Source organism: Triticum aestivum, chromosome 5A, assembly GCF_018294505.1.
Source record: "Triticum aestivum cultivar Chinese Spring chromosome 5A, IWGSC CS RefSeq v2.1, whole genome shotgun sequence".
Classification (NCBI taxonomy): Eukaryota; Viridiplantae; Streptophyta; class Magnoliopsida; order Poales; family Poaceae; genus Triticum; species Triticum aestivum.
Window position 1 is genome coordinate 352742992 of NC_057806.1, and position 72089 is coordinate 352815080.

At 44.7% G+C, this 72089-nt stretch overlaps 2 protein-coding genes across 4 annotated transcripts; both read left to right on the forward strand.

Moving 5' to 3' along the window:
* The first annotated feature begins 36445 nt into the window (after positions 1-36445).
* Positions 36446-42876, forward strand: LOC123103325 (GDSL esterase/lipase At2g04570). Of its 3 annotated transcripts, none has more exons than XM_044524866.1 (3): positions 36446-36846; positions 41371-41524; positions 41601-42876. In XM_044524866.1, the coding sequence occupies exons 1-3, from the start codon at positions 36469-36471 to the stop codon at positions 41633-41635; spliced, it is 567 nt and encodes a 188-aa protein (XP_044380801.1). In that variant the 5' UTR covers positions 36446-36468; the 3' UTR covers positions 41636-42876. The 3 variants fall into 3 exon arrangements, with proteins under 3 accessions (XP_044380801.1, XP_044380800.1, XP_044380802.1); XM_044524865.1 differs by having other exon boundaries at positions 42332-42876; XM_044524867.1 differs by lacking the exon at positions 41371-41524 and having other exon boundaries at positions 42332-42645.
* Positions 42877-45434: 2558 nt separating this feature from the next.
* On the forward strand, positions 45435-46297 carry LOC123101311 (GDSL esterase/lipase At4g26790; the record flags this gene model as incomplete). The annotated part of the gene is made up of 1 exon (XM_044522820.1): positions 45435-46297. A coding segment is annotated over one exon (696 nt), but the record flags the coding sequence as incomplete, so codon positions are not given.
* Between the last annotated feature and the right edge of the window lie 25792 nt (positions 46298-72089).

Sequence of the window (72089 nt, forward strand, 5' to 3'; positions counted from 1 at the left end):
GTGACGACACATTGATATAGATCAAGATGATGGAGATCATGGTGTCATGCCGGTGACGATTGAGATCATGACAGTACTTTGGAGATGGAGATCAAAGGCGCAAGATGATGATGGGCATATCATGTCACATATTTTGATTGCATATGATGTTTATCTTTTATACATCTTATTTTGCTTAGTTTGACGGTAGCATTTTAAGATGATCTCTCACTAATTATCAAGAAGTGTTCTCCCTGAGTATGCACCGTTGCGAAAGTTCTTCGTGCTGAGACACCACATGATGATCGGGTATGATAGGCTCTACGTTCAAATACAACGGGTGCAAAACAGTTGCACACGCGGAATACTCAGGTTATACTTGACGGGCCAAGAATATACAGATATGGCCTCGGAACACGGAGACCGAAAGGTCGAGCGTGAATCATATAGTAGATATGATCAACATAGTGATGTTCACCAATGAAACTACTCCATCTCACGTGATGATCGGACATGGTTTAGTTGATTTGGATCACGTGATCACTTAGAGGATTAGAGGGATGTCTATCTAAGTGGGAGTTCTTAAGTAATATGATTAAATTGAACTTAAATTTATCATGAACTTAGTCCTGATAGTATTTTGCAAATTATGTTGTAGATCAATAGCTCGCTTAGTTGCTTCCCTGTGTTTATTTTGATATGTTCCTAGAGTAAACTAAGTTGAAAGATGTTAGTAGCAATGATGCGGATTGGATCTGTGATCTGAGGTTTATCCTCATTGCTGCACAGAAGAATTATGTCCTTGATGCACCGCTAGGAGACAGACCTATTGCAGGAGCAGATGCAGACGTTATGAACGTTTGGCTATCTCAATATGATGACTACTTGATAGTTTAGTGCACCATGCTTAACGGCTTAGAATCAGGACTTCAAAGACGTTTTGAACGTCATGGACCATATGAGATGTTCCAAGAAGTTGAAGTTAATATTTTAAGCAAATACCCGAGCTGAGAGATATGAAGTCTCCAACAAGTTCTATAGCTAAAAGATGGAGGAGAATCGCTCAAGAAGTGACCATGTGCTCAGATTGTCTGGGTACTACAATCGCTTGAATCAAGTGGGAGTTAATCTTCCAGATAAAATAGTGATTAACAGAATTCTCTAGTCACCATCACCAAGTTAGTAGAACTTCGTGATAAACTATAATATGCAAGGGATGACGAAAGTAATTCCCAAGCTCTTCATGATGCTGAAATCGACGAAGGTAGAAATCAAGAAAAACATCAAGTGTTGATGGTTAACAAGACCACTAGTTTCAAGAAAAGGGCAAAGGGAAGAAGGGGAACTTCAAGAAGAATGGCAAGCAAGTTGCTTCTCAAGTGAAGAAGCCTAAGTCTGGACCTAAGCCTGAGACTGAGTGCTTCTACTGCAAAGGGACTGGTCACTAGAAGCGGAACTACCCCAAGTAATTGGTGGATAAGAAGCACGGCAAAGTGAACAAAGGTATATTGGATATACATGTTATTGATGTGTACTTTACTAGTGTTTATAGCAACACCTCGGCATTTGATACTGGTTCAGTTACTAAGAGTAGTAACTCCAAACAGGAGTTGCAGAATAAACAGAAACTAGTAAAAGTCGAGGTGACGATGTGTGTTGGAAGTAGTTCCAAGATTGATATGATCATCATCGCACTCTCCCTATACTTTCGGGATTAGTGTTGAAACTAAATAAGTGTTATTTGGTGTTTGCGTTGAGCATGAATATGATTTGAACATGTTTATTGCAATACGGTTATTCATTTAAGTTAGAGAACAATTGTTGTTCTGTTTACATGAATAAAACCTTCTATGGTCATACACACCAACGAAAATGGTTTGTTGGATCTCGATCGTAGTGATACACATATTCATAATATTGAAGCCAAAAGATGCAAAGTTATTAATGATAGTGTAACTTATTTGTGGAACTACCGTTTAAGTCATATTGGTGTAAAGCGCATGAAGAAACCCCATGCTGATGAGATTTTGGAATCACTTGATTATGAATCACTTGATGCTTGCGAACCATGTCTCTTGGGTAAGATGACTAAGAATCCGTTCTCCGGAACAATGGAGCAAGCAACAAACTTATTGGAAATAATACATACTGATGTATGCGGTTCGATGAGTATTAAGGCTCGCAGCAAGTATCGTTATTTTCTGAACTTCACAGATGATTTGAGCAGATATGGGTATATCTACTTGATGAAACATAAGTCTGAAACATTTGAAAAGTTCAAAGAATTTCAGAGTGAAGTGGAAAATCATCGTAACAAGAAAACAAAGTTTCTACGATCTAATTGTGGAAGAGAATATTTGAGTTACGAGTTTGGCTTTCAGTTAAAACAATGTGAAATAGTTTCACCACTAACGCCACCTGGAACACCACACTGTAATGGTGTGTCCGTGTTGGAAATATGCCCTAGAGGCAATAATAAATTGGTTATTATTATTATATTTCCTTGTTCATGATAATCGTTTATTATCCATGCTAGAATTGTATTGATAGGAAACTCAGATACATGTGTGGATACATAGACAACACCATGTCCCTAGTAAGCCTCTAGTTGACTAGCTCGTTGACCAATAGATGGTTACGGTTTCCTGACCATGGACATTGGATGTCGTTGATAACGGGATCACATCATTAGGAGAATGTTGTGATGGACAAGACCCAATCCTAAGCATAGCACTAGATCGTGTAGTTCGTATGCTAAAGCTTTTCTAATGTCAAGTATCATTTCCTTAGACCATGAGATTGTGCAACTCCCGGATACCGTAGGAGTGCTTTGGGTGTGCCAAACGTCACAACGTAACTGGGTGGCTATAAAGGTACACTACAGGTATCTCCGAAAGTGTCTGTTGGGTTGACACGAATCGAGACTGGGATTTGTCACTCCGTGTAACGGAGAGGTATCTCTGGGCCCACTCGGTAGGACATCATCATAATGTGCACAATGTGATCAAGGAGTTGATCACGGGATGATGTGTTACGGAACGAGTAAAGAGACTTGCCGGTAACGAGATTGAACAAGGTATCGGGATACCGACGATCGAATCTCGGGCAAGTATCGTACCGATAGACAAAGGGAATTGTATACGGGATTGATTAAGTCCTTGACATCGTGGTTCATCTGATGAGATCATCGTGGAACATGTGGGAGCCAACATGGGTATCCAGATCCCGCTGTTGGTTATTGACCGGAGAGTCGTCTCGGTCATGTCTGCATGTCTCCCGAACCCGTAGGGTCTACACACTTAAGGTTCGGTGACGCTAGGGTTATAGAGATATTAGTATGTGGTAACCCGAAAGTTGTTCGGAGTCCCAGATGAGATCTCGGACGTCACGAGGAGTTCCGGAATGGTCCGGAGGTAAAGAATTATATATAGGAAGTGCTATTTCGGCCATCGGGACAAGTTTCGGGGTCACCGGTATTGTACCGGGACCACCGGAAGGGTCTCGGGGATCCACCGGGTGGGGCCACCTGCCCGGGGGGCCACATGGGCTGTAGGGGGTGCTCCTTGGCCTACATGGGCCAAGGGCACCAGCCCCTAGAGGCCCATGCGCCAAAGGGACAAGAGGAGGGGAGAGTCCTAAAGGGGGAAGGCACCTCCGAGGTGCCTTGGGGAGGATGGACTCCTCCCCCCCTTGGCCGCACCCTTCCTTGGAGGAAGGGGCAAGGTTGCGCCCTCCCCCTCTCCCTTGGCCCTATATATAGTGGGGGAAGGGAGGGAAACCATACCTAAGCCCTGGCGCCTCCCTCTCCCTCCCATGACACATCTCCCTCCTCCCGCAGCGCTTGGCGAAGCTCTGTTGGAATCCCGCTACTTCCACCACCACGCCGTCGTGCTGTTGTATCTCCATCAACCTCTCCTCCCCCCTTGCTGGATCAAGAAGGAGGAGACCTCGCTGCTCCGTACGTGTGTTGAACGCGGAGGTGCCGTCCGTTCGGTGCTAGGATCATCGGTGATTTGGATCACGACGAGTACGACTCCATCAACCCCGTTCTCTTGAACGCTTCCACGCGCGATATACAAGGGTATGTAGATCCACTCCTCCCTCGTTGCTAGATGACTCCATAGATTGATCTTGGTGACACGTAGGAAAATTTTGAATTATTGCTACGTTCCCCAACGGTGGTATCAGAGCTAGGTCTATGCGTAGTTTCTATGCACGAGTAGAACACAAAGTAGTTCTAGGCGTTGATTTTGTTCAATATGCTTAACGTTACTAGTCCAATCTTGATTCGGCGGTATTGTGGGATGAAGCGGCCCGGACCGACCTTACACGTACTCTTACATGAGACTGGTTCCACCGACTGACATGCAATAGTTGCATAAGGTGGCTAGCGGGTGTCTGTCTCTCCCACTTTAGTCAGACCGGATTCGATGAAAAGGGTCCTTATGAAGGGTAAATAGCAATTGGCATATCACGTTGTGGTTTTTGCATAGGTAAGAAACGTTCTTGCTAGAAACCCATAGCAGCCACGTAAAACTTGCAAACAACAATTAGAGGACGTCTAACTTGTTTTTGCAGGGTATGCTATGTGATGTGATATGGCCAAAAGGATGTGATGAATGATATATGTGATGTATGAGATTGATCATGTTCTTGTAATAGGAATCACGACTTGCATGTCGATGAGTATGACAACCGGCAGGAGCCATAGGAGTTGTCTTAATTTATTTATGACCTGCGTGTCAACATAAACGTCATGTAATTACTTTACTTTATTGCTAACCGTTAGCTGTAGTAGTAGAAGTAATAAGTTGGCGAGACAACTTCATGGAGACGCAATGATGGAGATCATGGTGTCATGCCGGTGACGATAATGATCATGGAGCCCCGAAGATGGAGATCAAAAGGAGCAATATGATATTGGCCATATCATGTCACTATTTGATTGCATGTGATGTTTATCATGTTTATACATCTTATTTGCTTAGAACGACGGTAGTAAATAAGATGATCCCTCATTAAAATTTCAAGAAAGTGTTCCCCCTAACTGTGCACTGTTGTGAAAGTTCGTCATTTCGAAGCACCACGTGATGATCGGGTGTGATAGATTCTTACGTTCACATACAACGGGTGTAAGACAGATTTACACACGTGAAACACTTAGGTTGACTTGACGAGCCTAGCATGTGTACAGACATGGCCTCGGAACACAAAAGACCGAAAGGTCGAGCATGAGCCATATGGTAGATAGGATCAACATGAAGATGTTCACCGATGTTGACTCGTCCGTCTCACGTGATGATCGGACACGGCCTAGTTGACTCGGATCATGTAATCACTTAGATGACTAGAGGGATGTCTATCTGAGTGGGAGTTCATAAGATGAACTTAATTATCCTGAACATAGTCAAAAGGTCTTCGCAAATTATGTCGTAGCTCACGCTTCAGTTCTACTGTTTAGATATGTTCCTAGAGAAAATTTAGTTGAAAGTTGATAGTAGCAATTATGCGGACTAGGTCCGTAAACTGAGGATTGTCCTCATTTGCTTCATAGAAGGCTTATGTCCTTAATGCACTGCTCAGTGTGCTGAACCTCGAACGTCGTCTGTGGATGTTACGAACATCTGACATACACATTTTGATAACTACGTGATAGTTCAGTTAAACGGCTTAGAGTTGAGGCACCGAAGGCGTTTTGAAACGTCACGAAACATATGAGATGTTTCGAGGGCTGAAATTGGGATTTCAGGCTCGTGCCCACGTCAAGAGGTAAGAGACCTCCGACGATTTTCTTAGCCTGCAAACTAAGGAGAAAAGCTCAATTGTTGAGCTTGTGCTCAGATTGTCTGAGTACAACAATCATTTGAATCAAGTGGGAGTTGATCTTCCAGATGAAATAGTGATGTTTCTCCGAAGTCATTACCACCAAGCTGCTAGAGCTTCGTGATGAACTATAATATATCAGGGACATATATGATGATCCTTGAAATACTCGCGATGTTTGACACCGCAAAAGTAGAAATCAAGAAGGAGCATCAATTGTTGATGGTTAGTGAAACCACTAGTTTCAAGAAGGGCAAGGGCAAGAAGGGATACTTCATGAAACGGCAAATCAGCTGCTGCTCTAGTGAAGAAACCCAAGGTTGAACCCAAACCCGAGACTAAGTGCTTCTGTAATAAGGGGAACAGCCACTGGAGCAGAATTACCCTAGATACTTGGTAGATGAGAAGGCTGGCAAGGTCGATAGAAGTATATTGGATATACAATGTGTTAATGTGTACTTTACTAGCACTCCTAGTAGCACCAGGGTATTAGATACCGGTTCGGTTGCTAAGTGTTAGTAACTCGAAATAAAAGCTACGGAATAAACGGAGACTAGCTAAAGGTGAGATGACGATATGTGTTGGAAGTATTTCCAAGGTTGATCAAATATCGTACGCTCCCTCTACCATCAAGATTGGTGTTTGCGTTGAGCATAGATATGATTGGATTATGTCTATCGCAATACGGTTATTCATTTAAGGAGAATAATGGTTACTCTGTTTATTTGAATAATACCTTCAATGGTCTTGCACCTAAAATGAATGGTTTATTGAATCTCGATCGTAGTGATACACATGTTCATGCCAAAAGATATAAGATAGTAATGATAGTACCACCTACTTGTGGCACTGCCACGTAAGTCATATCGGTATAAAACGCATGAAGAAGCTCCATGTTGATGGATCTTTGGACTCACTCGTTTTTGAAAAGTTTGAGACATGCGAACCATGTCTATTGGTGTATATGCATGAAGAAACTCCATGCAAATGGACCGTTTGGACTCACTTGATTTTGAATCACTTGAGACATGCAAATCATACCACATGGGCAAGATGACTGAAAGCCTCGTTTTTAGTAAAATGGAACTAGAAAGCAACTTGTTGGAAGTAATACATTTTGATGTGTGCAATCCAATGAGTGCTGAGGCATGTAGTGGATATCGTTATGTTCTTACTTCACAGATGATTTGAGTAGATGTTGAGTATATTTACTTGATGAATCACGAGTCTGAATTATTGAAAGGTTCAAGTAATTTCAGGGTGAAGTTGAAAGATCGTCGTGACAAGAGGATAAAATATCTATGATATGATCATAGAGATGAATATCTGAGTTACGAGTTTGGCACAGAATTAAGACATTGTGGAAATTGTTTCACAACTAATACAGCCTGGAACACCATAGTGTGATGGTGTGTCCGAACATCATAACTGCACCCTATTGGATATGATGCATACCATGATGTCTCTTATCGAATTACCACAATAGTTTATGGGTTAGGCATTAGAGACAACCACATTCACTTTAAAAGGGGCACCACGTAATTCTGATGAGATGACACCGTTTAGAGAAACCTAAGCTGTCATTTCTTAAAAGTTTGGGGCTGCGACGCTTATGTGAAAAAGTTTCAGGCTGATAAGCTCGAACCCAAAGCGGATAAATGCATCTTCATAGGACACCCAAAACAGTTGGGTATACCTCCTGTCTCAGATCCGAAAGCAATAAGGGATTGTTTCTAGAATCGGGTCCTTTCTCGAGGAAAAGTTTCTCTCGAAAGAATTGAGTGGGAGGATGGTGGAGACTTGATGAGGTTATTGAACTGTATCTTCAACTAGTGTGTGGCAGGGCATAGGAGTTGTTCCTGTGGCACCTACACCAATTGAAGTGGAAGCTTATGGTAGTGATCATGAAACTTCAGATCAAGTCACTACCAAACCTCGTGGGATGACAAGGATGCGTACTACTTCAGAGTGGTACGTAATCCTGTCTTGGAAGTCATGTTGCTAGACAACAATGAACCTACGAGCTATGGAGAAGCGATGGTGGGCCTGGATTCCAAAATGGCTCGAGGCCATAAAATCCGAGAGAGGATCCATGTATGAAAACAAAGTGTAGACTTTGGCAGAACAGCTCGATGGTCGTAAGGCTATTGAGTACAGATGGATTTTAAAAGGAAGACGGACAATGATGGTAAATGTCACCATTAAGAAAGCTCGACTTGTCGTTAAGATGTTTCCCGACAAGTTCAAGGAGTTGACTACGATGAGACTTTCTCACTCGTAGTGATGCTAAGAGTCTATTGGAATTATATTAGCGATTACTGCATTATTTATGAAATCTTGCAGATAGGATGTCAAAACATTGTTTCCTCGACGATTTTCTTGAGGAAAGGTTGTATGTGATACAACCGGAAGGTTTTGTCAATCCTGAAAGATGCTAATAAGTATGCAAAGCTCCAGCAATCCTTCTAAGGACTGGAGTAAGCATCTCGGAGTTGGAATGTATGCTTTGGTGAGATGATCAAAGATTTTGGGTGTATACAAAGTTTATGAGAAACTTGTATTTCCAAAGAAGTGAGTGGGAGCACTATAGAATTTCTGATGAGTATATGTTGTTGACATATTATGGATCAGAAATGATGTAGAATTTCTGGAAAGCATATAGGGTTATTTGAAACGTGTTTTTCAATAGAAAACCTGGATTAGGCTACTTGAACATTGAGCATCAAGATCTATGAGGATAGATCAAAAACGCTTAATAGTACTTTCAAATGAGCACATACCTTGACATGATCTTGAAGGTGTTCAAGATGGATCAGTCAAAGAAGAAGTTCTTGCCTGAGATGCAAGGTATGAAGTTAAGACTTAAAGCTCGACCACGGCAGAATAGAGAGAAAGGACGAAGGTCGTCCCCTATGCTTAAGACATAGGCCCTACAGTATGCTATGCTGTGTACCGCACCTGAAGTGTGCCTTGCCATGAGTCAGTCAAGGGGTACAAGAGTGATCCAAGAATGGATCACAGGACAGCGGTCAAAGTTATCCTTAGTAACTAGTGGACTAAGGAATTTTCTCGATTATGGAGGTGATAAAGAGTTCGGCGTAAAGGGTTACATTGATGCAAGCTTTAACACCTATCCGAATGACTCTGAGTAGCAAACCGGATACGTATAGTGGAGCAACCATTTAGAATAGCTCCAAGTAGAACAGTTATTTGGAATAGCTCCAAATATAGCGTAGTAGCTGCATCTACAAGATGACATAGAGATTTGCGAAGTACATACGGATCTGAATGTTGCAGACCCGTTGACTAAAACCTCTCTCACAAGCAAAACATGATCAAACCCAGAACTCATTGAGTCTTAATCACATGATGATGTGAACTAGTTTAGTGACACTAGTAAACTCTTTGGATGTTGGTCACATGGCGCTGTGACCTGTGAGTGTTAATCACATGGCGATGTGAACTAGATTATTGACTCTAGTGCAAGTGGGAGACTGTTGGAAATATGCCCTAGAGGCAATAATAAATTGGTTATTATTATTATATTTCCTTGTTCATGATAATCGTTTATTATCCATGCTAGAATTGTATTGATAGGAAACTTAGATACATGTGTGGATACATAGACAACACCATGTCCCTAGTAAGCCTCTAGTTGACTAGCTCGTTGATCAATAGATGGTTACGGTTTCCTAACCATGGACATTGGATGTCGTTGATAACGGGATCACATCATTAGGAGAATGTTGTGATGGACAAGACCCAATCCTAAGCATAGCACTAGATCGTGTAGTTCGTATGCTAAAGCTTTTCTAATGTCAAGTATCATTTCCTTAGACCATGAGATTGTGCAACTCCCGGATACCGTAGGAGTGCTTTGGGTGTGCCAAACGTCACAACGTAACTGGGTGGCTATAAAGGTACACTACAGGTATCTCCGAAAGTGTCTGTTGGGTTGGCACGAATCAAGACTGGGATTTGTCACTCCGTGTGACGGAGAGGTATCTCTGGGCCCACTCGGTAGGACATCATCATAATGTGCACAATGTGATCAAGGAGTTGATCACGGGATGATGTGTTACGGAACAAGTAAAGAGACTTGCCGGTAACGAGATTGAACAAGGTATCGGGATACCGACGATCGAATCTCGGGTAAGTATCGTATCGATAGACAAAGGGAATTGTATACGGGATTGATTAAGTCCTTGACATCGTGGTTCATCCGATGAGATCATCGTGGAACATGTGGGAGCCAACATGGGTATCCAGATCCCGCTGTTGGTTATTGACCGGAGAGTCGTCTTGGTCATGTCTGCATGTCTCCCGAACCCGTAGGGTATACACACTAAAGGTTCGGTGATGCTAGGGTTATAGAGATATTAGTATGCGGTAACCCGAAAGTTGTTCGGAGTCCCGGATGAGATCCCGGACGTCACGAGGAGTTCCGGAATGGTCCGGAGGTAAAGAATTATATATAGGAAGTGCTATTTCGGCCATCGGGACAAGTTTCAGGGCCACCGGTATTGTACCGGGACCACCGGAAGGGTCCCGGGGGTCCACCGGGTGGGGCCACCTGCCCGGGGGGCCACATGGGCTGTAGGGGGTGCGCCTTGGCCTACATGGGCCAAGGGCACCAGCCCCTAGAGGCCCATGCGCCAAAGGGACAAGAGGAGGGGAGAGTCCTAAAGGGGAAGGCACCTTCGAGGTGCCTTGGGGAGGATGGACTCCTCCCCCCCTTGGCCACACCCTTCCTTGGAGGAAGGGGAAAGGCTGCGCCCTCCCCATCTCCCTTGGCCCTCTATATAGTGGGGGGAAGGGAGGGCAACCATACCTAAGCCCTGGCGCCTCCCTCTCCCTCCCATGACACATCTCCCTCCTCCCGCAGCGCTTGGCGAAGCCCTGTTGGAATCCCGCTACTTCCACCACCACGCCGTCGTGCTGTTGGATCTCCATCAACCTCTCCTCCCCCCTTGCTGGATCAAGAAGGAGGAGACGTCGCTGCTCCATATGTGTGTTGAACGCGGAGGTGCCGTCCGTTCGGCGCTAGGATCATCGGTGATTTGGATCACGACGAGTACGACTCCATCAACCTCGTTCTCTTGAACGCTTCCGCGCGCGATCTACAAGGGTATGTAGATCCACTCCTCCCTCGTTGCTAGATGACTCCATAGATTGATCTTGGTGACACGTAGGAAAATTTTGAATTATTGCTACGTTCCCCAACAGTCCGAACATCGTAACCGTACTTTATTAGATATGGTGCGATCTATGATGTTTCTTACCGATTTACCACTATCGTTTTTGGGGTCATGCATTAAAGACAGCTGCATTCACGTTAAAAAGGGGCACCATCTAAGTCCGTTGAGACGACACAATATGAACTGTGGTTTGGCAAGAAACCAAAGTTGTCGTTTCTTAAAGTTTGGGGTTGCGATGCTTATGTGAAAAAGTTTCATCCTGATAAGCTCAAACCCAAATCGGAGAAATGTGTCTTCATAGGATACCCAAAGGAGAAAGTTGGGTACACCTTCTATCACAGATCCGAAGGCAAGACATTCATTGCTAAGAATGGATCCTTTCTAGAGAAGGAGTTTCTCTCGAAAGAAGTGAGTGGGAGGAAAGTAGAACTTGATAAGGTAATTGTACCTTCTCCCTTATTGGAAAGTAGTTCATCACAGAAATCTCTTCCTGTGACTAATACACCAATTAGTGAGGAAGCTAATGATGATGATCATATAACTTCAGATCAAGTTACTACCGAATCTCGTAGGTAAACCAGAGTGAGATCCGCACCAGAGTGGTACGGTAATCCTGTTCTGAAAGTCATGTTACTAGACCATGACGAACTTGCGAACTATGAGGAAGCGATGATGAGCCCAGATTCCGCAAAATGGTTTGAGTCCATGAAATCTGAGAAAGGATCCATGTATGAGAACAAAGTATGGACTTTGGTTGACTTGCCCGATGATCGGGAAGCCATAGAAAATAAATGGATTTTCAAGAGGAAGACGGACGCTGATAGTAGTGTTACTATCTACAAAGCTAGACTTCTCGAAAAAGGTTTTTGACAAAGTTCAAAGGTATTGACTACGATGAGATTTTCTCACTCGTATCAATGCTTAAAGTCTGTCCGAATCATGTTAGCAATTGCCACATTTTATGAAATCTGGCAAATGGATAACAAAACTGCAATCCTTAATGGATTTCTTAAAGAAGAGTTGTATATGATGCAACCAGAAGGTTTTGTCAATCCTAAAGGTGCTAACAAAATATGCAAGCTCCAGCGATCCATCTATGGACTGGTGCAAGCATCTCGGAGTTGGAATATACGCTTTGATAAGTTGATCAAAGCATATAGTTTTATATAGACTTGTGGTGAAGCCTGTATTTACAAGAAAGTGAGTGGGAGCACTACATCATTTCTGATAAGTATATGTGAATGACATATTGTTGATCGGAGATAATGTAGAATTATTCTGCAAAGCATAAAGGAGTGTTTGAAAGGAGTTTTTCAAAGGGACCTCGGTGAAGCTGCTTACATATTGAGCATCAAGATCTATAGAGATAGATCAAGACGCTTGATAAGTTTTCCAATGAGTACATACCTTGACAAGATTTTGAAGTAGTTCAAAATGGAACAGTCAAAGAAAGAGTTCTTGCCTGTGTTACAAGGTGTGAAGTTGAGTAAGACTCAAAACCCGACCACGGCAGAAGATAGAGAGAGAATGAGAGTCATTCCCTATGCCTCAGCCATAGGTTCTATAAAGTATGCCATGTTGTGTACCAGACCTATTGTATACCCTGCCCTAAGTTTGGCAAGGGAGTACAATAGTGATCTAGGAGTAGATCACTGGACATTGGTCAAAATTATCCATAGTGGAATAAGGATATGTTTCTCGATTATGGAGGTAACAAAAGGTTCGTTTGTCAGGACCCTGATTCCAAGTCACATCGATCTAGCCGGTAACACCTCATATCACTTTGCGGCCTCACGCACGGTATTCCCACGGGTGTCGCCTTACCATGACCCGGGACCGTTTGCGCCTTTTGGCTCACGTATATGATAGTGTCGCTAGCATCCATATGACAGAGAACCCGGGCCGACATGGCTAGTTGTGAACCCAAGCGGCACTAACCTATGGGAACAGGCATACATGAATCACATCGAGCATGTCGGTCAGCAGCGTGTGAATCCGGGCTGTAGCACTGGGCTAACAGGACTCCGGGAACCCGGGCTGTAGCAGGCTAGGCAGGACTCCGGATGTCACCGCGTGACATTTCCCCGAAGGGACAGACACAGGAACGAAGTGACACACATGCCGGCCAGTCAAGTGTCCTGGGCAGTAGTGCTGGGCTAACAGGACTCCGGTGAACCGGGCTGTAGCGGACTACTGTGGCTCATGGAAGCACTAGACTACATTTCCCCATAAGAGAGGCTGCCAAGGATAAACAACTAGATTGTCGGATCCCACACATACCAAGCATTTCAGTCATACACACAATATGCTCGATATGTGTAAATACAACATGGCATCACAACATAACTCTACAACTCAAGTATTTATTCATCAGGCTCCGAGGAGCGAGATTATACAAACATAGTTCTCATGACCCAACAATCATAGCATACAAATCAAAGCACATGCTGAAGCTTAACATGTCTGAGTACAGACATCTACAAATTAAAAAGGATGAGAAGCCTGACTATCTACCCGATCCTGCCGAGGGCACAAGATCATAGCTGAGGTAACAAGCTAAACGTCGAAGTCCACGTGGTACTACTAGCGAGACTGAAGTCTCTCTGCAAAACATAAATTAAGCAAACATGAGTACAATTGTACCCAGCAAGACTTACACCAGAACTAACTACATATGCATCGGTATCAACAAGGGGTAGTGGAGTTTAACTGCAGCAAGCCAGCTTTGACTCAGTGGCTAACCTGAACTACGACAGCAAGCAACTCTTGAGGTGGCGCAGACGAGTCCACATATTCACCATTCAATACACCATTATGGATCCGCTCCCGTCTCCCTATGAGAAGGCCATCCATAGCACTCACACTTATCTTGCGAGTTTTAGAGTATCCACTTTCACTTGTCTATGAACTATTATAGGCAACCCAGAAGTCCTTTACCGCGGACACGGCTATTTGAATAGATGATGTTAACCCTGCAGGGGTGTACTTCTTCACACATGCTCTCACCACTTACCACCATTGACACGACATGTACTCGGCAACCTTCAAGCGGAAGCCCAACGAGGGTGTCGGCCACGGCCTACCTAAACACTCAAGTCTCTAGTCCAGGTTTATCGCCTATCCAGGTTCCATCCGCAGGGAGTCCGGCCGAGGTTTCCACATACGGCCCCGAACGATGTGAACAGGGTTCCCGGGACACCAAACGGGCACCCGGTACACCGTGCCACGGTGTATCTACCGCATCATAGCCCACCCCTAGGGTCAGCGCTACGCACGGCCGCCAACACATATCCTATAAACACCAGAAACTAATTGCAACTCCTGGACAGAGGACAAGGGTGATCAAGAAGCCGAGAGGGTCCATTGGTTTCAGGCCCAATGCGTGGTAGTAACTGTTTCATGGATCACAAACACAGAACTCAGATCCTAAGGACGGCTTCAATGAGACAACCCACCATGTACTCCTACATGGCCTCTCACCGCTACCTTTACCAAATCGTGTTCACACACTTAGCTCACACATAGTAGGACATGTTCACACACCTCCGATTCATCCCCGATGAATCAGACCTGACTCAACTCTAAGCAGTAGCAGGCATGACAAACAAACATGAATGAGTAGGCACATCAGGGCTCAAACAACTCCTACTTATGCTAGTGGGTTTCATCTATTTACTGTGGCAATGACAGGTCATGCAGAGGAAAGGGGTTCAACTACCGCAGCATGTAACAGTTGAATCGTTGTTGTCCTAATGCAGTAAAAGAGAGTAGGAGCGAGAGAGGGGGATTGTATCGGAATGAACAAGGGGGTTCTGCTTGCCTGGCACTTTTGAAGATATCATTGGGTCTTCATCAGTGTCAACGATCACAGTGTCGGTACAACGTCTATCGAGAGGGGACAAACACCGGCAACTGAGAAAGAACTCAATCAACACATGAGGATATGCAACAATATGATGCATGCTATGACATGGCAATATGAATGTGTTTTGCACTAATGCATCTAGCAATAATTTAAATGAAGTCCATATGGACCAAGGGTTCACATGCAAACTCCATATTTAGCATTTAAAATGCCATTATCATGTTTTCACTTATACAGTGGGTATAAGTTGGTTGAACATGCATTAAAGTAGCATAAATGGATAGATTGGATTTTTCTGATAATTTTTCATATATGAATTATTTCATTTGGAGTTACGGTTGAATTTCTATGATTTTTGGAAGTTTTGGACATTTTCTGAATTAAATAAATCAATTCTGATTTATTTAAAATCCAGAAAGCATTACAACGTCAGCCAGACATCAGAATGATGTCATCAAGTCAACAGCGTCAGCCTAGGTCAAACCTGACGTTGGGACCCACTAGTCAGTGACTAGGCTAATTAACAGAGACTGTTAGTGCTAATTTAATCTTAACTAAAGTGTCAGTGGGGCATGGGCCCACATGTTAGTAGCTAAGCTAAATTAGCTAGGATTAGTTAATCCTAGTCTAGGTTAGTTAGTAGGGCGGCCCCACCTATCATTGAGCCAGGGGAGGTCAAACCCCCTGGTCAACTGGGGCTAACGCGCCGGCGTTTAGCCGGCGGCGGCAGCAGATGCGGCGGAGGGCGCGGAATTGCTCCTCCGGCACCCAATCAAGCAGCGGAGGGCATGCGCGGGGAGCTGGGGCTCGCCCGCATCCAGGGTGGCATGCGGCAACAGCGGGGACGGCCGGAGCTCGCCGGAAACAAGCTTGGGGCGGCGCCGGCGTTCGGGAGTTTGTGGCTACGGGGCTGCAGTGGCCGTGGTAGCGCGTTCATGGCACCTATAGCAGCTACGCGAGGCGGCGAGCATGTTGGACATGACGTCCGGGCCATTTGGTTGCCAGGGCCACGTCGGCGGCGGGCACAAGCGGCGGCGGGTGCGGTCAAGCTTGGAGCGGTCGCTACGGCACGCAAGGAAGAGAACGGAGAGGGGGAATGGCCAGCAGCTCACCACGGTCACGACGAGCGGGTCGGCGAGGTCGGGGAGGAGCTGATGAAGACGGGAGGTTGCCGGCGATCTCGCCGGCCGAACGATGAAGACGGGGTCGGGGCGGCGTTTTGGGGCGTCCGGCGTCGAGCGAGTCTACGAGGAGGACGAGGGCGTCGAGGCGGAGGTCATGGACACGTCGATGAGGCGCAGTAGGGCCGGTGGCTGCGGCGTTACGACGGCGCGGCCATGGCTGTGCTCGGCTAGAGAGGGAGAGGAAGCAGAGGAGGGGGAAGAGGTCGGGAGAGTGTGAGAGAGGACGAGGGGGTCGGGGGGTGTGTGTGGCGGCGACCAGGCAGTCGAGGGGGGGGCACTGTAACACCCCGGATGTGATTTACCCAATATGTACTCCAACTCTTGCCGTTTCCGGCCTTAAGTTATTTTATTTTCTCGGGTTCGGGTTTTTGTCTCCGTGTGTTGTTATCGTTGTCATGCATCTCATATCATGTCATCATGTGCATTGCATTTGCATACATGTTCATCTCATGCATTCGAGCATTTTCCCTGTTGTCCGTTTTGCATTCCGGCGCTTCGTTCTCCTCCGGTGGTCTTTTTCTATCTTTCTTTCGTGTGTGGGGATTAAACATTTCTGGATTGGACCTAGACTTGCCAAGCGGCCTTGGTTTACTACCGGTAGACCGCCTGTCAAGTTTCGTACCATTTGGACTTCGTTTGATGCTCCAACGGTTAACCGAGGGACCGAAAAGGCCTCGTGTGTGTTGCAGCCCAACACCCCTCCAATTTGGCCTAAACCCCACCAAAACCTTCTCCATCATCTAGAGCGTTCGATCACGATCGCGTGGCCGAAAACCGCACCTCATTTGGACACTCCTAGCTCCCTCTATGCCTATATAAAGACCCCTCCTCGAAAATCCCGGATCCCCTCCATACCTAACCCTAGATCCACCCCTCGCGCCGCGCCGGACATTGTCCGTCCGCGCCGGACACCCTGCAGCCGACGCCTGCAACCAACCAGGCGCTGCCGTGTGGCGCTGCCTGTGCCCACATCGCCGCCTCCTCCGCCGGCCCGCCGCGGCCCGCAGCGGGCCCCCGAGGCCCGGTCCGCCCCGACCGCGTCCGCGCCTGCTTCCTCCTCGCCGCGCCGCCGCACTCCCTCCTCGACGACCGCCGCGCCTCCCCGCCGCCGACCTTCGCCGCCGCGCCTTCCTCCGCCTCCTCCCGCCTCGACGTCCGAGCAGCGCTGCCCTCGTCGCCGGCAGGTGCACCGGCGACCGGATCCGGTGTCGCGCCGCCCCTCTCCCTCGACGCCGTCCTCGTCTTCCACTCCGGCCGGCAACTCCGGCGAACTCACCCCGGTGAACCTCAAAACCCGTGCTCAGATCTGGATCCAAAAACCTAGGGGTTGACCTCTCTCTTTTTTTCCTAAGTCCCTAGTTATTTTGGCATTGTTCATCGCATCGTAACTTTGCATCTGTAGCTCCGTTTTGGGCATATAGCATATCAAAATGTTCGCCTCAGAGAGCACATCATTTCATCTCATTGCATCATTTTCATTTGAGTTCATATTGATGCCCAAAATGCTGTTAGAAGAAGGCTATTTGAGCTAATTGTCAGATCTGCTGCTCCAATTAGATATTTGTCATTTTTGCCATGATTAATATGTGCATGTTATGCCCCTGAGCTCTTCATGAGTTTTGTTATATGTTTTTCCATCTATCCAGAGGTGCAACCCATGTATTTTTGTGATGTGTGTGGTGACTAGCACAAGCTTGCAAAGTGGAGCATTCGTTAATGCTGATTTCAGAGACTTAGCATTTCCACTAAGTCCTTGATCTGTTTATCTCAATATGCCATATGTTCATGTTGTTTCCTAGTGACCGTGCCTCTTTTGAGGATGATCAGTAAGGATGTTTTGTTAATCTTGTAGTGCTCTATCCATCCATGTCTTTGTTTGCAATTATGGAGCACCCTAGCTTGAGTCAATCGAGCTCTACTTATGTCATTTCGTGAATCTGGGCAGATTGTCTACTTGTTTGCAATTTTGCCGAGGATGTTGTAGTTGATCCGTGCATGCTATATTATTGTTCTTGCCATGTCTAGCTTGTATTTTATGTATTCTTGATGGGTGTATGCTTAGTTTGTCATGACTTGCTCTGTAGTGAGTGCATCGAGCTCGTAAACATGCCTACTTGATATCTGTTTCAGCATGCTCCAGTTTTCTCTAAGTCTGTGATCTGATTATGTTTTTTCCATGTTCACATGCTTGCAAATGTATTTTCTGATCCCTTTTGGCTCAAGGTCACTAAGGGACTTTTGTTAAGCTCTTTGAGTAGCTCCATGCCATGCTTTACTTTGCCATGTTCAGGTCATGTAGCATGTAGTTTTGTTGCTCCAAAGAGTGCTATCTGATCTGAAATTCCAGACAAGTGTTAATTTCACTAAGTCTGAAATGTGTTTACCAAATGCATTTTTGCCATGCTTGTTTGAACCTGTTAATGGATGAATTGGCCATGGCTCAGTCCTAGTCTTTTGTTAAGCTTCATGAATGGATTCCTGCCATGTATTTTTATGCCATGTTTGGGTGCTATAGCATGTTCATCTTGTTACATTTAGATGGCTACTTGCTGTAAATCGCAGAATGTGGTCATATCTGAATTGCTTGCCATTTCCAAACCGTAACTCCGATTCCGGTGTTCTTTATATCGTTTTCAAGTGATTTCATCTCATCTTTCCAGTGGCACTTGGATTTCCAAGTTGAGGCCAGGTTCATGCATTCCTTGTTAAATCTTGCATATGCATCCCATATTGCATCCCGCATAGCATACCATGTTTGCATCATATTGTTTGAGTTTGCACGTGGTTAATTGTGCTCCGTTTGCTTGTTTGTCTTGTTTGGGTAGAGCCGGGAGACGAGTTCGCTAACGGGGAGCCCGTTGAGTTTGCTTTCGAGGATCCAGTCAACTCTGACAACGTTGCAGGCAAGATGATCATACCCTCGAAATCACTACTATCTTTGCTTTGCTAGATGCTCGCTCTTTTGCTATGCCTATGCTACAATGCCTACCACTTGCTTATCATGCCTCCCAAATTGCCATGTCAAACCTCTAACCCACCATGTCCTAGCAAACTGTTGATTGGCTATGTTACCGCTTTGCTCAGCCCCTCTTATAGCGTTGCTAGTTGCAGGTGAAGATTGGAGACCGTTCCTTGTTGGAACATTATTTACTTGTTGGGATATCATTATATTGCCATGTTATCTTAATGCATCTATATACTTGGTAAAGGGTGGAAGGCTAGGCCTCTCGCCTAGTGTTTTGTTCCACTCTTGCCGCCCTAGTTTCCGTCATATCGGTGTTATGTTCCCAGATTTTGCGTTCCTTACGCGGTTGGGTTATAATGGGAAGCCCTTGATAGTTCGCCTTGATTAAAGCTTTTCCAGCAATGCCCAACCTTGGTTTTACCATTTGCCACCTAGCCTCTTTTTCCCTTGGGTTTCCGGAGCCCGAGGGTCATCTTATTTAAACCCTCCCCCCCCCCGGGGCCAGTGCTCCTCTGAGTGTTGGTCCGAACCAGGCAGCCTGCGGGGCCACCTCGGGGAAACTCGAGGGCTGGTTTTACTCGTAGCTTGACCTATCTGAGTGTGCCCTGAGAAGGAGATATGTGCAGCTCCTATCGGGATTTGTCGGCACATTCGGGCGGTGTTGCTGGATTTGTTTTAACTTGTCGAAGTGTCTTGAAGAACCGGGATACCGAGTCTGATTGGAACGTCTCGGGAGGAGGTCTATTCCTTCGTTGACCGTGAGAGCTTGTCATGGGCTAAGTTGGGACTCCCCTGCAGGGATTGAACTTTTGAAAGTCGTGCCCGTGGTTATGGGCAGATGGGAATTTGTTAATGTCCGGGTGTAGACAACTTGAACCTTAACTTAATTAAAATCAATCAACAGTGTGAGTTACCGTGATGGTCTCTTCTCGGCGGAGTCCGGGAAGTGAACACGGTGTTGGAGTAATGCTTGCGCAGGTTGCTCTCTAGTTTCTCGCTCGCGCGTTGCCTCCTCTTCTCGCTCTCTTTGGCGAACAGGATAGCCACCATATATGCTAGTCGCTTGCTGCAGCTCCACATATATTTTCATTGCCTTACCTATTAAGCTTAAATAGTCTTGATCGCGAGAGTGCGAGATTGTTGAGTCCCTGTGGCTCACAGATTACTTCCAAACCAGATGCAGGGCCAGATGACTCCGTTCTAGATGATGCGCTTGAGCTCAAGTGGGAGTTCGACGAGGACTCACGCTGATACTACGTGTCTTTCCCTGATGATCAGTAGTGGTGCCCAGTTGGGGTGATCGGGAACATGTCGCATGTTGGGTTATCTTCTATTTTGGCGCCGTAGTCGGGCCATGAGTGTTTGAATGTTGTAATGCTATTTATGTACTTTGATTGATGTGGCGAGTGTAAGCCAACTATGTATCTCCCCTTTTATTATCTATATTACATGGGATGTTGTGATGATTGCCTAACTTGCGACATTACTTTCAATGCGGTTATGTATCTAAGTTGTGCCTCGACACGTGTGAGCTATAGCCACATCAAGGGCGTTACAGGCAAGCAGGCAGGGAGGAGCCAGCGCGGCTCACCGGCCATCGGGCACGCAGCTTCTTCTCCTCCTGGCAGGAGGAAGAAGACAGTGCTGCCCCTGGTGGGCCGGGCTGGCTTTGCCCGGCTGGGCTACTACAGTGGTGGGCCGGTTGGCCCACCAGGTAGGTTCTCTCTCTCTTTGCTTTCTGTTTTTGTTTTCTATTTATTTGCCTCTGTTTTGAGCTTAGGAAAAATACCAAGGCATTTCCTAAAATCCTAAAAATATTCATGGACACTTGCTGAATTATTTCAGTGGCCCAAAAATAGTTCCAACATTATTTGAGCATTTAAATTATTAATAGTGTTTAAATACCCAAAGTCAAATAGCTTAAGATTTGATTCAAAAATCCAGGAATAGCCTATAAATATGTTCATCATTTTTGGAAGAGGTTTTCACCTTTAATAGAAATCATGAACATTTCCAAAAGGCATTCTGGGTTATTGAAAATATTTTTATTGAACCTAGTTAAATTTCATTTGGTGCTAGGGTTTCAACAATCCCCATTTCAAATTTCTTTGGAATTTAAACATGATGGCATGATGAACAAGCAAAGTCAAGCAAGGGCTGAACTGGGGCTGTGACAGCTCACCCCCACTAAACAAGAATCTCGTCCCGAGATTCAAGTCGTGAGGTAAGAAGAAAGAGGGACACAAGCTATCACAATCTTCACGATCCAGATGTCTTTCTCAAGTATGGTGATTCATTGCATCACCTTAATCTCGACGTCTTGCTTTAAGAACTACATCCAACATGACAACGAGTGGAAAGGGAGAATTTTAGAAGAATCGACCTTCCTGAGGTTCGAGCAACTTAGGATCATCTTAATGACCACAAGATCAACTCATGGAATGAGACATAGTAACATCTCTCGAGCTGAGACATGAAACACAGATCAGGAGTGATGGAAAAGAGGTAGATGACAAGGTTCTACTGGGTAGGCAAAAATTCCACGCTTAAAAGGATGGTGCATGTTTTCAAGATAGCGAGGAAATAATTGCCATGATTCCATAATGGGGCACCTTAGGGGAGATGACCCATGGGATTTTCCCTTAGGTGGCAAAAAGAATTAATTTTGATACAAAGATCACTGAAACTCTCTATACCAGCCTAAGGCAATCACAACGATCGTTTGAAGAAGTTCGAAGAATGGCATACTCCGACTAGAATGGATGATGTGGACTATCTTGTTGAAGACAACGCAACGGATGATTTTTGCTTATCATCGAAAATGGATGGGACCCATGGTATGTCCACTTTGAAGATGATCCTGAACAACAACTACTGAGGTGCAAGCTGCGAACAAAATGCAAATGTTGGGAATGATTCTGGTAACTGGGGAAGAACTCAACAGTCGAGAGTGAGTCCACTATTTGAAAAGGTTATAACATAACCGAGGAAACTGAAAGCAAATCCCAGTTAACGTCAACGATAATACCTAGTGCTTGCGCGTGCTCTCAAGAACTTGAGCATTTCCATATTCATCAAGATTCTACCAACATCCGTGTCGAGGATCCTGGCAACACATCCTACTACCTTGACAAATAGTAATGGACAATGCAGATGCATAAAAAGACACCCCTTTCTCAGATTTCACCTTAGCGAAGCCAAGGGAACGAAATCTAGATGATCGACCGAGAGACATTTAGCACCCCACTTCTAATGTTCTCCTTGATGTGCTAGCGCAACCCATTAATAGATATGGTTTGATAACTAGAATATCAAGTAAAAGGTCAGACTTCAGGAGTACAAGCATCCATAAGGAATAACTATGGAAATAAATCCTACGAAATCCTTATGGGGAGGTGGCCAACTTTCTCAATCAAGATACTATTATAATCAGCCTTTCGGTTAGGTGTGTTGGCCACAACATCCACTTTACCGGGTTACAGGGAGACCAATATTATAGTTCTTGAGGAAAGTTCCAACCATCATATCTTCCTGAGATTCAGACCTGGTTGGTGTCAGAATATTCCAGACTCATGTCTGTAAAAGAAAGGTTGCAACACAAACCGATGAGATGACATTGCGGGATTCTCGGGAGATAAACTACGATAGCAAGCTCCAAAACATGAGCTGGTTATGCTACACACATGTGAACATGCGGTCCTAGACAAGCATGACCACCTAGTAGTCTTATAATAAACACTACCGAGTTCAGGTTGGGAACCATCATTGAGGATAATGAAGTCCTAACATAAGTCATGACTAGTTGTTATGAAGGAACTCCTTCTCCTTGAACAAATCAATCAGTGGCTTGGTGTGCTAGGGATACATATGGGCTGAAGGTTGCAAGTCTTCAAACCATAGAATACTTCGCACATATGCATGACTGACTTGGGATGGTTCCGAAGGAAGCAAAAACAAGCTTTCTCGAATTCACGGCGGCAACTTTCATCAAATGCACGTGAATTAGAGGAAGTCACTCCTTTCGTCCAAACGTATACCTCATGAGCGGAACATGAAGGCAATGCTTACAAAGTTTCCAATACTAGTGTAATGTTCAACATGAATCATGGGGGAGACAAAATGCTGCTGATGGGCTCAACAGCAACTCATCGAAATTCCCATATCACTGGACTTCCACCATCATGTGAACACGGTGATAGCATTGGTCAGACCAAAAGATTTAATGGTGTATGCTCGAGGGATCAACCACGAGTAAGACAACATTACGGACATCGTTGGTTCTGATTTGACTTGACGATAGCCCATACTCAAGTCAAAGTTTTGATAAGGCAATAGATCCAACAACTGATCACGAGGACCAATCGATGGAGATATCATCTTTCTTCAACACACGCACACACAAGGATATCCCTTTGGAATGAACTGAGCCGGACAAGCTTTCATCTTCCAACTCTCCAAGTTGTTGTTCAGCTTAACCAACTAGCTCAGGGTATCCAACACAGATTCTTGGAGAAGGGGTGGTTTACAAGAAACCAACTTGATCACGAGCTCAACATAACAGTCAGGGGGCAACTTGGTGATACTTCCGAGGAAATATTCAGAAAATCACGAACCACCGATATGTTCCTAAGCTCGGGAACAATCTTGCTTTTCAGAGCAAGACGATATGATCAAGAGAGTGAGGGACTGACCCAATCCTAACTCATTAATCGAAGAGTGCACCAGCGAAAATGGACTAGGTAGCACGATCAATCTTAGGATGATGATTCAATAACCAACACGCTAAGAAAGAAATTATTGTCCATTAGCTACCTAGCAACTAGTTGCTAGGAGTATTGATTTCACACATCATGGTTCACTTGCCAGCATTCCGGTTGCGACAACACGAGACCGAGGAATGAAAAATGATGGTAATAAGTATCACTGCGTCAAGAATTCATGAGAGAGGGTGCAATTCTCATGACAATCCTGACATAAAGGGGGTAATACTCCAGGGTAGAACAGAGCAAAAGTTGGATTGGCATTTTGATCTGCGGAATACAACTACTTTGATCCAATCCTAGACATGGATGAGGTACGTTTCTCCTAGCCATTCTGAAATAGAATGGCTCGACGGACCATGAGAATAATAAGCATCGATAACACGAATGCACAACTAAAGAGGGACAACTCAAAGGAACATATAACTTTCTGAGTTGTCGGTGCATAGACTAGTATGTCGAATCAAGTTCAACAGGTTTCTTCCGGATAACCCATGCAGAGAGGTAGGATCGGCAGAGTCATAATATAGAATGGGGAACTCATCGAGAGCCCTCCTGTTGTGATCTTTTGATCCAACAAACTTCTGCCATAAGTGGTTCATAGTATTTGGAAGAAGGAAATACCATGGACCTCGAGGACTATCGCAAAGGTTACTAATATCCTAAAGGAACTAGCAACACTATCAACATGAGATAAGTAGGGTGAATCTCAGGTTCAAGAACCCATGAATAGAATACCTACCACTACATGGCATCACGGGATGCTTTCGAGAATGGTGGCCAGAATCATCACACTGGGAACACAAAACATGGCTAGATGACTAGTTGACTCCCTAAAACACCTAGGGTCATAATAATAGCTCCAACATATATGTCGAGGTAGTAGAGTACCTCAAGAGACCGTTAGTGTGCTTAATTTGGCCCAAAAGGACATCGGAAACGGAAAGAAGGGATTTGCAAATGCATCAGACTAGCTAGAAACCTGGGATGACTCGGACATCATAACAGCTGTAAATGCTAAAAAAGATTGGAGACATGCTACAAAAATGGTGGCATAGCCACTCAAAATCACAATATCGAGGTATAGAGACCAACTACGAACATACAGAAGATAGTAGGAACTGAACTGGGGCTTGAACTCAACAATCCTAGGCAACTACGGTTTAGTAACACGTCATCCTGATAGATAGATGAGAAGGCCTAGTTTCTTAACCCGCGTAGAATGAGAAGAGAATGACTCAGATTAGAGAGCATAAGGTAAAGGAGTAAAAGAGCCTTACGTTCCCTTCCACAATCAATTCCCCTACATAACTAAAGCATTTCTAGACACAACTTCGACCGGTTGGCTTGGTAATCCTACAGGCAGTCAGGCTCTGATACCAAAGCTGTCAGGACCCTGATTCCAAGTCACATCGATCTAGCCGGTAACACCTCATATCACTTTGCGGCCTCACGCACGGTATTCCCACGGGTATCGCCTTACCATGACCCGGGACCGTTTGCGCCTTTTGGCTCACGTATATGATAGTGTCGCTAGCATCCATATGACAGAGAACCCGGGCCAACATGGCTAGTTGTGAACCCAAGCGGCACTAACCGATGGGAATAGGCATACATGAATCACATCGAGCATGTCGGTCAGCAGCGTGTGAATCCGGGCTGTAGCACTGGGCTAACAGGACTCTGGGAACCCGGGATGTAGCAGGCTAGGCAGGACTCTGGATGTCACCGCGTGACATTTCCCCGAAGGGACAGACACAGGAACGAAGTGAAACACATGCCGGCCAGTCAAGTGTCCTGGGTAGTAGTGCTGGGCTAACAGGACTCCGGTGAACCGGGCTGTAGCGGACTACTGTGGCTCATGGAAGCACTAGACTAATTTCCCCATAAGAGAGGCTGCCAAGGATAAACAACTAGATTGTCGGATCCCACACATACCAAGCATTTCAGTCATACACACAATATGCTCGATATGTGTAAATACAACATGGCATCACAACATAACTCTACAACTCAAGTATTTATTCATCAGGCTCCGAGGAGCGAGATAATACAAACATGGGTCTCATGACCCAACAATCATAGCATACAAATCAAAGCACATGCGGAAGCTTAACATGTCTGAGTACAGACATCTACAAATGAAAAAGGCTGAGAAGCCTGACTATCTACCCGATCCTGCCGAGGGCACAAGATCGTAGCTGAGGTAACAAGCTAAACGTCGAAGTCCACGTGGTACTACTAGCGAGACTGAAGTCTCTCTGCAAAACATAAATTAAGCAAACGTGAGTACAATTGTACCCAGCAAGACTTACATCAGAACTAACTACATATGCATCGGTGTCAACAAGGGGTAGTGGAGTTTAACTGCAGCAAGCCAGCTTTGACTCAGTGGCTAACCTGAACTACGACAGCAAGCAACTCTTGAGGTGGCGCACACGAGTCCACATATTCACCATTCAATACACCACTATGGATCCGCTCCCGTCTCCCTACGAGAAGGCCATCCATAGCACTCACACTTATCTTGCGAGTTTTAGAGTATCCACTTTCACTTGTCTATGAACTGTTATAGGCAACCCAGAAGTCCTTTACCGCGGACACAGCTATTCGAATAGATGATGTTAACCCTACAGGGGTGTACTTCTTCACACACGCTCTCACCACTTACCACCGTTTACACGACATGTACTCGGCAACCTTCAAGCGGAAGCCCAACGAGGGTGTCGGCCACGGCCTACCTAAACACTCAAGTCTCTAGTCCAGGTTTATCGCCTATCCAGGTTCCATCCGCAGGGAGTCCGGCCGAGGTTTCCACATACGGCCCCGAACGATGTGAACAGGGTTCCCGGGACACCAAACGGGCGCCCGGTACACCATGCCATGGTGTATCTACCGCATCATAGCCCACCCCTAGGGCCAGCGCTACGCACGGCCGCCAACACATATCCTATAAACACCAGAAACTAGTTGTAACTCCTGGACAGATGACAAGGGTGATCAAGAAGCCGAGAGGGTCCATTGGTTTCGGGCCCATTGCGTGGTAGTAACTGTTTCATGGATCACAAACACAGAACTCAGATCCTAAGGACGGCTTCAATGAGACAACCCACCATGTACTCCTACATGGCCTCTCACCGCTACCTTTACCAAATCGTGTTCACACACTTAGCTCACACACAGTAGGACATGTTCACACACCTCCGATTCATCCCCGATGAATCAGACCTGACTCAACTCTAAGCAGTAGCAGGCATGACAAACAAACATGAATGAGTAGGCACATCAGGGCTCAAACAACTCCTACTCATGCTAGTGGGTTTCATCTATTTACTGTGGCAATGACAGGTCATGCAGAGGAAAGGGGTTCAACTACCGCAGCATGTAACCGTTGAATCGTTGTTGTCCTAATGCACTAAAAGAGAGAAGGAGTGAGAGAGGGGGATTGTATCGGAATGAACAAGGGGGTTCTGCTTGCCTGGCACTTCTGAAGATATCATTGGGTCTTCATTAGTGTCAATGATCACAGCGTCGGTACAACGTCTATCAAGAGGGGACAAACGCCGGCAACTGAGAAAGAACTCAATCAACACATGAAAATATGCAACAATATGATGCATGCTATGACATGGCAATATGAATGTGTTTTGCACTAATGCATCTAGCAACAATTTAAATGAAGTCCATATGTGTAACACCCCGGATATAATTTTCCCAATTTGTACTCCAACTTTTGCCGTTTCTGGCATTAAGTTATATTTATTTCTCGGGTTCGGGTCTTTGTCTCCGTGTGTTGTTTTTTGTTGTCATGCATCTCATATCATGTCATCATGTGCATTGCATTTGCATACGTGTTCATCTCATGCATTCGAGCATTTTCCCCGTTGTCCGTTTTGCATTCCGGCGCTTCGTTCTCCTCCGGTGGTCAATTCTAGCTTTCTTTCGTGTGTGGGGATTAAACATTTCTGGATTGGACCGAGATTTTTCATGCGGCCTTGGTTTACTACTGGTAGACCGCTTGTCAAGTTTCGTATCATTTGGACTTCATTTGATACTCCAACGGTTAACCGAGGGACCGGAAAGGCCTCGTGTGTGTTGCAGTCCAACACCCCTCCAATTTGGCCCAAAACCCACCAAACTCTGCTCCATCTCCTAGAGCGTTCGATCACGATCGCGTGGCCGAAAACCGCACCTCATTTGGACTCTCCTAGCTCCACTTATGCCTATAAATAGACCCCCCCCCCCCAAATTCGGATCTCTCCCCCTCTCCGAAACCCTAGATCCATTCCCCACGCCGCCGCCGGACAAAATTTGCCGGGCCGGACGTGTCCGACCCGACCTCCGCCGCCGCCCGCAGCCAGTGGCGAGCCGCCACATGGCCGCCGCATCCCTCACCCACCGCCGGCCCGGGAGGCCCAGGAGGGGCCCCCGCGAGCCCATCCACGCGCCACCGCCCGAGGCTGCCTCCCTGCCACCTCTTCCAACTCCGGCGGCCGGAGCCGCCATCGCCGCCATCACCGCCGCCTCGCCCGGCTGCCGCCGCCGCCCTTGCCGGGCCGCCGACACCGCCACCGCAGGCCGTCGCTGCCACCGCGCCACCGCGGGCAACCCCGCCGCCCCGCCGCCTCCACGCCGCTCCTCTCCGGCGACCGGTGCCGGATTCGGCCGCCTCTTCCTCGCATCTCCGACGAGCGCTCCGACTCCGGTGAACAAGGACCCCGGTGATCCTCGTAAAGCATGCAGATCTGAGATCTGTTTTTTTTTTCGGTTGACTTTTGTCTCTCTAACCCTAATTTTTTGTGCATACTTTGACCTGCCATTTCTCCGCATCCGTAGCTCTGATTTGGACATATAGTATATCAAAATGTTCGCCTCGATGAGTACATCATTTCATTCCATTGCATCATTTTCATTTGAGTTCATCTTGATGCCCGAAATGCTGCTAGAAGGAGGCTTCATGAGTTAATTGTCAGATCTGCTAGTTCATCTTAGACTTTTATCATTTTTGCCATGATTATTGTGTGCATGATATGCCTGTGAGTCCTTCATATGTTTTGTTAAGAATCTTGTTATATTTTCAGAGGTGCAACCCATGCATTTTTAGGATGTGTGTGGTGACTTGTGCAAGCTTGCAAAGTGAGGCACCCGGTAAATCTGTTTTCAGGGTCTTAGGAGTTTTCACTAAGTCTGGGATTTTTTAGTTCATGATGCCATATATTCATGCTATTTCCTAGTGATCCGTGCCTCTTTTGAGGATGATCAGTAAAGGAGTTTTGTTAATCTTGTTATGCTCTATCCATCGTTGCCTTTGTTTGCAATTATGGAGCATCCTAGCTTGAGTCAATCGAGCTCTACTTTTGCTTCGTTGCGAATCTGGGCAGATCGTCAACTCGTTTGCAATTTTGCCGATGTTATTGTAGTTGATCCGTGATTGCTATGACATTGTTCTCGCCATGTCTAGCTTGTATTTTCTGCCTTCTTTATGGGTGTATGCTTGTCTTGCCATGACTTGCACCGTGGTGAGTGCATCGAGCTCGTAAACATGCCTTCGTGAGTTATGTTTCTGCATGTCCCAGTTTTCACTAAGTCTGAAAACTGATTATGTTTTTGCTATGTTCGTGTGCTCGTTAGTATATTTTGTGATCGCTTTTGGCCCCAGGTCACTTAGGGTCTTTTGTTAAGGTTGTTGAGTAGCTCCATGCCATGTTCTTCTTTGCCATAATCAGGTCCTGTAGCATGTTGTTTTGTTGCTCCGAAGAGGGCTTCATGATCTGAAATTTCAGACTAGTGTTAATTTCACTAAGTCTGAAATCTGTTTTGCATTTGCGTTTTTGCCATGCTTGTTTGAACCTCGTAATGGATGAATTGGCCGTGGCTCAGTGCTAGTCTTTTGTTAAGCATCTTGAATGCTTCCCTGCCATGTATTTTTTTGCCATGTTTGGATGTTGTGGCATGTTCATTTCATTGCATTTAGATGCCTACTTGCTGTAAATCGCAGACCGGTGTCATATCTGAATTGCTTGCCATTTCCAAACCGTAACTCCGATTCTGGCGTTCTTTATATCGTTTTCAAGAGATTCCATCTCATCTTTCCAGTGGCACACTTGGATTTCCATGTTGAGGCCAGGATCATGCATTTCCTATCATATCTTGCATTTTACATCCCGCATCGCATCCCGCATAGCATATCATCTTTGCATCTTGTTGTTTGAGTTTGCACGTGGTTGATTATATCCTTGTTGCTTGTTTGTCTTGTTTGGGTAGAGCCGGGAGACGAGTTCGCTAACGAGGAGCCCGTTGAGTTTGCTCTTGAGGATCCAGTCAACTCTGACAACTGTGCAGGCAAGATGATCATACCCTCGAAATCACTACTATCTTTGCTATGCTAGTTTGCTCGCTCTTTTGCTATGCCATTGCTACGATGCCTACCACTTGCTTGCAAGCCTCCCAAATTGCCATGTCAAACCTCTAACCCACCCTTGTCCTAGCAAACCGTTGATTGGCTATGTTACCGCTTTGCTCAGCCCCTCTTATAGCGTTGCTAGTTGCAGGTGAAGATCGGAGGCCGTTCCTTGTTGGAACATCTTTTATTTACTTGTTGGCATATCATTATATTATCTTGCTATCTTAATGCATCTACATACTTGGTAAAGGGTGGAAGGCTCGGCCTCTCGCCTAGTGTTTTGTTCCACTCTTGCCGCCCTAGTTTCCGTCATATCGGTGTTATGTTCCCGGATTTTGCGTTCCTTACGCGGTTGGGTTATAATGGGAACCCCTTGATAGTTCGCCTTGATTAAAGCTTTTCCAGCAATGCCGAACCTTGGTCTTACCATTTGCCACCTAGCCTCTTTTTCCCTCGGGTGTCCGGAGCCCGCGGGTCATCTTATTTAAACCCCCCCGGGCCAGTGCTCCTCTGAGTGTTGGTCCAAACTAGAGTCCTGTGCAGCGCCCCCTCGGGGAAACTCGAGGTTTGGTTTTAGTTGTATGGAGCGCTCATCTGAGTGTGCCCTGAGAAAGAGATATGTGCAGCTCCTATCGGGATTTGTCGGCACATTCGGGCGGTGTTGCTGGTCTTGTTTTAACCTGTCGAAGTGTCTTGAGTTACCGAGATACCGAGTCTGATCGGAACATCTTGGGAGGAGGTCTATTCCTTCGTTGACCGTGAGATCTTGTCATGGGCTAAGTTGGGACTCCTCTGCAGGGATTGAACTTTCGAAAGCCGTGCCCGCGGTTATGGGCAGATGGGAATTTGTTAATGTCCAGTTGTAGACAACTTGAACCTTAATTAATTAAAATGAATCAACTGAGTGTGTTACCGTGATGGCCTCTTCTCTGCGGAGTCCGGGAGGTGGACACGGTGTTGGAGTAATGTTTGCGCAGGTTGTTCTCTAGCCTCTCGCTCGTGCTTTGCCTCCTCTTCTCGCTCTCCTTTGCGAATAAGTTAGCCACCATACTTGCTAGTCGCTTGCTGCAGCTCCACTCATATTTTACCTTGCCATACCTATAAGCTTGAATAGTCTTGATCGTGAGGGTGCGAGATTGCTGAGTCCCTGTGGCTCACAGATTACTATTACACCAGATGCAGGGCCTGATGATTCCGCTCCAGGAGACGCGTATGAGCTCAAGTGGGAGTTCGACGAAGACTCTCAACGATACTATGTTTCCTTTCCCGATGATCAGTAGTGGTGCCCAGTTGGAGGTGAACGGGACCATGTCGCATGTTGGGTTCTCTTTTATTTTGGCGCCGTAGTCGGGCCATGAGTGTTTGGATGATGTAATGTTATTATGTACTTGATTGACGTGGCAAGTGTAAGCCAACTATGTTATCTCCCTTTTATTATCATATTACATGGGATGTTGTGAAGATTGCCTAACTTGCGACATGTGCATTCAATGCGATTATGTCTCTAAGTCGTGCCTCGACATGTGGGAGCTATAGTCGCATCGAGGGTGTTACAATATGGACCAAGGGTTCACATGCAAACTCCATATTTAGCATTTAAAATGCCATTATCATGTTTTCACTTATACAGTGGGTATAAGTTGGTTGAACATGCATGAAAGTAGCATAAATGGATAGATTGGATTTTTCTGATAATTTTTCATATATGAATTATTTCATTTGGAGTTACGGTTGAATTTCTATGATTTTTGGAAGTTTTGGACATTTTTTGAATTAAATAAATCAATTCTGATTTATTTAAAATCCAGAAAGCATTACTGCGTCAGCCTGACGTCAGAATGATGTCATCAAGTTAACAGCGTCAGCCCAGGTCAAACCTGACGCTAGGACCCACTGGTCAGTGACTAGGCTAATTAACAAAGACTGTTAGTGCTAATTTAGTCCTAACTAAAGTGTCAGTGGGGCATGGGCCCACATGTCGGTAGCTAAGCTAAATTAGCTAGGATTAGTTAATCCTAATCTAGGTTAGTTAGTAGGGAGGCCCCACCTATCATTGAGCCAGGGGAGGTCAAACCCCCTGGTCAACTAGGGCTAACGCGCCAGCGTTTAGCCGCCGGCGGCAGCAGACGCGGTGGAGGGCGCAGAATTGCTCCTCCGGCACCCAATCAAGCAGCGGAGGGCACGCGCGGGGAGCTGGGGCTCGCCCGCATCCAGGGTGGCATGCGGCAGCAGCGGGGACGACAGGAGCTCGCCGGAAACGAGCTTGGGGCGGCGCCGGTGTTCGGGAGTTTGTGGCTACGGGGCTGCAGTGGCCGTGGTAGCGTGTTCATGGCACCTACAGTAGCTACGCGAGGCAGCGAGCATGTTGGACACGACGCCCGGGCCATTTGGTTGCCGGGGCCACATTGGCGGCGGGCGCAAGCGGCGGTGGGTGCGGTCAAGCTTGGAGCGGTTGCTACGGCACGCGAGGAAGAGAACGGAGAGGGGGGAATGGCCAGCAGCTCACCACGGTCACGACGAGCGGGTCGGCGAGGTCGGGGAGGAGCTGATGAAGACGGGAGGTCACCGGCGATCTCGGCGGCCGAACGATGAAGACGGGGTCGGGGGCAGCGTTTTGGGGCGTCCGGCGTCGAGCGAGTCTACGAGGAGGACGAGGGCGTCGAGGCGGAGGTCATGGACACGTCAACGAGGCGTTGTAGGGCCGGTGGTTGCGGCGTTACGACGGCGCGGCCGTGGCGGTGCTCGGCTAGAGAGGAAGAGGAAGCAGAGGAGGGGAAGAGGTCGGGAGAGAGTGAGAGAGGACGAGGGGGTTGGGGGGTGTGTGTGGCAGCGACCAGGCAGTCGAGGGGGGGGCACGCAGGCAAGGAGGAGCCAGCGCAGCTCGCCGGCCATCGGGCACGCAGCTGCTTCTCCTCCTGGCAGGAGGAAGAAGACAGTGCTGCCCCTGGTGGGCCGGGCTGGCTTTGCCCGGCTGGGCTGGTACAGTGGTGGGCCGGTTGGCCCACCAGGTAGGTTCTCTCTCTCTCTTTGCTTTCTGTTTATGTTTTCTATTTATTTGCCTCTGTTTTGAGCTTAGGAAAAATACCAAGGCATTTCCTAAAATCCTGAAAATATTCATGGACACTTGCTGAATTATTTCTGTGGCCCAAAAATAGTTCCAACATTATTTGAGCATTTAAATTATTAATAGTGTTTAAATGCCCAAAGTCAAATAGCTTAAGATTTGATTCAAAAATCCAGGAATAGCCTATAAATATGTTCATCATTTTTGGAAGAGGTTTTCGCCTTTAACAGAAATCATGAACATTTCCAAAAGGCATTCTGGGTTATTGAAAATATTTTTATTGAACCTAGTTAAATTTCATTTGGTGCTAGGGTTTCAACAATCCCCATTTCAAATTTCTTTGGAATTTAAACATGATGGCATGATGAACAAGCAAAGTCAAGCAAGGGCTGAACTGGGGCTGTGACATCGTCGTAAAGGGTTACGTCGATGCAAACATTGACACTGATCCAGATGATTCTAAGTCTCAATCTGGATGCATATTGGAAGTGGGAGCAATTAGCTAGAGTAGCTCCGTGCAGAGCATTGTTGACATAGAAATTTGCAAAATACATACGGATCTGAATATGGCAGCCCCGTTGACTAAACTTCTCTCACAGGCAAAACATGATCACACCTTAGTACTCTTTGGGTGTTAATCACATAGTGATGTGAACTAGATTATTGACTCTAGTAAACCCTTTGAGTGTTGGTCACATAATGATGTGAACTATTGGTGTTAAATCACATGGCAATGTGAACTAGATTATTGACTCTAGTGCAAGTGGGATACTGAAGGAAATATGCCCTAGAGGCAATAATAAAGTTATTATTTATTTCCTTATTTCATGATAAATGTTTATTATTGATGCTAGAATTGTATTAACTGGAAACATAATACATGTGTGAATACATAGACAAACAGAGTGTCACTAGTATGCCTCTACTTGACTAGCTCGTTAATCAAAGATGGTTATGTTTCCTAACCATAGACAAAGAGTTGTTATTTGATTAACGGGATCACATCATTAGGAGAATGATGTGATTGACTTGACCCATTCCGTTAGCTTAGCACTCGATCATTTAGTATGTTGCTATTTCTTTCTTCATGACTTATACATGTTCCTATGATTATGAGATTATGCAACTCCCGTTTACCGGAGGAACACTTTGTGTGCTACCAAACGTCACAACGTAACTGGGTGATTATAAAGGAGCTCTACAGGTGTCTCCAAAGGTGCATGTTGGGTTGGCGTATTTCGAGATTAGGATTTGTCACTCCGATTGTCTGAGAGGTATCTCTGGGCCCTCTCGGTAATGCACATCACATAAGCCTTGCAAGCATTGCAACTAATGAGTTAGTTGTGAGATGATGTATTACGGAACGAGTAAAGAGACTTGCCGGTAACGAGATTGAACTAGATATTGAGATACCGACGATCGAATCTCGGGCAAGTAAAATACCGATGACAAAGGGAACAACGTATATTGTTATGCGGTCTGACTGATAAAGATCTTCGTAGAATATGTGGGAGCCAATATGAGCATCCAGGTTCCGCTATTGGTTATTGACCGGAGACATGTCTCGGTCATGTCTACATTGTTCTCGAACCCGTAGGGTCCGCACGCTTAAGGTTTCGATGACAGTTATATTATGAGTTTATGAGTTTTGATGTACCGAAGTTAGTTTGGAGTCCCGGATGTGATCACGGACATGACGAGGAGTCTCGAAATGGTCGAGACATAAAAATTGATATATTGGACGGCTATATTCGGACACTAGAAGTGTTCCGGATGATTTCGAAACCGGAGTGCCGGAGGGTTACCGGAACCCCCCCCCCCCCGGGAGAAGTAATGGGCCTCATGGACCCTAGTGGAGAGAGAAAGGGGCGGCCAGGGTGGGCCGCGCGCCCCTCCCCCTCTGGTCCGAATTGGACTAGGAGAGGGGGGCGGCGCCCCCCTTTCCTTCTCCCTCTCACCCTTCCTTTCCCCCTCCTAGTAGGAGTAGGAAAGAAGGGAGTCCTACTCCTACTAGGAGGAGGACTCCTCCTCCTTGGCGTGCCCTAGGGCCGGCCGACCTCCTCCCCTTGCTCCTTTATATACGGGGGCAGGGGCACCCCTAGACACGCAAGTTGATCCACGTGATCGTTTTCTTAGCCGTGTGCGGTGCCCCCTTCCACCATACTCCTCGATAATATTCTAGCGGTGCTTAGGCGAAGCCCTGCGATGGTAGAACATCAAGATCGTCACCACGCCGTCGTGCTGACGTAACTCTTCCCCGAAACTTTGCTGGATCGGAGTCCGGGGATCGTCATCGAGCTGAACGTGTGCTAAAACTCGGAGGTGTCGTAGTTTCGGTGCTTGATCGGTCGCGCCGTGAAGACGTACGACTATATCAACCGCGTTGTTATAACGCTTCCGTTGTCGGTTTACGAGGGTACGTAGATCACACTCTCCCCTCTCGTTGCTATGCATCACCATGATCTTGCGTGTACGTAGGAATATTTTTAAAATTACTACGTTCCCCAACACTACCTTCTTTGCTCGTGCTCATTTAGGAAATCTCATTTGCGTTAGGTCGTCCTAGATTTTGTTCAATTATTAGTAAGTGTAAGACCATATTTGATGCGGCATAGTTAGAAGCCGCGTTCCACATACACAATGTCTTCATATCTAAATTTGTTGCTCCGTGGCAACACACGACATTCTACTAGTACTATTAGACATGGGCCGTCCTTCTTAGAACTCGGTCAGGGCAGTCAGGCAGGGACGTCGCCTAGGTTCAAACACATAATATGTAGGAAAATATTTTGTGTAACACCCCCGCAACAAAAAAATAATCTTTTGTGTAACAGGGACAGCATCGCGCTTACTCCCCGTCAGTCTCTTGGTTCTGCGTAGGACGTCGCTATGCACAACCAATAAAAACCTGCCCGTACATGTTGCTGCATGGGCCCCAAAATTTCAGCACTTGGGGAGGGAGATACATCACGCATGTGCAAATCAACATTTCCTCTCCTCTGTATTGGGAGGACAATAAGATGTTGATTTGGCACTTGAACTAAAATGGCTTCAAAGCATGTCAAGTAAAATAAAAACTCAGCTCGATCTTAAAGTTTCCAACTAGATCGATGTTATCGTTTCCACTGTCCACTGGATACGGGCCCACACATGCAGCCACTACATATACTCCAAGACAAACCGCATCTCGATCATCGTGGCCCGCGAATTAAGATCCAGCGTCGAAGATGTCCTCACAAGTCGTGCGGTACTGGCCACTGATCTTGATGCACCTCCTGCTGTCATCCGGCAGCGGGGCGACGGCCGGGAAGGTCCCCGCGATCATCGTGTTCGGGGACTCCACGGTGGATTCCGGGAACAACGATTACATCCCCACCGTCGCCAGGGGCAACTTCCCGCCGTACGGGCGCGACTTCGAAGGCGGCGTCGCCACCGGCCGGTTCACCAACGGCCGCCTCGTCACCGACTTCATGTCGGAGGCGCTCGGCTTGGCGTCCTCCGTGCCGGCCTACCTCGACGGCAGCTACACCGTCGACCAGCTCGCTAGCGGCGTCAGCTTCGCTTCAGGAGGCACCGGGCTGGACGCTATGACGGCAAAAATCGCGGTAAGCTACCGATCGTTATCTGGCAATCTTTTTACCCCGATCTCGATTAGTTTTGGCCAGCGAATTTGCACGTCACTAAGGCTAGCTGATGTTGAGATCTGAAAAGATGTGATCACCGAACTGCGTCTAGAACATTTCAGTTCAGTACTCTATGACTATGATTGACGTATAAGGAATAACTAACTGAAACTCTCTCAGTTCTTCTAAAAAACTACTGTAGTGTAAAAAAAACTCTTATATTATGAAACGGAGGGAGTATTCCCCAATCAACTCGGTGGAGTTCAAGCTATTACGTTACTTAATGGAGGGAAATATATTTTTTTCAATGTTTTTCTTGAAACAAATCTTATGGTACACAGTCAAAATTATTGATAACTCAAAAATCGTCGTATGTTTCTGAACCACGAGGTGGTCTGTTTCTACGGTCATTCATAAATGATTTGAAGTACTCCCGCAAAAAAAAATGATTTGAAGCAATCACAAGACCTGAAATCTATGAGGGACAACTTGCAAGGGAACTAGTGTCTTTATATATAGTGCTAGCAGTCTTGTATACGTACAATGCGTTCCCATATTGTAGAGCGTGTGTTGATCTGATGGATAATTCGTATAGATATGTTTAGGTCTACTAGTCAAACAGTTCGGTTAATATTTTGTATATCATAAGAAACATCATGATATCACCGCTGGCATTTGGATATATTCATAGAAGCAAGGAAGTCGCAAAATACATGAAACCTACAGTTTTTAAATATTTATATACTCCTCCTGTTCATAAATATAAGATGTTTGAATATTTTAATATGAAGTACATACGGATTGAAATGAGTAAACAACACAGTAAAATGTGTTTATATGCATCTGATTCAGAAAAAAGTTACTCCATTTGATCTGAATTAATTGACACAACTTTTACATTGTATAGAGGTTGTGTCAATTAATTTGCATCGGATGGAGTGGAACATCTTATATTTGTGAACAGAGAGAGTACTATTTAAAAACTCGACCAAATCAGGGAAATTGCAGAATACATGATATCGATGCCATTACAGAAAATATTGCAAGGGAACAAAATCAAACATTTGTATCCTTCACATTGTAGTTCTAGTAATTATGTCCTTTAACATTTAATTAATGTTCTTTTAGACTTAAATTCAGTTAGGTTATTGAAAGTGATTCACCGAAAGAGAAATGAAAGATATTGGTCAAGAAAATATTAACCGCTTCCACTGTCGTTTATTTCATTTTCTTTCCTTTTCCATACTGTTGGCAGTAATATTACACTGTGCTACAACAATATTTGAGGGAGGGGGTCTCCCCGATTATGAGAGTACTAAGCAGTACGCTACATTTGTTTTGACTGCTACGTTGTACCCTACATGTCATATAACAATTACATTACATAGTACTAGAATTGTCTTGTCATCTTCTAAAATGTAACTCTTTGAGAAGGACAAATGTGATATGAGGACATGTACGAAGGTACGACGGTTTGTTTGCATGACCATTTATATTTATCAGAAAACTTAAACTACACACAGTGGAAGTAACATAGGTAGTAACATCACATATATTTAGATAGAATAGATGATGTGGCAAGCAATAAATAAAGAAAGAGAAGCATATGATAACATAGCTAGTTACTAGTAGTATAAGTAACATCACACATATCAAGGCATGATGAGTCTATAACTTAATAAATAAAGTGTTGCATATTACCACACATATGTTACTCCCCACTATACAGGTAGTAACATAGAGTAGTAACATGGGCATGTTACTACTCTATGTTACTACCCATTGTGGCTAGTCTTAAATAGGTATGCAGTCTATAAAATGGCCGAGCAATCTATAAATAACTACACATTTGTTAGTGTGAGATACTTTCAACATCTGGAAGAAGAAGAAAAACACTCGATGCTAGGGATATTCCCTCTTTTCGAGAAACAAAAAACATACAACATCTGACAATAGCAAATAATCACCTCGTCATCTGTAAACAACGGACGGTGTATCCTTATTCCCTCTTATCCCATTCCCTCTCTTTCACCTCATACATGTTTTTTTTCTTGCGGGGGCACCTCATACATGTTAAACATCTTTTAAAGAAAGCTAATATTGCATTGTTGTACATGCCATGAACAATGACTATCAATAAAACAGTTTTAAAACCGACATGATATTGGAGGGTGTTAAGACGGTGGTTGTGCAGCGATTCAGGTTGACTGTGCGCCTCACGTCTCACTGATGTCGACTTTTGTTTTTGTGATACATGACGTACATGTCACTACCAAGCATCTGTGGTGACTTCAAAATCCTCTAACATCATGAGTTTAGTAGGCATTCCTATCGATCGTTACGTGTGTTAGTGTGTGTCATGGTGTGTATGTGTGCAGGTCTTATGGGTTGTGTTATTATTTTCTGAGAAAAATGAACTTCATTTCAAGTAACTGAAAAGGTGGAGCAGTTTTGTAGGAATCTAATCCTATCAAGAGCATCTCCACCCATCCCAAAAAAGCCCCCAGAGCACTTTTTCATCGCGCGCGGATAAAAAAGTCTCATTCACGCCCCACAAGCCCGATTAGCGCCGGATTTGGCCGAAAATAGAGCCGGCGACCCCAACACAAACCCAGGAAGCTGGGGGCGCCTGGGGGGCTATTTTCGCCGTTTTACAGGTGCCGGCCCATCTGCCAGTGTCTCTCTCCTCTCTCTTCCCTTTCCTTCCCTGGCTACCATGTGCTCCTGTCCACACATGCCCATCCTCTCTCTCTCACACAAGCCCGTCGGCCGCATCGGGCGCTGCCTCGCCGCTACGCGCAAAGCGTCGGCTCCGGCGCCCCCGTCTACCTCGTCGCCATCCTCCACATCGTGTCGGGGAAGGGGACGGGCGGCGGAGCAGCCGGCGCGGGCGTCGCAGACGCGTGGAGGCGGGTTGCCGCAAGGAGAGGAGCAGCACGGGAGCTCGGAGGGGAGGAGCACCTGGCAGCGAGGGGCGACGCGACGGCGCGCGGGAGCCGGTGAGCGCGGGCGCGACGCGACGGCGGCGGGAGCCGGTGCACGGAGGCGCGACGCGACGGCGCGCAGGAGCCAGTGCGTGGAGGCGCGACGCGACGGTGCGCGGTAGCCGGCACGCGGGCCCCGAGCGGGGCCGGCCCCGAGCGGCCCCGTCACCGGGCTGACCGGCCCCGAGCGTCCCCGGCACCGGGCGCGTCGGTCACGGGCAGCCCCGTCACTGGGCGGACTGGCCCTGAGCGTCCCCGGCACCGGGCGCGCTGGCCACGGGCGGCCCCGAGCGCGGAGGCCACGGGCGGCCCCGGCACCGGGCGCACCGGCCCCGAGCGTGGCGACTACGGGCGTCCCCGGCACCGGCACCGGCACCGGCCCTGAGCGTGGCGACCACGGGTGTCCGCCGTCTCCCTCGTCTTCTCCGCCGCCGCGTCCTTGGTCTCCTTGGTCTTTCCCGCGGCTGTGTCGGCCATCTCACTCGCGCTCTCCTTCTCTTCCTCGGCCTTCTGCGATGCGTAGCTCCCGTACTCATTGAGCTTCTCCCCCGCGGTCCCCATGGCGCCGGTGGAGTGGCTGTCGTGGGCGGTGGTTGTGTTCCGGACGCCGCCGGAGAAGGTGTCGCGGACGGCGCCCAGCAGGGAGCGCGCGCTCTCCTGCACGCTGCCGAAGATGCCGGTCCGCCGTCCTGGGCTGCTGAGCTCCTGCATATCCCGCCTGGCCGCGGCGAGCTCGTCGGTCGCCTTCTGCGCCGTGGCCTGCGCGCGCTCCTCGCGGTGACTCTGCTCGGAGAAGGTGTCGCGTGGCCATCTTGATGTTGTAGCTGTGGTGATGCGTGAGAGCGTGGGAAGATGGCACCTGCTCCGCGGGCTGCTACAGCTGTTGCTCCTGCGTCGGCAGCGATGGACGCGGGTGCATCGGCGGCGGTGGATTTGCGGTGGCGACTGGCGAGCTGCTGCTCCTGCGTCGGCGGCGGTGGACGGGGGTGCGTCGGCAGCGATGGATTGCAGTGGCGAGCTGCTGCTGTTGCTGCTACTCCAGCTAGCTCTGGGGGCGCAACGAGTGAGAAAAAGTCCACCCCCAGGCCAAAGTTCTCGCCAGCAGCCCTCCAAGGGGCGAAAAAAAAATGCCTCCTTAGAGCAAGTCCAGCAGTTCCCCTAAAATTTCTCCCCTATATCTCAAAACAGGGGACTCCCCTAAAAAGATTCTCCCCTAAAAATTGCTCAACTCCAGCAGTTCCCATAAACATCTCTCTTATTCTATATTTTAAGAATATTTCATAACTACCAACGGCTAGTTTCCAACGGCTAGTTTTCCAACGGCTAGTTTCAGCCCTATAAATACATGATCACCCCTCATATCTATCACAATCCTGATCATGCCTCCTCTTCTACCTCTCTTGCGCCATCTCTCTGCCATCTCTCCACAACGAAATGAGTCACCGTCGAAGTTTGGCCCGACAGTTTTGCGAAGATTCCTCCTCCGAAGATGAGGAACTCATGATGGCTGCAATTGTAGCAGAGGAAGAAGAAGCCCGGTTGGATGCTCCACGACATGGAGGTTCACAACCGGGACGTCAATCTCTTCAGCGCGATTTTGCGGAACGCTTTCAGAATCTCCACAAGGACTATTTTGCAGAGAACCCCACCTTCAAGGCAAGGATGTTTCGCAATAGGTATGAAATTTGTGCATCTATTTCGTTTTCATCATAGTAGTTGCTCTTCATGTCTCATTTAAGTTTTTCTTCACAGGTATAGAATGCATCGTCCTCTTTTTCTGCGCATAGCAAGTGCTATAGAGGCACATGATAGCTATTTTTCCCTGAGAAGAAAGTGCTGGTGTTCCTGGTTTACATCCTTATCAAAAATTGACCTCAGTATTTCGAATCCTAGCTTATGGGATAGCAGCTGATCTTATTGATGAGTATTGTCGGCTAGCAAAGTCCACCGCTTTAGAAAATCTTAGAAGATTTGTGCGTGCTGTGATCGAGGTCTTTGGGGGTCAATACCTGAGATCTCCAAATGCTGAAGATACTGCTAGATTACTTGCAATTGGAGAGCAAAGGGGGTTTCCGGGTATGCTCGGAAGCATCGACTGCATGCTGTGATCGATGTCTTTGGGGGTCAATACCTAAGATCTCCAAATGCTGAAGATACTGCTAGATTACTTGCAATTGGAGAGCAAAGGGGGTTTCCGGGTATGCTCGGAAGCATCGACTGCATGCATTGGAAGTGGAAAAATTGCCCTACTGCACACAAAGGTTTTTTTGTTGGCCATAAACGCGTACCCACGGTCATTCTTGAAGCCGTTGCTTCACAAGACTTTTGGATTTGGCATTCTTTCTTTGGTTTACCAGGATCTCATAATGATATAAATGTCCTCCACCGTTCACCCGTGTTTGCAAACCTAGTTGAAGGGCATGCTCCAGAAGTGAATTATACCATCAATGGTCACAACTACAACACGGGGTATTACCTTGCAGATGGCATATATCCGCAGTGGGCAACTTTTGTGAAGACAATTCCAAATCCCAAAGGTGAGAAGAACAAAAATTTCTCCCGGTTTCAAGAAGCATGTCGGAAGGATGTCGAACGAGCCTTTGGTGTTCTGCAAGCTCGTTTTGCTATTGTACGTGGACCGGCAAGGTATTGGGATCTGGAGACACTCGGAGAAGTGATGACAGCTTGTATCATCCTGCATAACATGATAATAGAAGATGAGCGTGGAAGTCGTGTAGACTACCGCTACGATAACATGGGAGAACTAGTGACACCTTCTCACCGAGAGGCGGCTACATTGACTCAGTTTCTTCAAGCTCAGAGTGATATTCGAGACAAACAAGTTCATTGTCAGCGGCAAGTTGATCTAGTTGAGCACCCGTGGCAGATCCGTGGACTGATGTAGCTTTCAATAATGTAGTCTATGTCACCATTTTAGATTATGCAAGTGTGTACTGTTTTTCAATTATAATGGGAGTGTAAGCACTATCTGTATCATTTTCTAAATAATGGAAGCAATAGTTTACTACACATAGTCAGCCAAATGGTTCAGAGATATAGTACAGATTACTACACATAGTTCATCCAAATGGTTCAAAGATAATAATTAGTACAGATTACAAGACACATTTCATCCAAATGATTCGAAGATAATAAGTAGTACAGATTACAAGACACATTTCATCCAAATGGTTCGAAGATAATAAGTAGTACAGATTACAACACATAGCTCAAGCCGACGAGTTACGATGTCGGTTGATGATCTGGCTCTTCCTTAATTTGTAGAATTCTTGTTCTTGCTCATCCATGCCACTAAGGTCCATGCTCATTATTTTGCTTTCTTCAGCCCCCATCATGCGTTCTTCCGCCATTCTCATGATTCGTATCTTTTCTTCTTCTAATTCCATCTTTTTTTCTTGTATTGCAAGTTTCTTTCTTTCTTCTACCAACCTATCTTCTTCTCTCTGTTTGTCCATTGCAATCATGAGCTCAAATCGCTCTTGTCTTTTTGACTCCCTTGTCTCCAAGATACCCCCAAATGATTCCATGGCACTACTATTAACTGTAATGGAAGAACTTTGAGCCCGCCATGCTGCATCTTTAGCCCTCTTGATTCCAGGTGGCCTTTTCTTGGGGACAACTTTAGAGGGAGATGTAGCTTCATCCTCAAACAAACTAGCAGATGATGAATTAGGAGTATCCAACGAGGATGTCTTCTGTTTTTTCTGGGGCCGAGATTTCCACTTCTCGGTGTCTTCCAACTTATTAAAGCAATGCATCAATCCAAATGATTTATTTGCCTTGTCTCCATTGGCATAGAGAACAATCGCTTGACATAGCTACATTAATACATATGCATCAGCACAACAAAGATATGAACAAAATAGGAACCATGCAAAGCATATTTGTTACCTTATTTTCACGTGTCATCCCACTTTGGTTCCTATTCAGGACCTGACTATAATATGCACAAAATCTATTCACTTGTTCTTGAATAATAGCCCAACGATGCTGAAGAGAACCTTGTGTGCGACCATGGTCTTCAGATTTATTGGCATGGAAATAAGCATCGATTCTTTTCCAATAACAATCACGAGATTGGTCGACTCCTATGATTGGATCTTGAGTTATCTCAAGGTATGCATCCACCAAAGTTAAATCTTCAGCCTTGCTGAAATTCTTTTGCCTCTTCGAGGCGCTTGATTTCTTCCCCTTTGCTTTCAAAGACCTTGCTGTCATAGGAGGGGTAGGTTCTGCAGGCCCTTCGAGATCAGTTTGTTCTTCTTCATCCTTTTCGAGATCCATTTGTTCTTCTTCGGTCCAGTGCAAATCATTCAATCCGACATCACTTTGCAAAAGTTCAAAATAACTCTGATCGTCCATTACTTAAACCTGAAACAAAAAAGAATGAACCATACATCATATAGATGTGCAGCAACCAATAGCAAATAACTAGCAGCAATCAATCGCAAATAGCTATGTAAATGTTATATCCCAGTAGCAATTAACTTGCAGCAGTCACTAGCAATCAGTAACAAATACAAATGAAATCAAATAGCAGCAACAGTCAGTGGAAAATTACTAGCAATAGCACCAACAATCAGTAGCAACCTATCTCTCTGATCTATATCTAAATGTGCAGCAAACACATCATACATCATGAAGAAAGCACCATACATCTATATTAATGTGCAGCAATCACAACATCTCTCATATCTCTGCTCTCTTTCTCTCTGTTCTCTCTAGCAGAAGCGGGCAGTAGCAGCAGCTCCAGCAAGCCACACCATGGATGCATGCCATCTCTATAGCAGCAGCGCCCAGCTCCTCCCTTCTAGCGCCTCCCTCCTCGCTGAACCCACTGCCCGGCGGCGGCCACGCCCCTCCCACATCTGGTCTTCACCCACGGCGGCGGCCACACCCCTCCCCCCGTTTGGTGTTTAGCCACGGCGGGCGCGCGGCTCCCCCAGCCGAGTCACGACAGCCGCCCCCCTTCCCCCCAGCCATGGCAGCCACGGCAGCCTAGCACCTCCTCATCTGCAGCCAAATCGGCCGCGCCCCCAGTATCCATTGCCGGCGGCGCCCTCTCTCCTTCCCCTTTCTATTCTGCTCGGATCTGAGAGAAAAACATGGAAAGAACGAACCTGATGCAGTGACGGCGGCGACGTTGTGGCGGGACGGAGCTTTCCGGAGGCAGCGGTTGCGCCGGCCAGCGAATCGGGGAGGTCGTCGTTCCCCTAGATAGAGGGGAGAGAGGGGTCGTTTTCGGGGAGGCAGAAAAAAAGGGGAGACGTTCGGGGAACTGTTGGAGGCTGTTTTTTTGCTTTTCTCCCCTATAATGACGATGGGGGGTGGTTTCGGGGCGCTGCTGGACTTGCTCTTAGGGGGAGGGGGGGCGTCCCAAATAGTATGTGCTTCGAAATTGGTGCACGTGTTCTTCAAAATTCAAACTTCCAGTGACAAGTAGTCCAACTATATGTAGATTATCTGATACAAAATCAGAGCCATACAAAACTCCGACAATATTAATTTTGTGAGACATACTCTCTTTTTTTTGCCTATGGAAAGTAACTTTTTTGTCTTACTAAATTATTACAGTCAGTGATATCAATAAGTCAGCAGCTGGAATACTTCAAGGAATACAAGGAGAGGCTGAAGCAGGCCAAGGGCCAGGCCGTGGCCGACGAGATCATCGCCGAGGCGCTGTACATCTTCAGCATCGGCACAAACGATTTCTTCGTGAACTACTACGTCATTCCTCTCCGGCGCGCCCAGTACACGCCAACGGACTACGCCAGCTACCTGGTAGGCCTCGCCGAAGACGCCGTCCGCCAAGCTTACGAGCTCGGCGCCCGCAAGGTCATGCTCGGCGGCATCCCGCCGTTCGGGTGCGTGCCGGCGGCGAGGACGTTGAACCGGGAGGCGCCGGGGGAGTGCAACGAGGAGTACAACCGGGTGGCGCTGAGGTACAACGCCGGGATCCGGGACGCCGTGGTGAGGCTCGGCGCCGAGCTCGCCGGCGCGCGGGTGGTGTACCTGGACGTGTACGACGTGCCGTCCGCCATCTTCGCCAGCCCGTCGGAGTACGGCTTTGAGAACGTTGCGCGAGGCTGCTGCGGCACGGGGCTCATCGAGACGACCGTCCTTTGCGGCATGGACGAGGCGTTCACGTGTCAGGATGCTGATAAGTACGTCTTCTTTGATTCGGTCCATCCTTCTCAGAGGACATACAAGCTTTTAGCGGACGAAATTATCAAAACTACGCTGCAAGTATTCCTAGCATGATATTTTGTACACCTACGGTATATAAAAATTAAGGAAATCAGATACTAGTGGTAGGAAAGAGTAGATTTTGTGCAGATCCACCGTTGGTTTCCTGGGTAACAGGGACATCTTATATGCGAATTTTCTTTTACTTCAAGGGCAGTTTAATCCAATATAAGACCATCTCTAGCCAAACTTCTATAATTGAGCTCATTAAATTTTTAGCCAAACTTCTTTGGTCGCTGCTGTGGTAATATCGGAGTCAGGTGACGGACGATGGTGTTAAACTCGGAGAATTCTTTGGTTATGATTATAATTTTCTTTCTTGGCTGGTATTCCTTTGTGCAAAGACAAGCGTTTTGTTGTTTTTTCAGTCTTGTCAGGTTGGTGTTTACGTGACTTGTACTATGATGCTTATGACATAATGAGACACGTATTACCATGAAATAAAAAAGAGTTGGTCTCCTAGTTACTAAGTAATGGGAAATGGTAGATTTTGTGCACATTCACTGTGGGTTTCTTGGGTAACATGGATCCTTATATGGGATTTTCTTTACATAGGCATTTTAATCCAAAACAAAATAAGAAATCTCTGGCTGAACTTCTATAATTTAGCTCATCAAATAGCCCCTCGAACCTTAAGTCCTCAAATTTGAGGAGTTAAACAAAACAATTTCTACTTAAACCCCTAGAACTGAGCTCGCTAAAAAAACTTATTGGTCAATTCCTCTAAGTTTTGCTTTACGTATACTATATTTCAATTGTATATTTGCACACATAATAAATCCAAACTTGATAGTGAAGGTTCACACAATTCACCAATATTACAAATTTAAAGTTTACAAATGAAATTATTCAAATTCAGACACACAAAAGGGAAGATCATTTTGAAGTTGGGTATGAACTTCTCGATTTTTTATGCAGATATGGCCTAGGAACACTGGAGATCGAAAGGTCGAGCGTGAATCATATAGTAGATATGATCAATATAGTGATGTTCACCATTGAAAACTACTCCATCTCATGTGATGATCGGACATGGTTTAGTTGATTTGGATCATGTGATCATTTAGATGACTAGAGGGATGTCTATCTAAGTGGGAGTTCTTAAGTAATATGATTAATTGAACTTTAATTTATCATGAACTTAGTCCTAATATTATTAACATATCTATGTTGTAGAACAATAGCTCGCGTTTAGCTCCCCTGTTTTATTTTTGATATGTTCCTAGAGAAAAATAAGTTGAAAGATGTTAGTAGCAATGATGCAGATTGGATCTGTGATCTGAGGATTATCCTCATTGCTGCACAGAAGAATTATGTCCTTTATGCACCGCTAGGTGACAGACCTATTGCAGGAGCAGATGCAGACGTCATGAACGTTTGACTAGCTCAATATGACGACTACTTGATAGTTTAGTGCACCATGTTTAACAGCTTAGAATCGGGACTTCAAAGACGTTTTGAACGTCATGGATCATATGAGATGTTCCAGGACTTGAAGTTAATATTCAAGCAAATACCCGAGTTGAGAGATATGAAGTCTCCAACAAGTTTTATAGCTACAAGATGGAGGAGAATAGCTCAACCAGTGAGCATGTGCTCAGATTGTCTAAGTACTACAATTGCTTGAATCAATTGGGAGTTAATCTTCCAGATAAGAGAGTAATTGACAAAGTTCTCTAGTCACTATCACCGAGTTACTAGAACTTAGTGATGAACTATAATATGCAAAGGATGACAAAAGTAATTCCCAAGCTCTTCGTGATGCTGAAATCGACGAAGGTAGAAATCAAGAAAAGCATCAAGTGTTGATGGTTGACAAAGACCACTAGTTTCAAAAAAAGGGCAAAGGGAAGAAGGGCAACTTCGGGAAGAACGGCAAGCAAGTTGCTGCTCAAGTGAAGAAGCCCAAGTCTGGACCTAAGCCTGAGACTGAGTGCTTCTACTGCAAAGGGACTGGTCACTAGAAGCGGAACTGCCCCAAGTATTTGGCGGATAAGAAGGATGGTGAGGTAAACAAAGGTATATTGGATATACATGTTATTGATGTGTACTTTACTAGTGTTTATAGCAACCCCTCGGTATTTGATACTAGTTCAGTTGCTAAGAGTAGTAACTTGAAACAGGAGTTGCAGAATGAACAAAGACTAGTTAAGGGTGAAGTGACGATGTGTGTTGGAAGTAGTTCCAAGAATGATATGATCATCATCGCACACTCCCTATACTTTCGGGATTAGTGTTGAACCTAAATAAATGTTATTTGGTGTTTGCGTTGAGCAAGAATATGATTTGATCATGTTTATTGCAATACAGTTATTCATTTAAGTTAGAGAATAATTGTTATTTTGTTGACATGAATAAAACCTTCTATGGTTATACACCCAATAAAATGGTTTGTTGGATCTCGATCGTAGTGATACACATATTCATAATATTGAAGCCAAAAGATGCAAAGTTAATAATGATAGTGCAACTTATTTGTGGCACTGCTGTTTAGGTCATATTGGTGTAAAGCACATGAAGAAAATCCATGCTGATGGGCTTTTGGAATCACTTGATTAATGAATCAGTAGATGCTTGCGAACCATGCCTCATGTGCAAAGATGACTAAGACTCCGTTCTCCGGAACAATGGGGTGAGCAATTGACTTATTGGATATAATACATACTGATGTATGAGGTCCGATGAGTGTTGAGGCTCGCGGCGGGTATCGTTATTTTCTGACCTTCACAGATGATTTGAGCAGACATGGGTATATCTACTTGAAGAAACATAAGTCTGAAACATTTGAAAAGTTCAAAGAATTTCAGAGTGAAGTGGAAAATCATCGTAACAAGAAAATAAAGTTTCTACGATCTGATCGTGGAGGAGAATATTTGAGTTGCGAGTTTGGTCTTCATTTGAAACAATGCGGAATAGTTTCGCAACTCATGCCACCTGGAACACCACAACGTAATGGTGTGTTCGAGCATCATAACCGTACTATATTATATATGGTGCAATCTATGATGTCTCTTACCGATTTACCACTATCGTTTTGGGGTTATGCATTAGAGACAGCTGCATTCACGTTAAATAGGGCACCATCTAAATCCGTTGAGACGACGCCATATGAACTGTGGTTTGGCAAGAAACCAAAGTTGTCATTTCTTAAAGTTTTGGGTTGCGATGCTTATGTGAAAAAAATTCATCCTAATAAGCTCAAACCCAAATCGGAAAAGTGCGTCTTCATAAGATACCCAAAAGTTACTGTTGGGTACATCTTCTATCACAGATCCGAAGGCAAGATATTCGTTGCTAAAATGGATCCTTTCTAAGAGAAGGAGTTTTCTCTCAAAATAAGTGAGTAGGAGGAAAGTAGAACTTGATAAGGTAATTGTACCTTCTCCCAAATTGGAAAGTAGTTCATCACTGAAATCAGTTCCAGTGATGCTTACACCAATTAGTGAGGAAGTTAATGATGATGATCATGAAAGCTTCGGATCAAGTTACTACCGAACCTCATAGGTCAACCAGAGTATGTTCCGCACCAGAGTGGTACGGTAATCCTATTCTGGAGTTCGTGTTACTTGACCATGACAAACCTACGAACTATGAGGAAGCGATGATGAGCCCAGATTCCGCAAAATGACTTGAGGCCATGAAATCTGAGATGAGATCCATGTATAAGAACAAAGTGTGGACTTTGGCTAACTTGCCCAATGATCGGCAAGCCATAGAAAATAAATGGATCTTCAAGAGGAAGACGGACACTGATAGTAGTGTTACTATCTACAAAGCTAGACTTGTCGAAAAAGGTTTTTGACAAAGTTCAAGGTGTTGACTATGATGAGATTTTCTCGATCGTAGTGATGCTTAAGTCTGTCCGAATCATGTTAGCAAATTGCCGCATTTTATGAAATCTGGCAAATGGATAAACAAAATTGCATTCCTTAAAGAAGTTATTAAAGAAAGAGTTGTATATGATGCAACCAGAAGGTTATGTCAATCCTAAAGGTGCTAACAAAATATGCAAGCTCCAGCGATCCATCTATGGACTGGTGCAAGCATCTCGGAGTTGGAAATATGCTTTGACAAGTTGATCAAAGCATATAGTTTTATACAGACTTGCGGTGAAGCCTGTATTTACAAGAAAGTGAGTGGGAGCACTACAACATTTCTGATAAGTATATGTGTATGACATATTGTTGATCGGAAAGAATGTAGAATTTTCTGGAAAACATAAAGGAGTATTCGAAAGGAGTTTTTCAAAGAAAGACCTCGATGAAGCTGCTTACACATTGAGCATCAAGATCTATAGAGATAGATCAAGACGCTTGATAAGTTATTTCAATGAGTACATACCTTGACAAGATTTTGAAGTAGTTCAAAATGGAACAGTCAAAGAAGGAGTTCTTGCCTGTGTTGCAAGGTGTGAAGTTGGGTAAAGACTCAAAACCCGACCACAACAGAAAATAGAAAGAGAATGATAAGTCATTCCCTATGCCTCAGTCATAGGTTCTATAAAGTATGTTATGCTATTTACCAGTACTATTGTATACCTTAGCATCTTTTTGGCAAGGGAGTACAATAGTGATCTAGGAGTAGATCACTGGACAGCGGTCAAAATTATCCTCAGAGGACTAAGGAAATATTTCTCGGTTATGGAGGTGATAAAAGAGTTCATCGTAAAGAGTTACCTCGATGCAAGATTTTTACATCGATCTAGATGACTCTAAGTCTCAATATGGATACATATTAAAAGTGGGAGCAATTAGCTAGAGTAGCTCCGTGCAGAGCATTGTAGACATAGAAATTTGTAAAATACATACGGATCTGAATGTTGCAGACCCGTAGACTAAACTTATCTCACAAGCAAAATATGATCACCCTTTGGGTGTTAATCACATAGCGATCTGAACTAGATTATAGACTCTAGTAAACCCTTTGGGTATTACTCACATGGAGATGTGAACTAATCACATAAAGATGTGAACTAGATTATTGACTCTAGTGCAAGTGGGAAACTGAAGAAAATATGCCCTAGACGCAATAATAAAGTTATTATTTATTTCCTTATATCATGATAAATGTTTATTATTCATGCTAGAATTGTATTAAACGGAAACATGATACATGTGTGAATACATAGACAAACAGAGTGTCACTAGTATGCCTCTACTTGACTAGCTCGTTGATCAAAGATGGTTATGTTTCCTAGCCATAGAAAAAGAGTTGCCATTTGATTAATGGGATCACATCATTAGGAGAATGATGTGATTGACTTGACCCATTCCGTTAGCTTAGCACTTGATCGTTTAGTTTGTTGCTATTGCTTTCTTCATGACTTATACATGTTCCTATGACTATGAGATTATGCTACTCCCATTTACCGGAGGAACACTTTGTGTGCTACCAAACGTCACAACGTAACCGGGTGATTATAAAGGTGCTCTACAGGTGTCTCCAAGGTACTTGTTGGGTTGGCGTATTTCGAGATTAGGATTTGTCACTCCGATTGTCGGAGAGGTATCTCTGGGCCCACTCGGTAATACACATCACTTAAGCCTTGCAAGTATTGCAACTAATGAGTTAGTTGTGGGATGATGTATTACGGAACGAGTAAAGAGACTTGCCAGTAACGAGATTGAACTAGGTATTGAGATACCGACGATCGAATCTCGGGCAAGTAACATATCGATGACAAAGGGAACAACGTATGTTGTTATGCGGTTTGACCGATAAAGATCTTCATAGAATATGTGGGAGCCAATATGAGCATCCAGGTTCCGCTATTGGTTATTGCCCGGAGACGTGTCTCGGTCATGTCTACATAGTTCTCGAACCCGTAGGGTCCACACGCTTAAAGTTTCGGTGACGATTGTATTATGAGTTTATGTGATTTGATGTACCGAAGGTAGTTCGGAGTCCCGGATGAGATCGGGGACATGATGAGGAGTCTCGAAATGCCCGAGACGTAAAGATCGAAATATTGGACTATATTCGGAAATCGAAAAGGTTCCGAGTGATTCGGGTATTTTCGGAGTACCAGGGAGTTACAAGAATTCACCGGTAGAAGTATTGGGCCTTATTGGGCCATACGGGAATAGAGGAGAGGGGCCAAAAGGAAGGAGGTGCGCGCCCCCCCTCTAGTCCGAATTGGACAAGGGGTGCAACTCCCTTTTCCTTTTCCCTCTCCCCCTCTTTCCTTCTCTCCTACTCCGGAAAGGAAAGGGGAATCCTACTAGGACTTGGGAGTCCTAGTAGGACTCCCCACACTTGGCGTGCCCCCTTTAGGGTCGGCCGATACGTCCATTTTGCATCATGCTTTTATATCAATATTTATTGCATTATGGGCTGTTATTACACATTATGTCACAATACTTATGCCTATTCTCTCTTATTTTACAAGGTTTACATAAAGAGGTTGAATGCCAGCAGCTGGTATTCTGGGCTGGAAAAGGAGCAAATATTAGAGACCTATTCTGCACAGCTCCAAAAGTCCTGAAACTTCACGGAAGTCATTTTCAGAATATATATAAAATACTGAGCGCAAGAAGTTCTGGAGGGGGGCCACACCCTGCCCACGAGGGTGGGGGCGCGCCCTACCCCCCTGGGCACCCCCCTGCCTCGTGGGCCCTCTGGTGGCCCTCCGATGTCAATCTTCTGCTATATGGAATCTTTCGATGAGAAAAAAATCATAAGCCAGCTTTCGGGACGAGACTCCGCCGCCACGAGGCGGAACCTTGGCGGAATCAATCTAGGGCTCCGGCGGAGCTGTTCTGCCGGGGAAACTTCCCTCCGGGAGGGGGAAATCATCGCCATCGTCATCACCAACGATCCTCTCATCGGGAGGGGGTCAATCTCCATCAACATCTTCACCAGCACCATCTCCTCTCAAACCCTAGTTCATCTCTTGTATCCAATTCTTGTCTCTAAGTCCGGGATTGGTACCTGTAGGTTGCTAGTAGTGTTGATTAGTCCTTGTAGTTGATGCTAGTTGGTTTATTTGGTGGAAGATCATATGTTCAGATCCTATATGCATATTAATACTCCTCTGATTATGAACATGAATATGCTTTGTGAGTAGTTACGTTTGTTCATGAGGACACGGGAGAAGTCTTTCTATTAGTAGTCATGTGAATTTGGTATTCGTTCGATATTTTGATGAGATGTATGTTGTCTCTCCTCTAGTGGTGTTATGTGAACGTCGACTACATGACACTTCTATCTTTACTATTTTTCTTAATTCGATCCTTTTGATAATATCTTGATCTAGTAGAATAAAGTTTTAGTATGATCTAGTTGTGAGTTTTTCTTTATGATCCTTCTATGTAATCGAGTCCGTGAGCTATATATAATAAAGATTAGTGTTGAGTCAAGGGCTTGATTATTTTGCCATGATCTTGAGTGAATAAAATAAGAGAGAAATAATAAAAAGGAAATAAAAGAGATCATATAGATCTTATGGAGAGTAATGAGCTCACATATAAAAAATATGATGAATAAAAGTTGTTGAGAGTTGACAAACATAGTTTTGGTCATCGTTGCAATTAATAGGAAGTAATAAAGAAAGAGAGGTCTTCACATATAAATATACTATCTTGGACATCTTTTATGATTGTGAGCACTCATTAAAATATGACATGCTAAAGAGTTGACGTTGGACAAGGAAGACAACGTAATGGGTTATGTTTTCTTACATCTGAAATAAATTATATTGTCATGGATCATCCAACATGATTGAGCTTGCCTTTCCCTCTCATGCTAGCCAATTTATTTGCACCAAGTAGAGATACTACTTGTGCTTCCAAATATCCCTAAACCTAGTTTTTCCATGAGAGTCCACCATACCTACCTATGGATTGAGTAAGATCCCTCAAGTAAGTTGTCATCGGTGCAAGCAATAAAAAATTGCCCTCTAAATATGTATGACTTATTAGTGTGGGAGAAAATAAGCTTTATACGATCGTGTGATACGGAAGAAATAAAAGCGATGGACTGCATAATAAAGGTCCATATCACAAGTGGCAATATAAAGTGACGTTCTTTCGCATTAAGATTTTGTGCATCCAACCTTAAAAGTGCATGACAACCTCTGCTTCCCTCTGCGAAGGGCCTATCTTTTACTTTTATCTCCTACCTTACATAAGAGTCTTGGTGTTCCTCACCCTTCCTTTTTACATTTTATCTTTTGGAAAGCACAACATGTTGGAAAGATCCTGGTATATATGGCTAATTAGATGTGAGTTTTCATGAACTATTATTGTTGACATTACCCTTGAGGTAAAACATTTGGAGGCAAAACTATAAGCCCCTATCTTTCTCTGTGTCCGATTAAAACTCCATACCCATAAGTATTGCGTGAGTGTTAGCAATTGTGAAAGAATATATCATAGTTGAGTATCTGGACTTGCTGAAAAGCTCTTATATTGACTCTTTCCTATGTTATGATAAATTGTAATTGCTCCAATGACTGAGATTATAGTTTGTTAGTTTTTAATGAAGTTTATGATTCATACTTGAAATTGTGATTGAATTGTTACTCTAGCATAAGAGATCATATGACAAGAATTATATAAGTTGTTGTTCTAAGAATGATCATGATGCCCTCATGTCCGTATTTTATTTTTATCGACACCTCTATCTTTAAACATGTGGACATATTTTTCGATTTCGGCTTCCGCTTGAGGACAAGCGAGGTCTAAGCTTGGGGGAGTTGATACGTCCATTTTGCATGATGATTTTATATCGATATTTATTGAATTATGGGCTGTTATTACACATTATGTCACAATACTTATGCCTATTCTCTCTTATTTAGAAGGTTTACATAAAGAGGGAGAATGCCGGCAGCTGGGATTCTGGGTTGGAAAAGGAGCAAATATTAGAGACCTATTCTGCACAGCTCCAAAAGTCCTGAAACTTCATGGAAGTCATTTTCAGAATATATAAAAAATACTGAGCGCAAGAAGTTCCGGAGGGGGGCCACACCCCGCCCATGAGGGTGGCGGCGCGCCCCCATGCCTCGTGGACCCCCTGGTGGCCCTCCGATGCCCATCTTCTGCTATATGGAGTCTTTTGATGAGAAAAAAATCACAAGCCAGCTTTTGGGATGAGACTCCGCCGCCACGAGGCGGAACCTTGGCGGAATCACTCTAGGGCTCCGACGGAGCTGTTTTGCCGGGGAAACTTCCCTCCGGGAGGGGGAAATCATCACCATCGTCATCACCAATGATCCTATCATCAGGAGGGGGTCAATCTCCATCGACATCTTCACCAGCACCATCTCCTCTCAAACCCTAGTTCATCTCTTGTATCCAATTCTTGTCTCTAAGTCCGGGATTGGTACCTGTAGGTTGCTAGTAGTGTTGATTAGTCCTTGTAGTTGATGCTAGTTGGTTTATTTGGTGGAAGATCATATGTTCAGATCCTATATGCATATTAATACTCCTCTGATTATGAACATGAATATGCTTTGTGAGTAGTTCGTTTGTTCCTGAGGACATGGGAGAAGTCTTTCTATTAGTAGTCATATGAATTTGGTATTCGTTCGATATTTTGATGAGATGTATGTTGTCTCTCCTCTAGTGGTGTTATGTGAATGTCGACTACATGACACTTCACCATTATTTGGGCCTAGAGAAAGGCATTGGGAAGTAATAAGTAGATGATGGGTTGCTAGAGTGATAGAAGCTTAAACCCTAGTTTATGCGTTGCTTCATAAGGGGCTGATTTGGATCCATATGTTTCATGCTATGGTTAGGTTTACCTTAATACTTTTGTTGTAGTTGCGGATGCTTGCAATAGAGGTTAATCATAAGTTGGATGCTTGTCCAAGTAAGGGCAGTACCCAAGCACCGGTCCACCCACATACCAAATTATCAAAGTACCGAACGCGAATCATATGAACGTGATGAAAACTAGCTTGACGATAATTCCCATGTGTCCTCGGGAGCGCTTTTCTCTATATAAGAATTTGTCCAGGCTTGTCCTTTGCTACAAAAAGGATTGGGCCACCTTGCTGCACTTTATTTACTTTTGTTACTTGTTGCTCGTTACAAATTATCTTATCACAAAACTATCTGTCACCTATAATTTCAGTGCTTGCAGAGAATACCTTGCTGAAAACCGCTTATCATTTCCTTCTGCTCCTCGTTGGGTTCGACACTCTTACTTATCGAAAGGACTACGATAGATCCCCTATACTTGTGGGTCATCAAGACTCTTTTCTGGCGCCGTTGCCGGGAGTGAAGCGCCTTTGGTAGGTGGAATTTGGTAAGGAAAAATTTATATAGTGTGCTGAAATTTACTGTCACTTGTTACTATGGAAAGTAATCCTCTGAGGGGCTTGTTCGGGGTATCTTCACCCCGACCAGTAGAGCAAAGAGTTGCTCCTCAACCTATTGAACCTACTGAAAATGAAAATGTCTACTTTGAGATTCCTTCGGGTATGATAGAAAAACTGCTAGCTAATCCTTTTGCAGGAGATGGAACAATGCATCCTGATGAGCACCTAATATATGTGGATGAAGTTTGTGGATTATTTAAGCTTGCAGGTGTGCCCGATGATGTTATTAAGAAGAAGGTCTTCCCTTTATCTTTGAAGGGAGATGCATTGACATGGTATAGGCTATGTGATGATATGGGATCATGGAACTACAAACGATTGAAATTGGAATTTCATCAGAAGTTTTATCCTATGCATCTTGTTCATCGTGATCGCAATTATATATATAATTTTTGGCCTCGCGAAGGAGAAAGCATCGCTCAAGCTTGGGGAGGCTTAAATCAATGTTATATTCATGCCCCAATCATGAGCTTCCAAGAGAAATAATTATTCAAAATTTATATGCTCGGCTTTCTGATAACAATCGCACCATGCTCGATACTTCTTGTGCTGGCTCTTTTATGATGAAGACTATTGAATTCAAATGGGATTTATTGGAAAGAATTAAGCGCAACTCTGAAGATTGTGACCTCGATGAAGGTAAGAAGTCAGGTATGACACCTAAGTTTGATTGTGTTAAATCTTTTATGGATACCGATGTTTTCCATAAATTTAGCACTAAATATGGACTTGACTCTGAAATAGTAGCTTCTTTCTGTGAATCTTTTGCTACTCATGTTGATCTCCCTAGGGAGAAGTGGTTTAAATATCATCCTCCCATAGAAGTAAAAGTAGTTGCACCTATTAAAGTTGAAGAAAAGACTGTCACTTATAATGATCCTATTGTTCCTACTACTTATGTTGAGAAACCATCTTTTCCTGTTAGGATAAAAGATCATGTTAAAGCTTCAAATATGGTTCGTAAAAGCAATATTAGAACCTATACACCTCCTGAGCAAATTAAAGTTGAACCTAATATTGCTATTGTTAAAGATCTCTTGTCTGATAATATTGATGGGCATGTTATTCATTTCTGTGATGAGACTGCTAGAATTGCTAAACCTTGTGCTAAAGATAAACATAGACCCGTGGTAGGCATGCCTGTTATTTCTGTTAAAATAGGAGATCATTGTTATCATGGCTTATGTGATATGGGTGCCAGTGCTAGTGCTATACCTCATGACTTATACAAAGAAATTATGCATGATATTGCACCTGCTGAGATAGAAGATATTGATGTTACCATTAAGCTTGCCAATAGAGATACCATATCACCCATTGGAATTGTTAGAGATGTTGAAGTCTTGTGTGGGAAAACTAAATATCCTGCTGATTTTCTTGTTCTTGGTTCCCCACAAGATAGCTTTTGTCCCATTATATTTGGTAGACCCTTCTTGAACACAGTTAATGCTAAGATAGATTGCGAAAAGGATGTTGTTACTATTGGTTTAGGTGATATGTCTCATGAATTTAATTTCTCTAAATTTCGTAGACAACACCGTGAAGAGGAATTGCCTAGTAAAGATGAAATTATTGGTCTTGCTTCTATTGCCGTGCCTCCTAGTGATCCTTTAGAACAATATTTGCTAGACCATGAAAATGATATGTTTATGAATGAAAGAAGGGAAATAGATGAAGTATTCTTTAAACAGGAACCCATCCTGAAACACAATTTGCCTGTCGAAATCCTAGGGGATCCTCCTCCACCCAAGGGTGATCCCGTGTTTGAGCTCAAACCGTTACCTGATACTCTTAAATATGCTTATCTTGATGAGAAAAAGATATATCCTGTTATTATTAGTGCTAACCTTTCAGAGCATGAAGAAGAGAGATTATTGAAAACTCTGAAGAAGCACCATGCTGCTATTGGATATACTCTCGATGATCTTAAGGGCATTAGTCCCACACTATGTGAACACAAAATAAATTTTGAGAAAGATGCCAAACCAGTTCGTGATCACCAACGACGGTTGAATCCTAAGATGAAAGAAGTGGTAAGAAAGGAAATATTAAAGCTCCTTGAGGCAGGTATAATTTATCCCGTTGCTGATAGTCAGTGGGTAAGTCATGTCCATTGTTTCCCCAAAAAGGGAGGTATTACTGTCATTCCTAATGATAAAGATGAATTGATTCCCCAAAGAATTATTATAGGTTATAGGATGGTAATTGATTTCTGCAAATTAAATAAGGCTACTAAAAAGATCATTACCCCTTACCTTTTATTGATCAAATGCTAGAAAGATTATCCAAACATACACATTTTTGCTTTCTAGATGGTTATTCTGGTTTCTCTCAAATACCTGTGTCAGCTGATGATCAATCTAAGACCACTTTGACTTGCCCGTTCGGTACTTTTCCTTATAGACGTATGCCTTTTGGTTTATGTAATGCACCTGCTACCTTCCAAAGATGCATGATGGCTATATTCTCTGACTTTTGTGAAAAGATTTGTGAGGTTTTCATGGACGATTTCTCCGTCTATGGATCCTCTTTTGATGATTGCTTAAGCAACCTTGATCGAGTTTTGCAGAGATGTGAAGAAACTAACCTTGTCTTGAATTGGGAGAAGTGCCACTTTATGGTTAATGAAGGTATTGTCTTGGGGCATAAAGTTTCTGAAAGAGGTGTTGAAGTTGATAAAGCTAAGGTTGATGCTATTGAAAAGATGCCATGTCCCAAGGACATCAAAGGTATAAGAAGTTTCCTTGGTCACGCCGGTTTTTATAGGAGGTTCATTAAGGACTTCTCAAAAATTTCTCGGCCTCTGACTAATTTATTACAAAAAGATATACCATTTGTTTTTGATGATGATTGTGTAGAAGCATTTGAAATACTTAAGAAAGCATTGATCTCTACACCTATTGTTCAGCCACCTGATTGGAATTTACCCTTTGAAATTATGTGTGATGCTAGTGATTATGCTGTAGGTGCTGTTCTAGGGCAAAGAGTTGATAAGAAATTAAATGTTATTCAATATGCTAGTAAAACTCTAGACAATGCTCAGAGAAATTATGCTACTACTGAAAAAGAATTCTTAGCAGTTGTATTTGCTTGTGATAAGTTCAGACCTTATATTGTTGATTCTAAAGTAACTATTCACACGGATCATGCTGCTATTAAATATCTTATGGAAAAGAAAGATGCTAAACCTAGACTCATTAGATGGGTTCTCTTGCTACAAGAATTTGATTTGCATATTATTGATAGAAAGGGAGCTGAGAACCCCGTTGCAGACAACTTGTCTAGGTTAGAGAATGTTCTTGATGACCCACTACCTATTGATGATAGCTTTCCTGATGAACAATTAAATGTCATAAATGCTTCTCATACTGCTCCATGGTATGCTGATTATGCTAATTATATTGTTGCTAAATTTATACCACCTAGTTTCACATACCAGCAAAAGAAAAAGTTTTTCTATGATTTGAGACATTACTTTTGGGATGACCCACATCTTTATAAAGAAGGAGTAGATGGTGTTATTAGACGTTGTGTACCTGAGCATGAACATGAATAGATCCTACGCAAGTGTCACTCCAAAGCTTATGGAGGACACCATGCTGGAGATAGAACTGCACATAAGGTATTGCAATCCGGTTTTTATTGGCCTACTCTCTTCAAGGATGCCCGTAAGTTTGTTGTATCTTGTGATGAATGTCAAAGAATTGGTAATATTAGTAGACGTCAAGAAATGCCTATGAATTATTCACTTGTTATTGAACCATTTGATGTTTGGGGCTTTGATTATATGGGACCTTTTCCTGCCTCCAATGGATACACACATATTTTAGTTGTTGTTGATTACGTTACTAAGTGGGTAGAAGCTATTCCAACTAGTAGTGCTGATCATAACACCTCTATTAAGATGCTTAAAGAAGTTATTTTTCCAAGGTTTGGAGTCCCTAGATATTTAATGACTGATGGTGGTTCACATTTTATTCATGGTGCTTTCCGTAAAATGCTTGCTAAATATGATGTTAATCATAGAATTGCATCTCCTTATCACCCACAGTCTAGTGGTCAAGTAGAATTGAGCAATAGAGAACTCAAATTAATTTTGCAAAAGACTGTTAATAGATCTAGAAAGAATTGGTCCAAGAAACTTGATGATGCATTATGGGCCTATAGAACTGCATATAAAAATCCTATGGGTATGTCTCCGTATAAAATGGTTTATGGAAAAGCATGTCACTTACCTCTCGAACTAGAACATAAGGCTTATTGGGCTATTAAAGAGCTCAATTATGATTTCAAACTTGCCGGTGAGAAGAGGTTATTTGACATTAGCTCACTTGATGAATGGAGAACCCAAGCCTATGAGAATGCCAAATTATTTAAAGAAAAAGTTAAAAGATGGCATGACAAAAGAATACAAAAGCATGAGTTTAATGTAGGTGATTATGTATTGCTATACAACTCTCGTTTAAGATTTTTTTTGCAGGAAAACTTCTCTCTAAATGGGAAGGTCCTTACATTATCGAGGAGGTCTATCATTCCGGTGCCATAAAAATCAACAACTTCGAAGGCACAAATCTGAAGATGGTGAACAGTCAAAGAATTAAACATTATATCTCAGGTAATCCGATAAATGTTGAAACCAATGTTATTGAAACCGTAACCCTGGAGGAATACATAAGGGAAACTTTCCAGAATGTTTCAGACTCCGAAAAGGAATAGGTATGTGGTACGGTAAGTAAACCGACTCCAAAACAGTTCTAATGGCAATTTTCTTCCGTTTTGGAATATTTAGAAAAATAGAAAAATAAGAAGCAGCCCGAGAAGGACACGAGGGCTCCACGAGGGTGGAGGGTGCGCCCTACCCCCCTGGGCGCGCCCCCTACCTCGTGGGCACCTCGTGTGCTCTCCGGACTCTGTTTTCTTGCATGTTACATATTTTGGTCGGTAAAAATTCATTATATAACCTTCCGAAGGTTTTGACCAATGTATCACGCAAATATCCATTGTATTTGTTTCGAGCTGTCCCTACTGCAGATTAGAGCAGTTTGTCGTCCCAGGATTCGGAAGGAGAAAGCTATGTGGCTGACTATCTTGTAGATCCTAAGGTCTATGGTGATGTGGAGCATTGTGGTTGGACTACGGAAGAAGAAGAGGACTATGAACCCAAGGGAAGGGAGGAGACGAGCTCAGATGAAGATGAAGTCCCATTACCCCAACCTGGGGACATGCATGTGGAGTTCAAAAAGTCAAGCCTCCCTGATAGAGCAAATAAACCTAAGATCGAGTTTATCCCTTTTCGCTTCTTGCAGGAAAACAAACAGGAATTATGCAAGAAGATATTAAACCTTGAGCCGGAGATCGATGACCTAAGGGATCAAAATTCTGTCCTCAAGCGCAAATAAAGGAAGAAGCCTACGCCATCAACAAAACCAACACCCTCTTCACCAACAAAGAAGGAGACATAATCACATGGGTATGGGCACTCCTCTTGGCAGCTGCCAAGCTTGGGGGAGTGCCCCGGTATCGTATCACCATCACTTCTATCTTTACTGTTTTTCTTAGTTTGATCCTTTTGATAATATCTTGATCTAGTAGAATAAAGTTTTAGTATGATCTAGTTGTGAGTTTTTCTTTATGATCCTTCTATGTAATCGAGTTCGTGAGCTACATATAATAAATATTAGTGTTGAGTCAAGGGCTTGATTATTTTGCCATGATCTTGAGTGAATAAAAGAAAAGAGAAAGAATAAAAAGGAAATAAAAGAGATCATATAGATCTTATGGAGAGTAATGAGCTCACATATAAAAAGTATGATGAATAAAAGTTGTTGAGAGTTGACAAACATAGTTTTAGTCATCGTTGCAATTAATAGGAAGTAATAAAGAAAGAGAGGTCTTCACATATAAATATACTATCTTGGACATCTTTTGTGATTGTGAGCACTCATTAAAATATGACATGCTAAAGAGTTGACATTGGACAAGGAAGACAGCTTAATGGGTTATGTTTTCTTACATCTGAAATAAATTATATTGTCATGGATCATCCAACATGATTGAACTTGCCTTTCCCTCTCATGCTAGCCAATTTCTTTGCACCAAGTAGAGATACTACGTGTGCTTCCAAATATCCCTAAACCTAGTTTTTCCATGAGAGTCCACCATACCTACCTATGGATTGAATAAGATCCCTCAAGTAAGTTGTCATCGATGCAAGCAATAAAAAATTGCCCTTAAATATGCATGACTTATTAGTGTGGGAGAAAATAAGCTTTATACGATCGTGTGATACGGAAGAAATAAAAGCGATGGACTGCATAATAAAGGTCCATATCACAAGTGGCAATATAAAGTGACGTTCTTTCGCATTAAGATTTTGTGCATCCAACCTTAAAAGCGCATGACAACCTCTGCTTCCCTCTGCGAAGGGCCTATCTTTTACTTTTATCTCCTACCTTACATAAGAGTCTTGGTGTTCCTCACCCTTCCTTTTACATTTTATCTTTTGGCAAGCACAACATGTTGGAAAGATCCTGGTATATATGGCTAATTGGATGTGAGTTTTCATGAACTATTATTGTTGACATTACCCTTGAGGTAAAACATTTGGAGGCAAAATTATAAGCCCCTATCTTTCTCTGTGACCGATTAAAACTCCATACCCATAAGTATTGCGTGAGTGTTAGCAATTGTGAAAGACTATATGATAGTTGAGTATGTGGACTTGCTGAAAAGCTCTTATATTGACTCTTTCCTATGTTATGATAAATTGTAATTGCTCCAATGACTGAGATTGTAGTTTGTTAGTTTTCAATGAAGTTTATGATTCATACTTGAAATTGTGATTGAATTGTTACTCTAGCATAAGAGATCATATGACAAGAATTATATAAGTTGTTGTTCTAAGAATGATCATGATGCCCTCATGTCGGTATTTTGTTTTTATCGACACCTCTATCTTTGAACATGTGGACATATTTTCGATTTCGGCTTCCGCTTGAGGACAAGCGAGGTCTAAGCTTGGGGGAGTTGATACGTCCATTTTGCATCATGCTTTTATATCGATATTTATTGCATTATGGGCTGTTATTACACATTATGTCACAATACTTATGCCTATTCTCTCTTATTTAGAAGGTTTACATAAAGAGGGAGAATGCCGGCAGCTGGGATTCTGGGCTGGAAAAGGAGAAAATATTAGAGACCTATTCTGCACAGCTCCAAAAGTCCTGACACTTTACGGAAGTCATTTTCAGAATATATAAAAAATACTGAGTGCAAGAAGTTCCGAAGGGGGGCCACACCCTGCCCCCTACCTCGTGGGCCCCCTGGTGGCCCTCCGATGCCCATCTTCTGCTATATGGAGTCTTTCGATGAGAAAAAAAAATCATAAGCGAGCTTTCGGGACGAGACTCCGCCGCCACGAGGCGGAACCTTGGCGGAATCAATCTAGAGCTCTGGCGGAGCTGTTCTGCCGGGGAAACTTCCCTCCGGGAGGGGGAAATCATCGCCATCGTCATCACCAACGATCCTCTCATCAGGAGGGGGTCAATCTCCATCAACATCTTCACCAGCACCATCTCCTCTCAAACCCTAGTTCATCTCTTGTATCCAATTCTTGTCTCAAAGTCCGGGATTGGTACCTGTAGGTTGCTAGTAGTGTTGATTACTCCTTGTAGTTGATGCTAGTTGGTTTATTTGGTGGAAGATCATATGTTCATATCCTATATGCATATTTATACTCCTCTGATTATGAACATGAATATGCTTTGTGAGTAGTTACGTTTGTTCCTGAGGACATGGGAGAAGTCTTGCTATTAGTAGTCATGTGAATTTGGTATTCGTTCGATATTTTGATGAGATGTATGTTGTCTCTTGATGTCTACTACACAACCTTCTTCTTGTAGACGTTGTTGGGCCTCCAGGTGCAGAGGTTTGTAGGACAGTAGCAAATTTCCCTCAAGTGGATGACCTAAGGTTTATCAATCCGTGGGAGGCGTAGGATGAAGATGGTCTCTCTCAAGCAACCCTGCAACCAAATAACAAAGAGTCTCTTGTGTCCCCAACACACCCAATACGATGGTTAATTGTATAGGTGCACTAGTTCGGCGAAGAGATGGTGATACAAGTGGTATATGGATGGTAGATAAAGGTTTTTGTAATCTGAAAATATAAAAACAGCAAGGTAACTAATGGTAAAAGTGAGCGTAAACGGTATTGCAATGCGTTAAAACAAGGCCTAGGGTGCCACTTGGTACACCGTGCCACTGTGCCTAGTCTGTCCCAAGCCCACCTGGCCGGGTGCCACTTGGTAGACTACTAACACTACCTAAAAACACCAGAAACTAGTTGCGACTCCTGGACAGAGATCAAGTTGGTTAATAAGTCGAGAGGGGTCGAGTTACCAGAACCCAACGTGTGGTAGTATCGAGTCATTGGACAAAATACATAGAACTTAGTGCTTAAGGATGGTTCTAGTGAGACAACTCACCATGTACTCCTACATGGCCTCTCACCGCTACCTTTACCAAATCATGTTCACACACTTCACTCTCAGCATCAGAACATAGAACACTGCACTCCAATTCATTCCCAATGAATCATACTTGACACACTCTAAGCAATAGCAAGCATGGCATGGTAGGAACACAACAATGGCTTCAATCAACTCCTACACATGCTAGTGGGTTTCAACTAGTTACTGTGGCAATGACAGGTCATGTAGAGGAATGGGTTCAACTACCGCAGCACAAAGTAGCAGTTGAATCGTTGTTGTCCTAATGCAATAAATGAGAGCAGGAGCGAGGGCGTAGGATTGTATCGGAATGAACAAGGGGGTTTGCTTGCCTGGTAGATCAACAGGGGGCACTGCTCCTCTGACAGGTACTCTGGATCGGTCTCCGGAGCAGGACCTATCGAGAAGGAACGGTGTCGACAATCAAACACAAGCATATGCAACAATATGATGCATGATCATGGCATGAGTATGTGATGTTGTTTGAGTTAATGCATCTAGCATTCATTGGCATGAAGTCCATTTGAACCAAAGTTTCAAATGCAACTCCAAAATAAGCTCTTATAAATGCCATTTATGTGTTTTCATATATACAACATGTATAGGTTGGTTTGTCATGCATGAAAATGGTATGGATGGATAGATTGCATTTTTCTGATAATTTTTCATATATAAATTATTTAAATCTGAGCTACGGTTGAATTTCTATGAATTTTTGAAGTTTATATCATTTTCTGGAATTTCCTGATTTATTTTTAAACCAGAAAATGATATATTGCGTCAGCATGACACTGGCATGACGTCAGCGAGTCAACGTGGCTGACCAGGTCAAACCTGACGTGTGAGGTCCACACGTCAGTGTCATAGTTAGTTAACAGGGTTAGTTAGCTATTAAACTAATCCTAACTAAAAATTAGCAGGGTCGGGTCCCACATGTCATTGACCCACAAGGGTCAAAGATGGGTCAGCAGGGGAGTTGGACCCGGTCAATCCCGCCGGCGTTTAGCCGCCGGCGAGGCAGAACGCGGCGAAGGGCTCGGGATCGTCGCTCCGGCGACCATTTGGGCGGCGGAGACCACCCACGCGATGCCCAGGCTCGCGCGCACCCAGTGGGATACGCGGAAGGCCGTGGGGTGGCCGAAGACGATGGCCATGACAACCATGGCGGTGGCCGGAGCTATGGGAACGGCGGGTTCAGCGCTACGGAGCTCGGGAGGGGAAGCCGTTGGTGGCTACGGGCTCATGGAGGGACGCTGAGCACGTTGATGTGCTCGCCCGCGGGCTACAGCGTCTGAAACGACGGTGGCGACATGGCTGTGCAGCGGTGAGCTTCGAGCACGGCGGCGCTAGCGCTTAGAGGACGTGCGGGGTGACGGGGTTAGGGGCGAAACGAAGAGGGGCTCACCCCGCATCATTTGGAGGCATCAACGAGCTCGGGGGAGGCCGGACGGCGACGTGGCGTTCCAGGCGATCTCGGGCGCTGGAGGTTGAAGACGACGGCGGTGGCGGCATTCCAAGGCTTCCTGCGTCGCGTGGCTCGACGGAGAGGTAGCAGGCGGCGGGGCGGAGCTTGCAGACACGGAGAGAGGGCGAGGGGGAGGCGGTGGCTACGGCAACGGCGAGCGGCAACGACGAAGCCGTTCGGGGGGTGAGAGAGAGAAGTCCAGGGGAGGGGATGAGCATGGGGGAGAGTGGGAGAGGGTCGAGGGGAGTGTGTGGCGTCGCCTAGACGCATCTGGGATGAAGCAGGCAGGGAGGAGGTGGCCGGGGCACGTGCTCGCGCGTGCTAGCCACACGCTCGTCCTCCTGGCGCGAGCTAGGAGAGGACTGGCGCGGCCTATTGGGCCGCACAGTGCCAGGCCGCAGGTAAGGTCCAGGTAAGTGTTTTCCTTTTTTGTTTTCTTTCTATTTTCTGACATTTGTTTTGACTTAGTAATAATACCAAATCATTTTATTTTCTTATGCCAATTTTTGTAGGGGCTAGTGGTATTATTCCAGAGCTCCTCAACTACTGGCATAATTTTTGGACAATAATATATATCCAAAGCAAATAATTACTGCATTAATTCCAAATGCCCAAAATAAATACTTATGAGCTCCTGAAAATGTTGGTTTGATTTTTATCTCTGTCCAATATTTTCAGAGAGCAACATGAACATTTTCTTGGACCTTTTTGGATCAATTTTTATCTGGGTCATTTCCAGAAATGATTCTGAGGGTTTCAAAAATCCTCATTTCAAATTTAAAATAAATTTAGACATGATGAAAACATGAAGGCCAGCCTAGGTCATACCAGAACTAGGGATGTGACAACTCGCCCCCACTTGAAAAAATCTCGTCCCAAGATTCAGGAGTTGGCGGAAAGAAAGTGGGGTACTCCAGTCGAAGACAATCTTCACGCTCCCAGGTAGCTTCTCTCTAGGAATGATGATACCACTGAACCTTGAGAAACTTGATGTTATGACGTCGAGTGACACGCTCTGCTTGATCCAGAATGCGGACGGGGTACTCTCGATAAGTGAGGTTATCTTGGAGATCAAGCGTTTCGTGGTCCACTCCACGGATGGGATCCGAGAAGCAACGCCTGAGTTGAGAGACGTGGAAGACATCATGAACTCGAGAAATATGTGGGGGTAGTTCCAACTGGTAGGCAACCTCTCCTTGTTTAGCGAGAATGCGAAAAGGACCAATGTAACGAGGAGCCAACTTGCCCTTGATACCGAAACGATGGGTACCCTTCAAAGGGGTAACCCGAAGGTAAGCCTTGTCGCCAATTTCATAAGCCACTTCCTTGTGACGGCGGTCATAGTGGCTCTTTTGACGAGATTGGGCTGTTTTCAAATTCTCACAAATGATGCGAACTTGCTCTTCTGCCTCCTGGATCATATCCGGTCCAAAGAATTGTCTTTCACCGGTTTCTGACCAGTTCAAAGGTGTTCAACATCTCCGTCCATACAGAACCTCAAAAGGAGCTTTCTTGAGGCTGGATTGGTAGCTGTTGTTATAAGCAAACTCGGCAAAGGGAAGACACTTCTCCCAATCCATACCGAATGAGATAACACAAGCTCTAAGCATGTCTTCGAGAATTTGGTTGACCCTTTCCACCTGACCACTTGATTGAGGGTGGACAGCGGTACTGAAGGAAAGATGGGTGCCCATGGCAGTTTGGAAACTCTCCCAGAAATGAGAAGTGAAAAGACTACCACGGTTTGAATTGATCTCTAGTGGGACACCATGAAGTGAAACTATTCGAGAAATATATATATATAAGTCAGCGAGCTGACTAGCAGTGATACTCTCTCGAATAGGTAGGAAGTGAGCCACTTTGGAAGACGATCAATGCCTACGAAGATAGCATTATTCCCTCTCTTGGTCCTGGGAAAGCCGGTGATGAAGTCCATACCAACTTTATCCCATTTCCACTCAGGAATAGCTAAAGGCTGAAGGGTGCCAGCAGGCCTTTGATGCTCTGCTTTAACGCGACGACAAACGTTGCAGTTAGCAATAAACTGAGCAATTTCTCTCTTCATCCTAGTCCACCAGAACCTCTGGTGTAGGTCCTGATACATCTTAGTACTACCGGGATGAATCACGAGAGGAGATTCATGCGCCTCCTTAAGGAACAGTTGTCGAAGATGCTCCTTCTTGGGAACCACCAGGCGGTTTCCGAAGAAAATAACACCTCGATCATCTAATGAGAAACTACCAGCAATACCCTTGGCAATGTTTCTCTTGATCCGGGTAATCCCCATATCATGCTTCTGGGCTTCTATGATATGACCCACAAGAGTTGGTTTCGCCACCAAGGTAGAAAGGAATCCGTGAGGAGCAATGTGAAGGTTAAATTTACATAATTCCTCATGGAGAAGTGGTTGGCCCTGCTGCAACATGAGATTGTTGCAATAGGACTTACGACTTAGCGCATCAGCCATGACATTCCCCTTGCCTGGGGTGTAGGTAATCCCTAAGTCGTAATCTGAGATCAACTCCAACCAACGTCTTTGCCTAAGGTTCAAATCTGGTTGGGTGAAGATATACTTGAGACTCTGGTGGTTGGTGTAAATCTCGCAACGTTTACTGAGAAGGTAATGTCGCCATGTCTTAAGTGCATAGACTACGGCTGCAAGCTCTAAATCATGTGTAGGATAATTCTCCTCATGTGGATGCAACTGTCGAGATGCATAGGCAATCACATGACAATCCTGCATAAGGATGCAACCTAGTCCCTGTCGTGAGGCGTCGCAGTAGATAACAAAGTCTTTAGTGAAATCCGGTGGCACAAGTATGGGAGCAGAAGTCAGGCGTCTTTTCAGTTCCTGAAAACTGTACTCACACTGTGGGGACCAATCAAACTTTTTATCTTTCTTGAGAAGTTCCGTGAGAGGTTTGGCCACTTTGGAGAAGTTCTCAACAAAGCGGCGACAATAACTGTCTAGACCGAGGAAACTCCTAACTTGTTTAACTATTTCAGGCGGAGTCCAATCAAGAATGGCCTGAACTCTCTCGGGATTGACAGCAATGCCCTTACCAGAGATTACGTGGCCGAGATAGGTCACTTCTGGTAACCAAAATTTGCACTTGGAGAACTTGGCATAAAGGTGGTGCTCTCTGAGTTTCTCTAACACAAGTCTAAGATGTTCGGCGTGCTCTTCCTCATTCTTCGAGTAAATAAGAATATCATCGAGGTAAACCACAACGAACTTATCTAAGTACTCCATGAAGATCGAGTTCATCAAGCGGGAGAATGTAGCTGGAGCATTGGTTAGACCAAAGGACATGACGGTGTACTCGTACTGGACATAACGAGTGACAAAAGCCGTCTTAGGAATGTCCCCATTTCTTATCTTGATTTGGTGGTAGCCTAACCTCAAATCCATCTTGGAAAAGACTGAGGATCCAACGAGCTGATCATATAGATCACTGATCCTGGGGAGTGGATACTTGTTCTTTATCGTGACCAAATTAACGGGACGATAATCTACAACCATCCGGTCCATACCATCCTTCTTCTTGACGAAGAGGACGGGGCAAGCCCAGGGAGAAGAACTAGGACGGATGAAACCCTTTTCCAAGGATTCATCGAGTTGTTTCTTAAGCTCGGCTAGCTCTAAGGGTGCCATCATGTAGGGTCTCCTAGAAATTGGGGCGGTTCCTGGGATAAGGTCTATGACAAACTCTACATCTCTATCAGGTGGAATACCTGGCAGTTCCTCTGGAAAGGCATCCGGAAAGTCACAGACTACCGGGATATCCTCAAGGTCTGGAAGAGGGCTGGCATTAAGATAATAGAGTTAACGATTTGCAACTCTAGTGGAGACAGTGACTAATTTGCCAGATGGGTGTGTAAGCTGAACAGACCTAGTGTAACAATCAATCTTGGCATAATTAGCTTTCATCCAGTCCATACCCAAGATGATGTTAATATCTGTAAACTTGAGGGCTATAAGTGATGCAAGGAATACAAGTCTGTCAACAAGGATTTCATTACCATGGCTTACACTAGAAGTTTGCCATTTGGATCCAGGAGTTTGAATGACTAGTGGAGAGGGCATATCACAAAATGATAGGTTGTGCAAGTTAGCGTAGCTTTCGGAAATGAAGGAATGAGATGCTCTAGTATCGAACAAAACCGATGCTGGATGGCAATTGACAAGGAGTGTACCAAGAACGACATTCGGATTATCATGAGTGTCTTTAGCTGAGACATGATGCACACGTCCACATTCAGTGGAAGCAGGCTTGACACTGATCATCTTGCGTGATGGCTTACCACGAAGAAGAGACTCCTCGGGCTGGAGTGGAGCATAGTTGGCTTGAGAGCAGTCACGTGCATAGTGTCCTGGCTCTCCACATGTGAAGCAAGTCCCTGAAGTAGGACATGGACCCGCATTAACAAGTGGTCTACCAATAGGCATGGGTGTAGCATACTGTTGAACTGGGCGAGGTGCCACACAAGAAGGCCTTGGTGTATAACAGGGTGGAAGAGTGGAGTTCGGAACCCAGATCCGGCGCTTCTGCGAACTAGAACCGGAGGAAGAACCCAAATCACGGGTGTGCTTATGAGACTCCTCGTAAGTGAGCTGAGTTGTCTCTACATTAATGGCCTTGTTCACAAGAGCCTGGAATGTATTGCAATGATGCAAGTGGAGATCACGATGCAACTTGGGGTTGAGACCCTTTCGGAACCTAGCCTGTTTCTTGGCGTCCGTAGACACCTCTTCTGTAGCATAGCGGGCAAGGTTCTCAAACTCTCTACTGTAAGCATCAACAGCCATCTTACTCTGGGTGAAACTACAGAACTCTTCTCTCTTGCGATAAATGAGAGCCTGAGGAATGTGATGCTCGTGAAAAGCCTCAGTGAAATCTCTCCAGGTGGGTATCTGGCCAGCTGGAAGCATAGCCTCATAGTTCTGCCACCAAAGACTAGCAGGACCTTCCAAGTGATATGCAGCATAGGTGACCTTGTCACCTTCAGCTACGTTCGCAGAATGCAGCTTAATAGTGATACTACGGAGCCAGTCATCTGCATCGAGTGGTTCAATAGAATGATGGAAGGTAGGTGGTTTCAAACCAATGAAATCATAGATGGTCGCTGACTCTTTGTGCTAATGGGAGGTGTTTTCCTCAATACATGCTAACAAGCGGTTAGACTCACGCTTGTTCTTCTCCATCTCTAACATGAACTCTGCCAATGAAGACTGGTCAGGAGGATCCTCATCCCTACCATCTCCGTGGTTCCGACTACGAGCAACAGAACTTCGGTTAACCGGCAACATCCCGAAGAACGAAACCAAGGAAAACAAGCATGGATTCAGCACCGACTATAGGATGCAGAAGGTAGCACAAGAATTAGTATCTCTCGAACTCCTAGGACAATTCTGGTAGCATAACGGCAGTAAAATGCTCAAAATGAGACATCCTGCAAATGATGGGGTAGCACCATACTCAACATCATCACTCAAGGTTCTGTGGTAGTACTAAACAGACTACACCGGAGGTACTCGAACTGGGATATGACTCAGATCAACCAATCCTAAGAGACTACGGAGTAGTAACACGTGATCCTGATAGACAGAAGAGGAAGCCTAGTTCCTTAACCCCGTAGGAAAGATAGGATGACTCAGATCAGAAGGCA

Coding starts and splice junctions, on each gene's coding strand:
- LOC123103325 (XM_044524865.1), top strand. CDS start 36,469: ATGTCCTCACAAGTCGTGCGGTACTGGCCACTGATCTTGATGCACCTC. Junction 36,847..41,370: donor CTATGACGGCAAAAATCGCG/GTAAGCTACCGA, acceptor CAATTGTAGCAG/AGGAAGAAGAAGCCCGGTTG. Junction 41,525..42,331: donor GCAAGGATGTTTCGCAATAG/GTATGAAATTTG, acceptor ATTACCTTGCAG/ATGGCATATATCCGCAGTGG.